Source organism: Coenobita brevimanus, chromosome 97, assembly GCF_032717465.1.
Source record: "Coenobita brevimanus isolate Jiangsu-jjx chromosome 97, ASM3271746v2, whole genome shotgun sequence".
NCBI lineage: Eukaryota > Metazoa > Arthropoda > Malacostraca > Decapoda > Coenobitidae > Coenobita > Coenobita brevimanus.
The window spans coordinates 39,469,636-39,541,724 of record NC_137050.1 but is presented as its reverse complement, the minus strand read 5'-3'; the positions used below and the strand labels follow the sequence as shown (position 1 = coordinate 39,541,724).

General features: G+C 46.4%; 1 protein-coding gene across 1 annotated transcript in view; it reads right to left on the bottom strand.

Moving 5' to 3' along the window:
• The window catches only part of Hpd (4-hydroxyphenylpyruvate dioxygenase), a 140,875-nt gene extending 140,802 nt beyond the window's left edge, over nucleotides 1-73 (bottom strand). Inside the window, exon 1 of the mRNA XM_080283410.1 lies at nucleotides 41-73. Within this exon, the coding sequence (XP_080139536.1) occupies nucleotides 41-43 (3 nt within the window). The 5' untranslated portion in view covers nucleotides 44-73. The remainder of the gene's footprint in view (nucleotides 1-40) is intronic.
• Between the last annotated feature and the right edge of the window lie 72,016 nt (nucleotides 74-72,089).

Genomic DNA, 72,089 nt, shown 5'->3' with positions numbered 1-72,089 from the left:
TGTGAGCAACTAGATAAATGATAGAGATGTAATAACTGACCATGGCGGGAGGGAGTGAGGGTGCAGGCTTCGCGTCTCGCTGTTCACGCACAAGTGACTCGCTGCCGATGACGGGGTCACTAGGTGGGGTTGCCAGATCGGTAGGGTCTGCTCTCGCCTGATCCTCCTCACAATATAGCCCAGGTATAGCCCAATCCCTGATTAAGGATAAAAGGCCTTCCACAACTCTCTCAGTATTTTTATGTCCTCCCGTCACTCACCCATTCTCTGGCTTAAAAAAAAAAAAAAAAAAAAAAAAGTTGGTACTAAAACCATAGTACGTAAAATGTATAAATCCGTGGTACTTGTATGCCTAATGGGCATGAATACTGAGAATACAAACTGACCTGAGAGAGCAATACAAAAGAATTTCAATAGAATTAACAAAGAACATTCTTTTATTGATGTTTATGTCAGTCTAATAAAGCACCAATACAACTGATATCCTCTTATTATATGTTTTCATTTTCTGAAAGGATTGCATACTCTGGAACAAACGAGATGCAGCAAATGCTGCTTATGTATGAAAACGTATGCAGTGTATTAACTGTATTATCCAATGTCTTTGTTGCAGAGTATTCTTGTTTTACTGTTAATGAGTTTCACCTGAACCTAATTATTCGTCCGTGATACACAAAAACAGTTTAACTTAAACCCACTAAGTTCATGGTTATGCGGGTGTTTTTAGTCCGACCTCTCGTCCTAAAAACGCCCGCGACTGAGCGGGGTCCTCTTCCCGGACAGGAAATGAAGCACCAACAAAGGAACAGGACATAAAAACTCGGCAGTACACCTTAACACATCTATTGCACTAATTCAATACACCTTACAATATAGAAACAGAGAGACACTGGATATGGTATGAACAGGAAGACAGAGCGGGTTTACCTACACACACTATACACAAAAGAATGTCAAGGACAGAATTCATACAGATCTTATAGGTAGACAATCACTGGAACCTGGCATCGGTATTTTGAATAATGAATAATTGTCATTTGGTGTTCTAGACAAGAAGCACAGTATGTAGTTGGAACAACGGTCTGGTTGGCTTATATTTGCATATATTTATTTTAGCACGCGGCACGTCATCAGGGATTGTTACTTTGCCGCGGCGACATTTATGTAATAGTTTTCTTGTCTTCTTACCACTGAGTTAGTTTCTCCACATTTAGTCACTTTATATGTTCTCTGACCCTGATTTACTGCCTTGAGATTCGTCAGCATGTGATGTGGTGTGTGGAAGGAAGAGAAGACGGAGGGGAGTGCAAGGAACAGCGTGGTGTACTGAAGAGGTGAGACAGGCTGTGGCACAAAAGAAGAAAGCATACAATGAATGGATGAGAAATAGGGGCGTGGAAGAAGTTGAGAGGCGGAAGAGAGAGTTATATGTAGAAAGAAAGAGAGAGGTGGAAAGATTAGTAAGAGTGAGTAAGAAGAGAGTGGATGAGGAATTTGGAAGGAATTTGAGTGTAAAGTGGAGGAACTGTAAGAAAATGTTCTGGAAAGAGGTGAAAAGAGTAAGACAGGGTGGAAGTGAAGTTAGCAGGGGAGTGAAAGATAAAAATGGTTGATTACTCGTGGAGAAGGGAGAAAAAGTGAGCAGATGGAGAGAACACTTTAAGGAATTGTTGAACATAGAGGATGGAAGTAATGCGAGTATAAGTGGCTGGGGAATGGCTGGGAGAAAGAGTGGGGTGAGAAGACAGGAAGTAATCAGTAGGATAGAAGTTGTGGAAGCAATGAAGAAAGTTAAATCGCGGAAAGCCCCAGGAATTGATGGAGTGTGTGGTGAAATGTTGAAGCATGGGGGAGAGATAGTAGTAGAATGGATGTGAAAGATGTGCAGATTGGCCTGGGAGGAAGGTAGAGTCCCAGAGGATTGGAAGTCAGGTATAATTATTCCCTTGTACAAAGGAAAAGGGGAACAAGAAGTGTGTGGTAATCATAGGGGCATTTGTCTTCTTAGTATAATAGGAAAAGTGTATGGTAGGATACTTATTGACAGAGTTAGAGAAAGAACAGAGAAATTAGTTGGAGAAGAAGAGGGAGGCTTTAGGAAGGGAAGAGGTTGTGTAGATCAGATATTCATTCTTAGATCTTTAGTGGAAAAGTTTCTAGAGAAGGGAAAGAAGTTGTATGTGGCTTTCATGAATTTGGAGAAAGCATATGACAGGGTGGATAGACAAGGATTGTGGAAAGTGTTAAGAATATATGGAGTAGATGGAAAGTTGTTGAATGCTGTGAAGAGTATGTACGATGGTGCGAAGGCTGCAGTGCGTGTGGATGGTGAACTAAGTGAATTTTTCTCTTTGAAAGTTGGGTTGAAACAGGGATGTGTCATGTCTCCATGGTTGTTCAATCTGTTCATGGATGGGGTACTAAAAGAGGTACAAGGTAGGGTAGTGGATGTTGGAGTGGCCCTGGTGAGAGAGGATAGTGTTTGGAAACTCCCTGTACTGTTGTTTGCAGATGATACTGTGTTGTTGAGTGAAGATGAAGGAGAGCTGCAAGGCTTGGTGGATGAGTTTGGGAGAGTGTGTAAGAAACGGAATCTAAAGGTGAATGTAGGGAAGAGTAAAGTGATGGTCTTTGAGAGAGGTGAAGTCAGTGAATGTACAGTGAGGTTGGATGGTGAGGAATTGGAAAATGTGAGTACGTTTAAGTACTTGGGTAGTGTGATGAGTAAGGATGGAGGTTTGGAGGGTGAAGTGCTTGAAAGGGTACAGCAGGGAAGAAAGGTTGCTGGTTCCTTGAAAGCAGTGATAAGAAACAGGGAAGTGAGCATGGAGGTGAAAAAGTTGCTGCATGACAGTATTGTGATACCAACTCTAACGTACGGAAGTGAAGCTTGGACGTTGTTGGAAGGACACAAGTCAAGAGTGAGAGCAGTGGAAATGAGTTATTTAAGAGGAGCCTGTGGAGTCACATGGAGAGACAGGCTGATGAATGAGGATAGAAAGGAGCGTTGTGGTGTGGATGTGGATGTGATAGTAAGCGTTATGAGGAACACACTGAGGTGGTTTGGCCATGTGGAGAGGATGGAGGGTGAAAGACTGACGAAGAGAGTGTATGTGAGTGAGGTGGAGGGGGAGGCCGAGGATGAGATGGAGGGATGGGGTGGAGAAGTATATGAGAGAGGGGGGTGTGAGTTGGGAGCAGGGCAGTGAAATGGCGGGGGACAGGGCGACTTGGAGGCGATTTGTTTGTGGCCACCCCAAACGGGATTGAGGCGTCTGGCAATAGATAGATAGATAGATTCGTCACTATAGTGCATTATTTCACATTAACTTCCACACTGTTTCACTGTCACTGTCTTGTCTCTGAGTGGTACACTTATACCTTACAGGCGAGGCGTTGAGGTCGCCATGAATACCTGGTACCTGGGTTAGCAGAGATGGCGCCCGGGCATGAGAGGGGGTCCTCCAGGGGAACCCTCCTGCAGGAGACAGGGGATCGCCCGCAGGGGGGTCGTCTCCTGGACTTCCTTCGTCCGGGGGGTGCAGGGAGGCCCTTCACTCTGGGGGCCTCAACCTGGTGAGTGGCCCTCGTGTAGGAGCCTCGTCGGTGGGGTGCAGGGAGGCCCGCCAGTCTGGGGGCCTCGACCTGGTAGGTGACCCTCGGGGCTGAGGCCAAACAACTCCAGGAGCCGGGCCTGTTGCCTCTTACTCCTGGCGGAGGGCCGTGGGGGAGTGGGGCACAGACGGCCCTGCTCAGGGGCCTGCTGACCGGCACTGGAGGTCCGGGTGCTGTGGTAGCCTGTAGGGCAAGGCGCCATCAGGAGGGAACTGCGGCACTTCTTCCATGGGGCGTCCGTCAGGGGCCGGGGTCGTCCAGGGGTTGGCTGTAGGACCGAAACAGGACCACTCCACCACTCTAGGAATGGCAGCACCTCCGGGGAACCACACCTAGAGGGAGAGAGAGAAGGGCGTCCCACGCAGCAGAGAGGTAGGGGGCCGGCCGCACAAGGGACCTTCCCCTCCGGGAGAACCCTAAGAACTGTAGATGAAAGGCGTAAGATGGCCGTTCCTTCCCCCACACGTACGATGGCCGTGTTGGCGGTTCCACAGTTCCTGAGGGCAGCAGCTGAAGGGCGTACGATGGCCGCTCCTTCCCCCACACCTACGATGGCCATGTTGGTGGTGCTGCTCCTGGAGTAAGAGGCAGAGGAGGGGCATACAATGGCCGCTCCCTCCCCGGCATGTACGATGGCCGTGTCCGCGGTTCTGCCTGCCCGACGGGAAGTAACTGAAGGGCGTGCGATGGCCGCTACTTCCTCCACACCTACGCTGGCCATGTTGGTGGTGTTACTCCCATAGGAGGAGGAGGAAGTGGATGAGGGGTGTACGATGGCCGCTCCCTCCTCGACACGTACAATGGCCATGTTCGCAGTTCCACTTCTCCTTCTGTTGCCTGGCCGTGTGCACTTAATAGCTACACCACCGAGGCCGTCTCCAGTTAGGTCTGTAACTGAAGGGCGGACAATGGCCGCTCCTTCCCCCACACATATGATGGCCGTGTTGGTGGTGTTACAGGGGAAACAACTGAGGGGCATACGATGGCCGCTCCCTCCCCGGTACGTAAGATGGCCGTAACCGCGGTGTTGTTTGGGACTGTTTCTGAAGCAGTCCCACCCCGAACCTGGTGAAGGCTGCCCCGCTTGCAGGGTCGTTCCCTTGTCCTGCGTGGTCGCCGTTGGGTCGGTTCCGCGGAAGAGGGACTTAAGGTGGGGGTGCCCTGGCGCCCTTCTTGCTCCGGTTCAGGCTTACCTTGCCCTGGCCTGCCGTGGTGTCCTCCTGGGGTGGTGGTGGGGCTGCGAGTCGGGAGTGGGGTGGGGGGTGGTGGAGTAGTTGGTCTGGCGGCAGCGGCGATGTGTATTTTACCACCCTCCATGGTCAAGAAGTCATGGCCCCGTGACTGGAGATGGTAGGTGGTGGTGTTGGGCGTCTGGTGAGCCGGTTGGATGTGCAGGAGGAGGTTGGTCCAGTGGTATGTGGTGGTGTTTGGCTCCTGGTGGGGGTTGAGGGTGAGCCAGAGCGATGACGGCTTCATGGTGTGGCGTAGGATACGGAGGAGTTGCTGGGTCCCCCGTAGTCTGACAGGTGGGCGGTCGTGTGGGTGCCATTGTATGCGGTCAATTCGCATCTCTGGAGGTGGTAGTTGGTGCAGAGGTAGAGGCTGTATGCTGGCAAGGGAGGAGGGGATGGGCCTTTTATGTGGGAGGATATGGTGGGAGAAGCGCTGTCCTTTGGGGAATTGGGAATTGGGAAGTTTCCACCTTGCCTGATGGATGGGGAGCATGATGGGGGTGGTGTTGGGGGCGTGGGTGGTATGTTTTGGGGAATGTGAGGTAGTTGGGGAAGTGGGGGTGGGTGTATGGGTGTATCTTGATGGTGGGTGTGAGAGGCATCCTGACCTGGTGGCAGTGGTGGTGAGGGTGGGTGTTGGTGGCGAAGGTGGGGAGGCACATGATGGCGTGGGCGTTCTAATTTGGTCAGAGGCGGTTGTGGGTGGGAGTGTTGGGTGAAGTGAGAATGGTTGGTGGGCAAGGGGTGGGCAGGAGTGGGTGCATGGGCAGTGTTGTTGGCAGGTGGAGTGTGTACACGTGGTGGGATAGTAGGTGGGGCGGTGCGTGGAGGGGTGCAGGAGGGGTGTAGGGGCAGTGGTGGTGGTGCGATGGTGTTGGGTGCATATTCCGTCTGGTGGTGATGTGGGGTGGGTGGTGGGCGCCGCGGGTGGTGGTTGAGAGTGGCGTGGTGGAGATGGTGCTGTGGGCGTGGGGGGATCATGGGAAGATGGAGGCGGTGAGGGGTCAGAATCGGGGCGAGTTGGTGGTGGGTCGGGTGTCGGTGTAGGGGGTGGGGGGTGGCGGTGGGTGAGGTGGAGAGAAGGGGTAGGTGTATGAATCAGGGGGGTGATTCTCGGAAGACGCCGAGATGGGTGGTGCGCGGCGGGAGGTGTGTGCTGCTCGGCTGAGTGTGGGTTCATTGTTGGTGGGGTGGAAGGGATGTACATGCCTGTTGCGGTATGTGCATTTTTGTCCACAGTGGCTGATAGTGACTTGGTAGGGGTTGGGGATGTTGGCGATAGTGAAGGGACTGTCGAATCGGGGGGAGATTTTGCTGGGGATTGGCATACGTGCCATGACAACGGATTCACCTGTCTTGTAGGGGCTGGAGGGGAGTGTGTCGGGTTGTAGGTCCTGTTGGGCTTGGAGGTGGCGGAGGCATTTTTTTAGGTGGTGTAGGGGGTCAGTGGTGGAGGGTGGGGTGGGTGGTTGGAGGTGTTGATAGAGGGGTAAGAGGAGTGGGGCTTCCCCAAGAACTCGCTCGTGGGGTGTTATGCTGCCGTCTCTGGGGCATGTGTTGAGGCCCCATTGCATGATTTTAACGTGGGCCAGCCAATCATCGTCGCCTGTTTGGACAATTCTGGTTCTGACTTGGTTTAGGAGGGATCTATGACTTCTCTTGCCAATGCTATTTCCCTGCGGCCAGTATGGAGAGGAATGGGAAATATGATAGCCAAAGATTGTTGCGAGTTCCTCCCAGATGTTGCCTGTGAATTCTGGGGCATTATCTGAATGTAGGGCTTTGGGAATCCCGAAGTAGGGAAAGACGTGGCGGACTAATGCATCGGCGACTGTGACGGCGTTGTGGTCTTTAGTGGGGCAGGCGATGATGAACTTGGAATAAACATTAACGAAGGTGATGATGTATTTGTATCCCGCTTTGGGTGCGAGAGGGCCGACGACATCAACTGAGAGCAGCTGCCATGGTTTTTGAGCCGTGAGTTTCCCCGATGGTCCAGGTGTGCGTGTGATATCTTCCCCTAAGGCACAGGCTCGGCATGCTTGAATGATATTTTTGGCGATGTTGGAGGGGTTTGGTGTCAAATATATGTTGTTGAAGATTTGCAGGAGTTTTTTTGTGCCGAGCGGAATGCCATTGTCGGCGTGAAGGTGGAGCATGGCATCGTGTGCAGTGTCAGGGTCAAGGACGATATGGTCGTCAGGGTTGAAGAGTTGATCGCCTTGCTGGTATAGTTTGGCGAAGGTACGTGGCGGGATCCACGTGGGGCATTGTTTGTTCCGCCATATTTGCAATAGGTTGGTGTCAGGGCAAATTGCGCCGACGGGGAAGCGGGAAAAGGCATCGGCATTGGTGTGTAATTTCCCGGGCCAGTAGGATATTTCAAAATCGAATTCCTCTAGAGCCTCTCGCCAACAAATGAGTTGGGCATTGGTAGTGTTAGATTGTGGTAGCCATTGAAGTGATTGGTGGTCCGTAACAAAGACTACGTGGGTGCCAGAGGTGGATGAACGGAAATAGTCCAACACCCAGATGATGCCAAGGCACTCGCGCTTGGTGGCAGCGTAATTCCGTTCGGCCTGATTGAGGGTGCGGCTGGCACAGATGATGATGTGTTCTCGGCCATTTTGTACCTGAGCTAGCACAGCCCCTATGGCAATGAGAGAGACATTGGTGTAAAGATGGGAGGGGAGGTTGTAGTCCGGGAAGGCTACAATGGGGGCTGATATGAGTTTTGATATGAGGGTGGTGAATGCTGTTTTCCTTGCATCCATCCAGACGAATGGTTCACCCTTTTTTGTTAGGTCATGCAGGGGTTTAGCGATGTCCATGAAGCCTTTGATGAAACGTCGGTAGTAGGACGTTAGGCCTAGGAAGGCCCGCGTTTCGTGAACATCTCTGGGTAGAGGGAGGTCGGCAATGGCCAGAGTTTGTCGGGATCGGGAGATGTGCCCTCAGCTCTGATCAAGTGCCCAAGGAAGGAGACAGATCTCTCGGCTAGGACGCATTTGGATGGTTTTAGTTTAAGTCCGGCTTGGCGTATATGAAGGAAGACTTGTTTGAGGCGGTGGAGGTGGTCTGCCCAAGTACAGCTGAATACTATGACGTCGTTGAGATACGCCAGGCAGATCTCCCAGGTAAGGCCGCTCAGGACCGACTCCATGAGATGGGAGAATGTAGCTGGGGCATTGTGAGTCCAAAGAGGAGGATGTTGAACTCGTAATGTTTGTCGTTTGAGGTTGAGAAGGCCGTTTTTTGTTTGTCTTCCGGGTGGACTTGGACCTGCCAGTAACCTAATTGCAGGTAGAGGGTGGAAAACCACGATGAGCCGTATAATGAGTTGAGGGAATCGTCAATTTGGGGTAGGGGTGTGGCGTCATTGGTGGTAACATCATTGAGCTTGCAGTAGTCCACACAGAACCGCATGGTGCCATCCTTTATTCTAACCAGTACGATGGGGGAGGACCATGGGCTGGTGGAGTTAGAAATAATGCCGGCATTGAGCATGTCCTGGACCTGCCGGTCTTCCTCTGCTCAGTGATTGGGTTTTTTGCAGCGTGAGGGTTGACAGATGGGTGGGCTGGTGGTGTGGATCTCGTGATTGAGATAGGTAGTGTGGCCGATGTCTGATGGGCCTGATGAAAAAAGGTCTTGAAAATCCAGGAGTAACTGTCGGAGGCTCTTAGTTTGGGTGGTGGAGAGGTGGGAAGGTAGAGTAGGTAGAGTGGGAGGGGTGAAGGGAGGTGATTCACAGGGTTCTGCTTCCTCCATGTCGTCTACGATCAAACCTCGTGGTAAGGTAAGTGTTGTGGGGGCGAGGTTCACGATACGGACTGCACAGACATGGGGGGGAGGAAAGTTGGGGATACTAAACAGGATGAGAAGGGTCCGGTGGGTAGGATGGGGGAGAAGAGGACGGAGGTACAGGAGGGTCGGTTGACTTGTAACTAAGCCTCATGGTGGGGTGGAATGGTGATAGCTGAGGCGATGGTGACAGGAAAAGTTGGAGGTGAAGGTGGAATAGGTGAGAGAGAGAGTGAGGGGTGAGGGTGAGGAGGTGAGATGTGGGGTGACGGGGTTGGTGGGTTGCATGTGCAGAGCGGCTGGGGGGGATGAGTGGTGGGTGATGATGGTGTGTGTGTGGGGCATGAAGGGTTATGTTGTTGTTGTTTTTTTTTTGAGGGGGGTGTTGGGGGCTGGACAGAAGTGGAGGCGGCATTGGTAACAGTCTATGGTGGTGTGCAGCTTCTGTAGAAGGTCCAGCCCCAGCTACCCGTCATATGCACGGCAGGTGGAGTCAAAGATGATGAAGGGGTGTGTGGTGGAAGCATGTTGGTGAGTTTCAGTCCGCAGGGCCTGTGTTTCTCCATGGATAGGCAGGGGGCCATCCCCCGTGTCTACAAAGTTGGCTAAGGTCGAGAGAAGGTGGCCAAAGGCGGAGCTGTGGCGGGAGTAAAAATGTGAGTATAGGCATGATCTGGCAGCTCCCGTGTCCACCAGTAGCCTTACCTTGACCCCATTCAGGTGTAATTTGTCATAGACTGGGGGTCTGTACTTGTGTGAAGTGGCCCCCACCACTGTGGGGAGGTGGGGGGGCAGACGTAAAAATCCATCTGCTGAGTGTGGTCTTCCTCGTCGGGTTCCTCGTCGCCTGGCTCTGCGTATATTATGGGTGGAACGTCATCGTGTGAGGCATCGTCCTCCAGGGAGGATACCTTTCGGCGCCCTTGTGTGAAGGGCCTGCATCGGCTAGCTTTCAGTTGTTCCCTGATGTCTTGCAGGGGACAAGTGCGACTGCAGGCCAAAAATTCCCAGGGGTTGATTGAAATGAGATTGTGGTTTTCCCTGGGGTTAGGGCGTTTCTTCACTGGGTGGGCCCTGGGGACGGTGAGGGATGGCTCCATGGTAGGCTGGGTAGGTGGCGTCCTAAGTTTGGGTGGTGGAGCCTTGGTGGTGGGGAATTTGCTCACAGCGTGGACAGGCTGGGGCGTGGGGCGGGTGGCAAGGAGAAGTAGTACGAGTTGAAGATCTTGATCCATATTGCCAGAGGGATCATGGATAGTAAAATGCTCCCTGACTGTGCTTGGGAGGATTCTCAGCAGGGTATTAAATGTGTGTTGATCCCGAGTGGCTGCAGTTGCTTCGGGATAGGCGGCGGTGACGAGTCACCGTGCCTGGACGAAAGTGTTGTCTAGGCTACCGTCTGGGTCCCGCGGCAGCGGTGTGCAGTTTATTAGGTGAGGGCGTCGAGTTGCGACAGGGCGACAACTGTGCCCAGTGAAGGCATGGCAGCCTGTTTCACGATGTGAGAATTGATCCCATGTTAATTCTGGGAACTGTAGATGAAGGGCGTAAGATGGCTGCTCCTTCCCCCACACGTACGATGGCCGTGTTGGCTGTTCCACAGTTCCTGAGGACAGCAGCTGAAGGGCGTATGATGGCCGCTCCTTCCCCCACACGTACAATGGCTGTGTTGGTGGTGCTGCTCCCGAAGGAGTAAGAGGCAGATGAGGGGTGTACAATGGCTGCTCCCTCCCCGGCAAGTACAATGGCTGTGTCCTCGGTTCTGCCTGCCCGACGGGAAGTAACTGAAGGGCGTACGATGGCCACTCCTTCTCCCACACGTACGATGGCTGTGTTGGCGGTGTTACTCCCATAGGAGGAGGAGGAAGTGGATGAGGGTCATACGATGGCCGCTCCCTCCCCGACACGTACGACGGCCATGTTCGCGATTCCACTTCTCCTTCCTTTGCCTGTCAGTGTGCGCTCACTAGCTACTCCACCGAGGCCGTCTCCAGATAGGTCTGTAACCGAAGGGTGTACGATGGCCGCTCCTTCCCCCACAGGTACGATGGCCGTGTTGGCGGTGTTACAGGGGGAAATAACTGAGAGGCGTACGATGGCCGCTCCCTCCCCGGTACGTACGATGGCCGTATCCGCGGTGTTGTTTGGAACTGGTTCTGGAGCAGTCCCACCCCGAACCTGGTGAAGGCTGCCCCGCTTGCAGGGTCGTTCCCTTTTCCTGCGTGGTCGCCATTGGATCGGTTCCACGGAAGAGGGACTCAAGGTGGGGGCGCCCCAGCGCCCTTATTGCTCCGGTTCAGCCTTACCTTGCCCTGACCTGCCGTGGTGTCCTCCTGGGGTGGTGGTGGGGCTGCGAGTTGGGAGTGGGGTAGGGGGTGGTGGGGTTGTTGGTCCGGCGGCGGCGGCGGTGTGTAGTTTATTCATAACACTTATGCAGCACCTAATCTAATTGGTGACGTGCAAAGGAGCCACATTGTTACTGAAACGTTTTATAGGAAACGAAGTACTTGCATCTGGAGAGAGAGAGAGAGAGAGAGAGAGAGAGAGAGAGAGAGAGATGAAGCAAATCTCCTGAGACCAGTAAGGCTGACCTCACCGGATTTCAAGGATAATTTTGGCTTTCTCCACTACCACCGCGAGTAAATTTCCAGCCTTACCTACCAGCATTCTAAGCTTAATTTTACTATCATAAACTACTTAACAAATTGTATCGCAAAGAAAATAATCTCTATATAAAGGTTCTCAGTCCTTCATTTATACAACAGGTCAATTCTGGAACTGTCTTCCTCTGTATTTTCTACTTCCTGTGATCAGTCTCTCAAACGCACTGTGTCCAGGCATCTCGAAATGAACGTATCTTGAATTTGGCCCTCTTTTTTTTTTTTTTTTTTTTTCTTGGAACGGTTTCAGGCTCCTGGCTTCCGGTTCCTTGCATAGAAAAAAAAGAAAAAGTTGCCTCATTCACCAAGAAATTACCCAAAGGTCGGACAACTACTTTAAAAATTGTCCCAAAACCCGACACACGCAACTCCCTAAATTTTCTCGCAACTCCGTTTTAAAACTAGCCCGATTGTGCGGGAAGACCGTAGCCTTGGCAACCCTGGTCCACCACACCCACACACACACACACACACACACACACACACACACTCCACCTTCTCTTTCTCCTTCCTTTCTCTATTGCTCCTTCATAATGACCCTCGCTTTCTACCCAGTTGAGAGAGAGAGAGAGAGAGAGAGAGAGAATCCTTCCATCTCTCCACCCCTTCCTCCCTCATTCCAATATCTGCCCTCTCTCTCTCTCTCTCTCTCTCTCTCTCTCTCTCTCTCCGTCAAGGCCACTGTTGCCACCTTACACAATCTTTTACATTGTCTTCTTAAACCCACAATAATATCCTCCAATAACGACAAACGAACACATAACGAAAATCCCGGTACACAACAGATATTTCTTTCATAAAGCGAGATAGTGACTATTGTTCTAACGTCAACAATAAATGAAACAGCCTAGGGTAAACACAATAATAATATTAGCATAGATTTTTTTTCTTTTTCTTGTACACCCAAGTTGTTCACCTTGAAGGTAGGAATGTTTAATGTTTCTTTTTATGAGAGTTAACTGACTTAAAAATGTCAATCATTTTCAGAGTTAAAATTCTGTTCTCTTAATAAACATAAAATATTGCAACATATTACTGGCAAGTGGAAAATAAAATAATAGACATTTTCTGGCGTGGGAGTCTGCCGACCAGTCCCAGGCAGCTGATTGGTTACGGCGGGTGGGTGTGCCGTCCATGTGCTACGTGATTGGCCGAGCGCTGAGGCGTGTTTCTGACGTCATCAACTCCTAGCCACGAGACGCATTAAGAACGTACTTATAAAGGATCCTGACTAATTTTTAGACAATAATTCTCGGTTATCTACTGTCATATATTGTTTTGTTTTCGTATTTTGTCATTTTAATAGCTACTCAGATTTCACTTTCAAGTGTTTTGTAGCTCTGTGTGAAATGAAACATACATACAAGCAGCTCATAAACATTTTAGGCTTCAGAAAGTTTATAAATACCGTTCCAGGAATTTTTTCTAAGTACGTATGTGCTTGTAGTTTAGTAATATGACCACTACAATGGAAGCATTTTATATTTTATATATATATATATATATATATATATATATATATATATATATATATATATATATATATATATATATGAAGTGAGCATGGAAGTGAAAAAGTTACTACATGACAGTATTGTGATACCGGCTCTAACGTACGGAAGTGAAGCTTGGTTGGAAGGACACAAGAGTGAGAGCAGTGGCAATGAGTTATTTAAGAGGAGCCTGTGGAGTCACGTGGAGAGACAGGCTGACGAATGAGGATATAAAGGAGCGTTGTGGTGTGGATGTGGATGTGATAGGAAGCATTAGAAAGAACACACTGAGGTGGTTTGGCCATGTGGAGAGGATGGAGGGTGAAAGACTGACGAAGAGAGTGTATGTGAGTGAGGTGGAGGGGGGAAGAGGGAGGGGGAGGCCGAGGATGAGATGGAGGGATGGGGTGGAGAGGTATATGAGAGAGGGGTGTGTGAGTTGGGAGCAGGGCAATGAAATGGCAGGGGACAGGGCGACTTGGAGGCGATTTGTTTGTGGCCACCCCAAACGGGATTGAGGCGTCTGGCAATAGAGATAGATATATATATAGGTGGGGGTGTTCACCATCCCCTCACTCCATGTAGTGCTGCTCTTGGGTGCCTGCCCTTTCCTCTCATCCTTCTTCCTTTCCTTCCTTCCCTTTGTCTCTCCTTCATTCTTCCCTCTTCCTTCAGTCTACGGGTGACTGTACACTGAGTGACAAGCCAAATGGTTTCCTGTTCACCAGGAAACCATTTACTACGGTGGGTGGTAATCATATAACCAAATCATGGCGCCTGGTGGTTTAGTGGGTAATTAAGACGCTCCAATCGGATTGAGCCGGTGCAGGTTTATATCCAAGGGATAGTTGGGGTTTATTGCTCACGTAATGTCACTCAGGGATGAGTGAGGCTGGCCACTCACATTTTAAATTTCAGGAACAACTTCCTTAGCCCCTGGGCTCCTACGCTTCTCATGGGGCAACACAAGGTTGGATGATATATATATATATATATATATATATATATATATATATATATATATATATATATATATATATATATATACCGGTATATATGCGTATGAGATACAGGGAAATAACTGACCGCTTCCGTGTACTGACATTTGTGTGTGTGCGTGTGTGTGTGTGTGTGTGTGTGTGTGTGTTTTATAGCAACCATCAGGCGATTATACTCGTATTCAGCCTAGTGAGATGTTCCGAACTTGCGGGTTATGCTGTAGTCTTTATTAAACCTTTCACCATCACACATCCTTCCCAGGTTCAATAAAATTTTCTGGTGATGGACTGTTTGACTGGAAAAGTTCATCATCAAGTTCAGGAGGATGATATCTAAGAGTAGAATTTATAGATACAAAACCCAGGCTCAATTCTGAGCATATACCCAGGTAACTGCAATCTAAAGGTGCTTCTCTCTTGTAGCCCACAATCTAATATACTATAGCAGTAGCCGTGTGTGTGTGTGTGTGTGTGTGTGTGTGTGTGTGTTTTGGGCAGCCGAAACTACACGTTCAAATTGCACCAAAATTGGCACAGAAATCGCAAAAAATTCGCTGATGTGAAAAAACTTGGTTCCATCACGATTGAAACACTTTCACAATATTTAATGAGCGATCACATTTTGACCAAAAAACGCCACTCCTGGCGCCCGGCACAGGATCTCCATAGAATTTTTTGCCCACAGGTACGACTAAAGTATTTCGGACTTGCGTTCGGACAACGTGGGTTCCATTCCCGAAGCTGCAAATAACACGATCAATTGGTTAGCTGCAAAAAATCCATGTGACAGCGTTACACTAGAACAGCATATAAACGCGAGAGCCCTCCGCAGAAGCAAGTGCGAGGGGCCCGAAGGGACCACGAGCACTTGTCCTTTCTAGGATATAGTGCGAGTTGAGGGACGTTTATGTATCCAGGCAGTGGAACCACTCAGTTATATCTATGCCACCACCTGAAGGTGTTCCTTTCCAGCCCAAGTCCGTGGGCAAATGAACGTTTATTCGCATTTTTCCCGATGATGATTTGATGTAATACAATAGATGGAACTACGCATACATGTATACTGGAGAGACTTTTTCAGCTGTAGGGTAAGTTAACAACATTAAGTCCTTCAACACGAGGGGTATTTCCTGTGTTCAGTAAAATCATCTGGAGACAACAAAAACAAAATATGAAGGAGTCATCGTAGAATGGGTTAAGTTGCTCTCAAATGAGAGAGAGAGAGAGAGAGAGAGAGAGAGAGAGAGAGAGAGAGAGAGAGAGAGAGAGAGTGAGAAGGTTAAGCATGACTACTTGTTTATACAAGTGACTTCGGAAAATTCACCCATGACAAACATTCCCAAAATTGATGGCCAAGTATGTGTTCTGTCATCATCATCATCATCGTTATAATCGTAATTATAATTAATATCATGATCATGGTCACCATCATCAATTTCAACATCATCGTTATTATCACTTGCTACGCTCGATGTCAAAGGCTGTGTTACGGTAACTTCAATGCTCACAAAGCAAGTGATCCGTCTGAAGGCCGCCGAAGCCGGTCAATGTCAAAAGGCCAGAAATGAGTCATAACTAGGGAACCGGTGGCCTGATTGGACTGGAAATTGTTTTATTCTTCAAGTTTGAGCATTTTAGCGGTACTTTGCTCTGACAAAAATTGCGCTACAATTTGCCGTTTTTTGTAAATCAACAAACATACAGAAAACGGATCATATAATATATAGACAGACAGACAGATTGATAGATGATCACGATGATGATGATCATCAGTTTCATCATCATCATTATCATCATCACTATCGTCAGTCATCATCATTATCTTTATCATAGTCATCATCATCATCATCATCACGAATAGCAGCAGCAGCAGCAGCATGATCATCAGATTCATGGCACCATCATCATCACCACCACCATCACTGCCATCATCAAAAGCATCGGATACATTAATATCATCACCATAATCATCAATAAATATGCTATACTGATGCGCCCTCCTTGCATAACAACAGCACAAAGCCAGACAGTGTCATATACTCACATCCTTACAAAAGCGAAATCAATACAATGCACAGCATTTTACCAAGTGTCGTATTCTAACTGGCTTTTGAGATTTCGTAATATCTCTTCCGTAGTGGTTTCTTCTGCAACTTACACCTCACTATCCTCTTATGTATCTATGAAACTGACTCTGTCCATATAAAAACGATATATAAAACAGAGAAATGTTAATGTGTTGCCTAATATTAATAATAAACAGCTATTGATGAGGTGCTACGAAAGTCTTCTACTCATTCTTCTTGTGGATGTTGCTAATACAAATGCCATCAGTGTTAAAATGATAATAATAACAAACAAGAGACTGTCATGATGTAATAATGCAAAATAATCGCTAAGAAAGAGGTAATACAAACCCTCATACCCCACCTAAAAACGGTTTATAAGCAAAACTAATCTGCGAGACTCACCAGCTCAAAGCAGGTCACGGTATGGCATGGCATGGCACGGCGGAGTAGAGGATGGCAGAGCAAGGCAGGGGGGGACAGGGCAGGGTTGGGTAAGGCAGGGCAGGGCATAACAGTCTAAGGTTTGTTCACTCCTGTCAACGTCCTGTGTAATGTTTGTTTATATATTTGTTTTGTTAATCATTTTTTTAACCTTGTTATGTAGTTAATCATGTCATGTCATTAAGCAGTTAATTGTCATGTAGTTAACCTGCCAGGTAGCTAACCATGTCATATAGTTAACCTGTTTTGTATTTAACCTTTTTATTTAACTGAGCCTCTCCACCTCAGGATAATCCTTACTTTATCCTTGATGGCAGGATACGATATCACTGAGATTATGAGAAGACCCTGGTCTTGGTGGGGGTTAATGAAAGCTATAAAATTAACTGTTCCCGCCTGTTCAGCAAGTCTCTCCTGAACTGAACACAATTATCTGGAGACAACAAGAATAAAATCATGCATTTGTCAGACTGAAGGACCTAAGCATTTTACTCAGGATGTGCAGGTACAGATAGCATAATATGATAGCGGTGATACACGATTGCATATGTTCTTATAAGTGAAAAGAAGTAATTTGTTTAGATGTATTCTTTCGCATGTTTATTGACACTCATTCAATTGTGGAGCGTTTGGTACCCGAATGATTGAAATTAAATATATAAGTATGCAATCATGTACAGACAGTCAGCATTAGTACAGTACCGTTTCGTTTCTTGACCCCCTTTTTTTCTATTGTGTACTTCGTAAATTAAAGAAAAATCGCTATGAGGTTTATGTGCCAGTTTTACAGTGGCAGTTGTATGTAAAATTTATATTTATAAAATCTTCCCATAATCATGGCAGGACCGCCTGTACACAACAAAGCTCGAAAGAGTGAATATGACTTCTGGGGCTATATTTATATACTCACCTGAGCTAAACTGTGTATAAGCTTGAATTCTGGTTCTGTTAGAGGATAGCCTGTTGCACTCCGTCTTTTACAACGGGTCACCATGTACCGAACCTCCCCATCAGCTCCATGCAGGACCAGCAACGAGGCTGCTTCATTCAACTGATGACACACGAGCAGCAAAGGAAGACTTATTTCCGTATTCTGGTTGGTTAACGAAGCTCCCTAATACCTCCTCCTTAGCGATTTAATTTGGATGTGATTGGTAAACATCCTTTTGTACGGTATTTATGCAGACTAGGACAATAATGGGAAGATTTATGTAACACAAAAGAGGACATTACTGTACAATAAGCAAAATACATCGCTTAGGAAAAGGTGTTGGGGAGCTTCCTCGACCGACGTATATGCCAACACTGCCAGTGGATGACTGTGATGGAGCTTGTATATACAAAGTGTTTCAGAATGTACTTTTCATGAAACAGGCAATGCCTTACTGAGACAAAACTATCGGCAAATTACCAGGTGACAAAATTCTAGATCGAAAGAATTTTGAAATTAGAACTGATAAATGTTTGTCAGGATTAACATAAACTCTACGGACCGGAAATGAAACCTACACCGTTGGATGTGAGGATAATAACCATACTGTGGTCGGTTTTTGTTATGATTTATCATGGTGCATTACAGATGTTGCAACCATCAATTAGAATAAGTAACCTACTCAAAGTTCCAGCCTCCTACTTGTATGCATGTTTCAGCTCGTTGCAGATGTGTAGGTCGCACATGTCCCAAGACCCCAGGGTTGTTGTGAATATACTAATACTGTTTACACTTCCCCGTATTCACCGTCACATTTCTTCATGCATGGGGACCGTTGTATCGTACACCCTACTCTATGCGTCCCCACATGCAGAAATCAAATGGACTGATGTCAGGTGACCGAGGTGGCCATAACTCAGGACAGCCACGGCCAAACCATCTGCCAGAAAACTCCAGATTCGGGTATTTCCTTGCAGCCCAGGCAAAATGGGGAGGAGCACTATCATGCTGGAACTATATTTACCGACGAATCGCGATAGGCACATCTTCCAGCAGCAGTGGCAATGTCTCTTCATGAAAACGTTTGTAGGTTTCATCGGTCAGTCGCTCTCATAGAAAAACCGGGCACAGTAATGATGACACCATTAATGCCAGCCCAAATATTAATGGCGAATCTTTACTGATGACACTAACAGGTCACTGCATGTGGATTCTCAGCAGCCCATGTCTGGTTTCATTTACGGTCCGTAGGGTTTAGTGTGATCCTACCAAACGTTTAGCGGCTGTAACTTCAAAATTATCACAGTTTGAAAATTGTCACTTTTTTTTTTTTTTTAAATAGCAGAACAGAGGAAGGAAAAACAAATGAATAATATAAAAATAATCCATACACCAGATTACTGGTGTTCTCCGTTCACAAAAAGTCTAACAGTTGGACTTTTCGTAGGCTGAAATTTTGGGGGAAACAACTCAGGGGAAGCGAGTTCCAAAGAGATGCAGTTCGGGGAATAAAAGATTTCTGACAGGCGGAAGTTCTGCAATACAAAGGTGTGACATTCCAGTCATGAGCTACCAGATGCCCGTGTAGTGCGGGGGAAAGCATAAAGAGGTTGCATAATGGATGCAGCTTCGTCTGAGCATTTGCCATAAGAGTATCCGTAAAATAATTCAAGGGAAGCAACATTCCTTACCTGTAGGGGAGGTAGTTTATTGGTAATAACAGGGTTGTTAATAATTCCAACAGCTTTGTTCTGAGTTTTGTTTAGTTGTTTTAGTGCAACCTCTCCACATTCATTCCACAAGGGTGAAAAACATTCCAGCTGACAGCCTACATGACTGTTATAAACTACAGCTAACTGCAGTGAAGAAGCTACGAACTCTGTACAATAATCCAAGTTTTTTCGAGGCGGTTTTAACAAGTGATCTGACATGAGAGGTCAAGCTGAAGACATTATTAAAGTGAAACACCGAGAATTTCAATACTTTTGGAGATAGGAATATTAGTAGCATTGAAGGTAATGTAGGAATCAGGCAATATCTGTCTATTAGAAAATTGTATATATTTGATTCTACTAGCATTAAATGAGAGAAGCTTATTTTGTTCCCATTCAGTGATCCTAGATATTTCTTGATTTATGGAGATTACTGTACTGAGTTGTGAATTAGAGGTATTTAACTCTGTGAATGGGTGTTTAAGTGCGAATGAACTGTGAAGTGTTGAGCCATCTGCCTATGAATGGATGGGATTATGGGTGATATAAGAGATCATTAATATGAATTAGGAATAGGTTTGGAGCCAGAACTGATCCTTGTGGCACACCAGTGTGAATTGAGTGGAAATTAGAATATAAATCATCTACTTTTATTCTTATCTTTCTTTTGCTGAAATATGTGGAAATCGGAGGAACAAAAGACGTTAGTTCATAACAAGGAAGTTTGGACACCTGGGAACAGTGCCACATTGTGTCAAAAAAAATATCAAGGGTTACTGGATGAATTTCTTCATGTAGGTTAATTAACTGATGGATGATGTAAGTCAGGAGATTGAATATATCGACGGTGAATCTTTCGTGATGAAATCCATACTGCCTATCACTAATTAAGTTGTTGGATTCAAGATGTTTAACTATGTGCTTATGCATTACAATGTCAGATACTTTATCTAGTAATTTTGTCTTTGGTTTTGTCTCAGAAGTGAACTCACTGATTTAGGGGAAGGTATTTCTGGAACACTGAGTATTTCAGACGAAGCAAACTCTTCAGAATATAATACAGTGTGTGTTCGTTCTCTTGTAAGTCACAGAAAACATACGAGGAAAGTAAGGTATGTAACAGTTTAAGCTAGTGATTAGCATTATGTAAAGATCCTGAAGCTGAGCGTCACAGTGATGTGATAATATTTAACTGCATTTGATTCACTCATACACAAAGCAATTCATTACTCTACTCGAAATAGGACTTATGATACACCATACTTTAGATGCTGTATCTTTTTTTCATGTGTCAGAATAATATTCAAGAGAACACCGTCAGTTGTTATAATATTTAGACCTCAATTAGACGACAAAATTTTGTCTGTAGTAATTTCATTAACAGGTAGATACGCATGTCTAACTTCATTAATAGGAGACCGTAAATAACGGCGAAATAAGTACTGACGACTTGAATAATAATAACGATTAGTCAGTATTACTGTAATATATCAGGACATTTTCACTACTGAAACAATTGTGATATAAGTATCAAAGAAGAACTTGGAAAAGGAAACAGATCAGCTTTGTATTCTGTGTGTGTGTGTGTGTGTGTGTGTGTGTGTGTGTGTGTGTGTTTATATATATATATATATATATATATATATATATATATATATATATATATATATATGTGTGTGTGTGTGTGTGTGTGTGTACACACACACACACACACACTCACACACACACATGTATGTATCTATTTATGGCCAGACACCTTAATTCCATAAGGGATTGCCACAAACAAATCGTCTCCATGTCTCCCTCTCCCCCACCATTTCGAAGTCCTCCTCCAAATTTACACTTGCGTTCTCATATACTTTTCCAGTCCATCCCTCTATCTCATTGAATATGCTTTCCTCGTTAGTCTGTCATTCTCCATCACATTCACATCCAAACCACAGCGCTCCTTCACATCCTCCTCTGCCAATCTGTCTTTCCATATAACCCCACATGCTTCTCTTAAATAACTCATTGCCACTGCACTCACTCTTGACTTGTGTCCTTCCAACAAGGTTCAAGTTTCGTTCCAAACGTTAGAGTTGGTATTACAATATTATCATGAAGAAATTTTGCCACTTCCATGCTCACTTCCCTATTCCTTATCACTGCTTTCAATGAACCAGCAATCTTTCTTCCCTGTTCTACCTTTTCAAGCATTTCATCCTCTAAACTTCCATCCTTACTCATCACACTACCTAAGTACTTAAATGCACTCACATTTTCTATCTCGTCACTATCCAGCTTCACTGTGCATTCAGTGACTTCATTTCTCTCGAAGACCACAACTTTACTCTTCCATACATTCACCATTAAATTCCAGTTCTTACAAACTCTCCCAGATTCATTCACCAAGCCTTGCAGCTCCCCTTCGTCTTCACTTAGCAATAAATTATCATCCGCAAGCAACAGAACTGGAATAGGTCGCTCCCACATCCATTGCCCTACATTGTATCTCTTTTATAACTTCATCCATATACAAATGGAACAGACATGGAGACATGACATATTCCTGTTTCAATGCAACATTCAGATAGAAAAATCCACTCAGTTCACCATCAACATGCACTGCAGCCCTAGCGTCCTCACACATACTCTTCACGACATTCAGCAGCTTCCCATTTGCTCCATATAATTTGAAAATTTTCCACATTCCTTGATTATCCACTCTGTCACACGCTTTCTTCAAATCCATTTGCATACGGCTTCTTTCCCATCTCTAGAAACTTTTCCACTAAACACCATAGGATGAATATCTGATCTACACAACCTTTTCCCTTCCTGAAACCTCCTTGTTCTTGACCAACTAATTCCTCTGTTAGTTCCATAATTCTGTCAATAAGTATTCTACCATATACTTTCCCTATTACATGAAGAAGACAAATACCCCCATGATTACCAGACATTTCTTTTTTCCCTTTTCCTTGCTAGAGGAGAATAATTATACCCGACTTCTAATCCTCCAGGACTCTAGCTTCCTCCTATGCCAATCTGCACATCTTCCATATCCATGCCACTACTCTCTCTCTCCCGTGTTTCAGCATTTCACCACACACTCCATCAATTCCCGGTGCTTACCCCATTTTGACTTTCTTCACTCTTCCATTACTTCCATCCTACTGATCTCTTCCTCTCTTCTCATCTCCCTCCTTCCTCCAACCATTCCCTACCCACTGATACTCGCAATACTTTCATTACCTTTGTTTAACAATTCCACAAAATGTTCTCTCCATCTACTCATTTTTTCTCCCTTCTTCCTCAGTAATCTGCCATTTTTATCTTCCACTCCCTTACTACCTTCTTTATCACCCTGTCTTACTCTCTTCACCTCCTTCCAGAACATTTTCTTTCATTTTCCCCACTTTAAACTCAAATTCCTTCCAAACTCTTCATACACTCTCTTCTTACTCTCTTACTTTTTTTTTTTTTTTTTTTTTATCTCTCTTCTCTTCTTTACATATAACTCTATTCCGTCTCTCAACTTCCTACATGCCTCTGCTGCCTATCCACGCACTATATGCTTTCTTCGTTTGGTCCTCAGCATGCCTCATCTCTTCATCCATCATGCTGTTCCTTGCACCCCCTTTCGTCGTCTCTTCACCCCACACACCACCTCACATGCTGCACAGATTACTTCTGCGAATACCTTGAACACACGTTCCACCTCTCCCATTTGCTCCAGATCATTTTTACCTAATAGCTCTCTCACTTCTCTATGGTATTCTGCCTTCTCTCTCTCTCTCTCTCCTCCTGCAACCTTTCCTCCCTCTTTGTATGGACAACTTCCTCCTGTCCTTTCCTTCTAGTTATCCAGCGCATTTTAATGATGACTCTGACCACCACTAAGTGGTGGTCAACGAGTCTACATTCCACACCTCTGTATGCTCCCGCATCCAGCACATATCTTCCCAGACATCCATAATCAACCTTTGCCTTTCGTTCATTCAGCTCACCACCCACCCTTATCACTCACCATGTATATCTGTGTATCATTTTGTGCCTAAGAAGGGTAACTGCTATCACCAATCCCCTCCCCGCTCAAATGTCCACTAGAGCACTACCATTCTCTGCAGGCACATCCCACTCACCAACTACTCAAACCACCTTCACACTCCAATACATACATTCCCCCCAAGTCGTCCCCCACAGTACCACACAATTACTCTCCTCAAATACACCACATAACTAACAAACCCAACATCATCCTGGGTGGTAATTTCAAAGCCAAGGCGTCGGCCTGACATGTCAACAACCCTGACACAGACAGAGGGCTGGTATTGCAATCCCAAACAGATGAATCTTTTCATCCCCAACAATCTCCATCAACATACCCATATCCCACACCAAACCTTCTTCCTCCCATCATCCCCAGACATCACCCTTTGCTCCCCAAACCTCGCCCCACAACATCCAGGAGAGTGGACAAAACCCTTGGCTCTGACCACCTCCCAGTCATCATCACTACCAAAACCAGAATCACCCCAGCTGGCCACAAACACACACACTAAATATAAGTGAGCCAACTGGGAGGCCTTCACAACTGAAATAGAACAACACTTTGAAACATTAAACAGTACATCCATCACAAAGACCAACACTGTTGTGCACACTTTTAATACAATTATTCAAATGCACACAAAGGACACATCCCTAGAGGCAACAGAAAGAGACATAACTCCAACTTCACACCAGAAATTCAAGACCTCATCAGTCAATGCGAAACATTACGACATTCCCCAACACCCCATACACAAGACACCGCACAACAAATACAGGAACTCAACACTCAGATAAACAATATAATATCAGAACAGCAAACACTAAATTGAAATAATTATTCCCAAACACTGATCACAAAACAAACACCAGCAAACTTTACAAAACACTAAACAGCATCACACTCTCCAACAGCAGCACTACACAATCACACGCTGCCTTCACGACAACAGACACCACACCCTCAAACACACAACAAGCAATCACTCTTATCAATCACTTTTCACATGTCAGCCACCTAAACCCCCATCGCGACGACCGACGTGTCATCCGAAGTAAGAGACAGTTCCCCACAGACCCTGACTTCGCACCTTTCACTTACAACCAGACGAAGCACATCATTGGCAACCTTAAGCACTCATCTGCCTGGGGAGCAGACAACATAAGCAACATGCACCTTAAACACCTTGAACCACAAGGCATACAAGCACTCAGCAACATATCAAACTACAGCTACTCACACAACATCATACCCAACATCTGGAAGCATGGCACTATTACCACTATCCCCAAACCCAACAAAGACCCCACATTACCTTCCTCACACCGCCCCATCACACTCCTCTGCACCCCCTCCAAAGTCACTGAACGACTGGTGATACAACTCGTTACACCTCACATTCCCCAAGCCCCATCACAACATGGTTTTGGGCCGTTACACTTCACAAACACTCTTCCTACAGACTTTGCATAGAGAGTTTTTGATGGCATCAATTCAGCCAGGCCACCATACAGAATACTCCTAGTTACACTAGATGTTAGCAAAGCTTTTGATGACATCCCCCGCCACAACCTCACAAACAATATATGCAACACAAACATGCACAGTAACGCAAAAAGATTGCTGGCAAACTATTTAGCAGGCAGATGTGCACATGTAACATTTACTGGTCAGTCATCGAACATCAAAAACTTCACAAACGGCATCCCCCAAGGATCTGGTTTGTCCCCTACTCTCTTTAACCAATACATGCACGACATACCAACACCCAACACACCACAAATACACAAAGCTTCCTATGCGGACGACAGAACACTTACATGTACACACCAAAATGCAAACACAGCCGCACATATCCTCCAACTTTACCTCAACACACTACACGAATGGTTCACCACAAGCAGACTCAAAATTGCCCCAGCCAAGCCTACAGTGACCCTTCTCACTAACTGGACAGCAGAGCACGGTCACATTCCACACCTTCACCATAAACAACACTCCCCCACCAAACATATACACACACACACACACACACACACACACACACACACACACACACACACACACACACACACACACACAATCCTTGGTGTAACATACAATACATCAATGTCATTTAAACAACACATCACAAACATTAAAGATAAATTAACACCAACACTTAACGCCTTAAGGTCACTTGCCCATACAACGTTTGGACACAACAGAGAAACCACCACCACTGTATACAAACAATATATACGTTCAGTGAGGAATTATGCAAGCCATGCTTGGGTTTCTAATCTCACTAAAACACTCTACAACACTCTTGCAGACCATACAGAACAAGGCCCTAAAAATAGTCACAGGCTGCACTGATACTACACTTGCAGACCACCTACACCAAGAAACCAAAGTCCTCAAAGCCAAGGATCATCTAGACATAAGAGGTACGCAAACTCTTGCCGCAGCCTCCACAAACCGACACCATCCACTACAATACATAGCAGCACATCCACACACATACCAAGGAACATCAAAACAACACCCAGCACACGATATCATACACAAATACTGTCATCTCTCCCCCCTCGCCTGCCTCAGACCAGCGTCCAGAAGCATATCCATGCTCAGATCACTTGCTGCTCCATTCAGTCACTTAAGATAACGCACAGTTGCATGCACGGCCTCCCGATATCCACCCTTCTGAATCCTACCTCCCTCGTGAGGACAGGGCCCACCTGGCCAGGCTGAGATGTAGGCATCATCTATCCCTCTTGAGTTATCAGAAATGGCTGGATAACTCTGTCGCTGATGCCTGTCCATGATGCAACACAGCACCCCTTCCTATTAAGCACATAATGGAAGACTGCATTGCACACAATTGCCTGCGCCAGCAACACAATATACACTCCTTGAGAGCTCTGTGGGAAAGCCCAGTCTCGGCCGTGGCCTTCCTTAAGGCGCCGTCACACTGGGACAAAAGTGGGTAACATGCGAGCCAGTTTGGCGAGCCAAAACGGCTAACAGTGTCGAGTGCCCGTCACACTCGTGTGTATCTGCGAGCCGAAAGGGCTAACGCCTTGGCGCCTCGTGGTCATTTGTAAACAAACCACCACGGAGTACCCACTCCCTTTTCCTCAGTTTCTGCAACTGTCTCACGTACTTTAACAACTCCAGAGCCAGAAAGCAGTCTACTAGAGTTTTCCTTGCCGCAGGATCCATATCGAATACTGGTCACAATTTGATTTCCACTTGTTGTCTGAAAACAAAGCAGACAGCCTCCGCGGCTGGTCAGCAGAGTGTCTGAATATTGATTTAATGTCACAAGAAAAAAAATAGAAATGAATAAAAAACAAGAATTAAATTATGTTTACTTAACAATTTTAGTTACAGTTTCCTTCTGTCAATAACAGAATATTTTCTCACGAATTGCAAACATTTGAGTTCTAATCCCACCAACAAGCAGTGAGCAATAATTGTTATCCATTTCGCCTCGCAAGCAAAATCTCGCTCACTGTGGGTCAGTTAGGCTAGCAGCTCGCAAAATTGGCTCGCATGTTAGCCACTTTTGTCTCGGTGTGACGGCACCTATAGGGACTTGGGGCTGTTCGGCCAGACTGCCTAGGGAACAACAACAACTACTGCTGCTACCTTTGCATTCCCTACTTTTCCATTCTTATCTCCAGTCAAAAACACTCTCTCACTTGTTTCAAACTTTTTCACGCATGCTTCCACATTTGTCTAGAATTCTTCTTTTACTCTTCTGGCATGGTCTTCTGTTGGCGCATTTACACACACATTCGCCCACGCTTGTGTTCCTTCATTCAATCTTACCCACCCAATCCTTGAACCAACTGATCCATACTCTCTTTTATTCTCCCTCCATCTCTTGCACACAATGATACATACACCCTTCATTGCCCTCCCATTTTCACACACACACACGCACACACACAACCAAAGCTGTTTTACAGCTATATCAGAAGCAAAACTAAAGTAAAAGATATAATACAATCCATTACGGACGAGGGAATCACTTATACACAAGAGAAAGATATTTGTGAAGCACTAAATAAGAATTTCCAATTAGTTTTTACAGAAGAAAAAAATTTTGAGAGGGACTATGTGGAACACGCATGTCCACACATACTACCAGATATACAAATAGCAGAAAAAGTAATACAGGAGGAGTTAAGTAGATTAGACAGAGGAAAAGCAAGTGGTCCTGATGAAATTTCATGTTGGGTATTACGAGAATGTGCAAAGGAGTTATGTAAACCATTATTTTTAATTTTCAAGAAATCCTTGAGTCAAGGTAAACTACCAGATATTTGGAAAAAAAACAAATATTGTCCCCTTATTCAAGAAAGGAAATAGACAAAATCCACTCAACTACCGACCAGTATCACTGACCAGTGTTGTAAGCAAGGTATTAGAAAAACTTATAAGAAAAGCTTGGGTAAATCATCTAGAAGAACACAGTATGATAACAGAAAGACAGTTTGGTTTCAGAAAAGGAAAATCATGTGTTACTAATCTGTTAAGCTACTATGACAGAGTAACAAACACAATACAGGAAAGAGAAGGATGGGTGGACAGTATCTATTTAGATTTCAAGAAAGCTTTTGACACAGTACCACACCAAAGACTTTTATGGAAACTGTACCATCAAGGAGGAATTCGAGGCAAACTGTTTTGTTGGATGCAAGACTTTCTCATAAAAAGAGAAATGAGGACAGTACTAAGAGGAAACTACTCATCATGGAAAGAAGTGACTAGTGGAGTACCACAGGGTTCAGTGCTGGCACCAATCATGTTTTTAGTGTATATAAATGATATAAACAGTAACACTGGAAATGAGAGCTATCTGAATATGTTTGTAGATGATGCAAAAATACAAAGGAGAATTACTAACACAGACTCTTGTAGGGAGCTACAAGAAGAAATAAATAAACTTCATGAATGGAGTAGTACATGGCAAATGGAATTCAATGTGGACAAGTGTCATGTAATCAAGTTTGGTAAAAGTGGAAAAAGACCTGATTGGGATTATAAGTTAGGAAATAAAACCCTATATACATCAGAAAGAGAGAAAGACCTAGGTGTGATTATCAATAACAGACTATCTCCTGCTGACCACATCAGCGAGAAGGTACGGAACATGTATACACTGCTTGCAAATATGAGAATAGCATTCACATACATAAATGAAGACATGCTAAGAAGGATAATAACATCATTCATTAGACCAACCCTGGAATATGCATCAGTAGTCTGGAGTCCTCATCTCAAAAAGCACATAGACAAGATTGAAAAAGTTCAAAGGGCCGCTACAAGATGGATACCAAGCTTAAGGGACCTAAGGTACGAAGAAAGACTAAATAAACTGAATCTACCAACACTACAGGAGAGAAGGAAAAGAGGTGACATGATAATGCTATATAAATGCATATCAGGAAAGGAGAAAATAGACATAAATGATTACTTAACATATGGAGAAGCATCAGCAAGAGGACAGTGCAAAAAACTGCATAAGAAGAGAGGTGATAAAGACGTAAGGAAATTCAGTTTCCCAAACAGAGCAATTGATCAATGGAATGCACTACCGAATGAAATAGTGTGTGCCAAAACAATTCAGAAATTTAAGGATATGTACGATAAATATGGTTTAAGACACGGGACAGTACGAGCTTGACTCATTCCTGTAAAGATACAATTAGGTAAGAACACACACACATCAGCTGTGGCTCGGTGGGTTAGAGCGCTCTGACTGAAGGGTTGGAGGTTCGAGTTCATCCAAGAGTCATCAGTAGACATCAGGACGGGCATCCAGTCATAAAGTGCTACATGCTCCAAAAACCTGTGCTCTCTACCCAGGGGGCAACACCTTAGCCCTTATCGACAAAAAGGGGACATGGCGTAAACACACACACACACACACACATATATATATATATATATATATATATATATATATATATATATATATATATATATATATATATATATATATATATATATATATATATATATATATAATCATCAGCCGTTTGAGTGTCCACTGCAGGACCGGCCTATCCCGACCGAAGTGGGGACGATACAACCAATGTATCTCTACCAAGTGGCTTAGGCTGTCTGGTAGAGATTGTATGTAGGGTGAGAAGTGCTTGTAATTGTAATTATTGTAGTGTTGGAGTGACTTTGGATGTGTGTGTAATCGGCCCACGGAATCCAACTGGGTGCAAGCATACTTTATAGTATGCGACACTGGTTCAATCACAGCACCTCTTATGTCCGCCAATGCAGTATGTGGCCAGAAGAACGCTCCCAATGTTTATTACCCTGGCAGGGCGCGAACCCTCGTTCTTCAGTGTATGAAAACGCACACTTTACCACTGTACCACAGAGGCTCCATATATATATATATATATATATATAAATATATATATATATATATATATATATGTATATATATATATATATATATATATATACCTAGGCTGCTTCCCCCAAGGAAAGGGAGGTAGCTGAGACAGGACGACACACTCCCCATTTACTCATCCATTCAAACACATTTATTCGCATCTTAGCCCCAAAGGGGAGAACCGACAGATCCTCACCGCACCACACCGCACCAAGGGTCAACTGCGCAATGCAATCAGTGACATCCGTAGCAGGGCCCGATAGCAGAGCTGGTTTACCCCTGCCACATCATAACAGACTCATCCCCTTACCCGCACCTGACCTGACTAGCTGATCAGACCAAATGCGGGAGAATATCCCCTCAGGGCTGCGTCATCATTTATTCATTCACAATTTCTCTCCATGTATTTCTGTCACCCACAGCCACTCTTCCATGCTCAACAGACATCCCTCTTGCATCCAGCACTCTCTTCACACTGTCCATCCATCCTATTCGTGGTCTTCCTCTCAGCCTTACACCTCTCACATCAGATCTAGTTATCTTTTTCACCAATCGCTCATTATCCATTCTCTCCATATGCCCAAACCATCGCAACACCCTCTGCTCAACTCTACGAGCCATCTCCCGAACAACTCCACTTCTCCTTCGCACTTCATCATTTCGCACTCGATCCATATGTGTCACTCCACACATACTCCTCAGACACCTCATCTCCATTACATTCAGACTTTTCCTCTCTGCTACACCCATATTCCATGTTTCAGCCCCATATAATGCAGTCGGTACCACAACACCCTCATACAGCCTTCTCTTTACATCCATTCTAAGCAAACGACATCTAAACACTTTTTCCATTCCTCCCAGCACCTTTCCTACTTCATTTACTCTAAACTTCACTTCTGCATCTATTCTTCCTTCCACAGCAACATGTGACCCTAAATATTTAAAACCCTCTACCTCCTCAAGCAACTCGCCATTCAAAATTATATTCATCCCCCTACCATCTACCAACCTCGTACACTTCATCACTTTACTCTTATTCTCATTTACTTTCAATTTCCTCCTTTCACACACCCTTCCAAACTCCTCTACCAACTGTCTCAATCTCTCCTCTGAATCAGCCACCAGTGCAGTATCATCTGCAAACAGCAGCTGCTTCAGATTCCACTCTCCACCATCAACATTCACCAGACTCAGACCTCCACCTAAAACTCTTGCATTCACCTCCCTTACAACACCATCCATGTAAATATTAAACAACCAAGGCGACATCACACATCCCTGTCGCAGCCCCACTCTCACAGGAAACCAATCACTCACAGCATTTCCCACTCTTACACACGCTGTACTATTTACATAAAAACTTTTCACCCCTTTTAGTAACCTACCATCAAGTCCATACAGTCTTAAAACAATCCACAAAGCCTCCCTATCAATTCTATCATACGCTTTCTCTAAATCCATAAATGTCCAAAACACATCCTTGCCTTTAGCTAAATACTTTTCACACACTTGTCTCACCGCAAACACCTGATCCACGCATCCCCTCCCTCTCCTAAAGCCACACTGCTCATCACGAATCACTCCCTCTGTACCCTCTTTAATTCTCATAATTAACACTCTATCATACACCTTACCTACAACACTCAACAGACTTATACCCGAAAAGCTAGTACATTCATACTTATCACCCTTGCCTTTATACAACGGGACCACATAAGCACTTGCCCAGATATATATATATATATATATATATATATATATATATATATATATATATATATCTTTATATAGAGAGAGAGAGAGAGAGAGAGAGAGAGAGAGAGAGAGAGAGAGAGAGAGAGAGTGCTCGTGGAAAGCTACCTGGTAATGGTGAGCAAGCATGAATAATGCTTCGACTTTGTAGGGGCAGACTAGACAAGGTGCAACCATGCTTAAAACGGCCTATTAGCAGCAGTCAGACTAAAATCACTCCCCCTCGCCCCGCACCTTAGTACGTCGTAGGCCAGCCAGGGTGAATGTATTAGCTGTTATCCCCACTCACCTCTCCCCCTTCGGGGATGAGGATCACGAGGGCACAGAGGAGGGCGGGCAAGCCACCTCATACCCCAGATGCACCAAGCTGAGGGAAACTGTTGTTTGAAGCTTGAAAGCTGAGGGCGGCACAAGGTGATCTGCGAGAGCGGAAGCTACTAAGGCAGTTTTTTTTTTTTTTTTTTTTACATCGGGAGAGAATATATGAGGTTCTGGGGAAGCTTGCAAAATGTTCAAGTGAATGTGTGGACACAAGGAGCAAAAGAAGTAGCCTCTACCATGCAATGGAAAACTATACCTTTTTTGCTGATATGGAATTATGGTAAAAACTTTTGGGTCCTCTTAATAGAGTCCAAAATAAACCACAACAGCTTGGTCTGAACATCAATGAAGCCACTAAAGAGCTGGAACGTCTTTCATACTTTCTGGGAAATGCCAAAGAAAGGGAGAAACTGATTATTCGGTCCATCATAAAGGCAGAACAAGATAGTAGCTGCTATGGGTTTTCAGCAACTAAAAGAGTCAGAAGAAAGAAAAGAGTTGATGGAGAGGGAAGATCATATGGACTCTCAGTGGTGAAGAGTGTGGCAACAGATTTTCTTGACAGGCTTCAGAAATGGAGATGAAGGGAAGATTTCAGAGACTGAGAGACCATGTTGGACTCTGAATTCCTTTTGGACACTGGTCCATTACTAGGGTCCATGGATGAGGAAACTGCAAAAACACTGCTGACTTTGTCGGTTTCTATGATGAAGTCCAGCCATAATAATATTGTTGAGTGACACTTTTAATGCACGAGTACTTTTCCTCAAAAAGGAAGAGCCTTTAGTATCAGGGGATATTTTGAAGAAACTATCTGCATACTGTGATGATGTCCGTTCCAGCCTGACAGTTGATGTCCAAATACTGTCGACTCTGTCAACTTCTATTGCATCCTGTGAAAGATGCTTCTCAAAACTTATAAAAACTTGCTTGAGGAGTACAGTGAACCAAGGCAGGCTTTGCAACTTAGTTTTGATGTCGGTTGAATCAAACTTATTAGACAAAACTTGTCTCTACAAATGTGATTTATTGTCCTCCTCCTTTTTTATCATAAACTTCTCTTCTTGCCTGTAGAGTAGTAAAATTATCAGAGAAATGGACTGTAAGTATTGGTTGTTGTGTTTCAGTGATTCAGTAAATTGTGTAATCACATACTGTTCTAGTTCTATCTTTGTTGTTTTTGTCAGGCCCTGTATATTTAAAAGTTTTATTTGTGATTTTAACTTACCTCTATCATTTTTGTTTTTTACTAAGCCGTTTATTCTTGCTCCTGGCGAAAAATCCTCCGTCGAAGGTGTCCCCTGCTGATGTACCATCCTTTTTCACCTTGATAATTTTTTTTTCTGCAGCTCTTCTCTTAGTTTCCTGTATATGACCCTCCCTTTTTTTTTTTTTTTTTTTTAATAACAGTAGTTTTCCCCTACACTGCCTTGGAAGCACAGTTGTTAGCGGCTATTGCTAGGTAGCGGAGTGCTTGATGAATGTTGCTGGTCTGGAGGATAGAACAGGGCTAGCAAGTGTTTATAAGTGTAAACAAACATGTCTGAATGTAGTGTTTCTTAGTACTGTGGTACGTATTCCGGATATTCACGGAAAACTGGGAGTAACAGTTTTTCATTGATTAACCATGTGATTTGTTCAGTCAGTGTTAAAAGTTGTGGGTTTCTATACTTAGCAGTTAGCTGACATTCCATTATGTAATGATGCAGTGTGTATGTCACCGGCGCCCCACACACTGCACATGGTACAGAATCTTCTCTGGTGAATTCCCAATAATATCCATAATCTAGCCTCAGTCTCATGACAGCAGCGTCATGAAATCCACATTTTTGACCATATGTTACGCCAGTATTCTGCGCCACATTTACATAATGAGTAGAGCTAGTGCTGCCACTTGCTATGCTATCATTAAGCTGTCTAGTAATATCTTGGCTAGCAAGAGCTAATAATGCTTTTGGCAGTAGTATAACTATATTCAGCAGATATATCAGGAGAGTCGTAGGGCGAAAACAGAACCTTACAAGCTAGGTCGTCAGCCTTTTCGGTGAAGGGTATCCCAATATGGGAAGGAACCCATGTGAAGTGGACTTTATGACCCGTGCTTTCAATACAGCTGATGGTTGATAGACATCCATTGACAACATCACAATCTGTAGGAGTGAGAGACAGTAATTCGTACAGAGCTCCTTGACTATCCACAAAAAAGTAGATACAGACACAACACAGCCTAGTCCCTCTTCTATCATATACAGTTCTGCCCGTGTGGAAGAAAGAGAATCAGGGAATCTTTTTGAAATTACAGTGTCCACGTACTGAGTGGGTGACTCATACTCCCAAATTAGCAGCCCACACCCAGACTTGGTGCCATCTACAGACCCGTCACAGTAAACTGTTTATGTACAGTCTGGTGACGATCTATTGTCTCCAACTTTGTCATGAAGTCGGATTTAAGTTCACAAGGCAGCCAGTGATCCTTGGGCTTGTGGAGTTTCTGTGTCCACAGTCACTCTGCGAGGACTCCAGGTGGCCCGACCAGGTGTTTGTATTAGAAGTTGTTCGAAGAGTTTGTACATACAGTCGAGGTATGTGCTTGGAGAAGAATATGAGCGTTATTGTGATAGGTCGTCAGGGAGTGATTTAGCCTTTCAGACCCTTTTTTAATCATCCTGACAACTGTTCGTGACGCATTTTCCTGTATCCTGGTTACGATACTTGGAAGTTCCAGTTCTGCCCGCATAACTTCAATTTTCGCTGTCTTGGGAAAACCTAGGACTATCCACATTGCCTCATTTTGCACCATTTCCAATTTCTTAAGGTTGTTTCGATTATATTGTACCAGGACAGGGGCTGCGTAATCTATCAATGACCCAATAGTACTAATATACATCTTTCTGAGTACTGGAATGCCAGCTCCTCTTCCTCTGTTAGCCAAGACTAGCAATGGTGCAAGTCTAGGAAGGCACTGGTATGAACGTAATCAATGCATTCCGGGCCTTCATGATAAGTAAGCTGGACTGCTAGGTATTTGTAGGTACTCACTCATTCTAGTTTAGACGAATGTATACATGGGAGTTTGCAACGCGTCTGTAACCCCTGAAATTTGGTTTTCGACTCATTGATAACGGGTCCCATGGTCCAGGGCTTCACATAAAACGGAAGGGGATTAGCACTGAAGCAAGATATCGTCAATATAGATAATTACCTCCGTGCCTAGAGGGAAAGTGTGGCATGCAATTTTGTCCATAAGTACACTGAAAAGCATCAGACTGAGGACACCTTGTGGAGTGCCCAGTTCCATTTCCCTTTCGTCAGAAATCTGTCCTTGCAACCAAAGCCTTGTTAACCGGTGATCTGATCCACCCAAGTAATTTCCCTTTAACCCCTTTGGCAACTTAGTTCCTCCAAAATTACCTCCTTGTTTGCTTTGTCAAACGCCCCTTTCCAGTCAATGAATGCCCTGCACATTGATTTAGTATTGCTAACACTTTACCAAACAATCACTCGTTGCCCACCCTTTCAGAAAACCATGTAACTTCGGAGACAATTAATCGCCAGTCTTGTACAACAACTTATTTAGAACAACTCTTTCCATCATTTTACAGCTACAGCTAACTAGGGAAATGGGGCGATAACCACCACAGCCCTTTGGAATTGTGTTTATGACTGCGCTCTTCCAGGATGTGGGAAATTCACTGTCCGCATATGCCATATTGAACAAATCCATTAGGGGTGTGTTATATGAGGCAAGGAGAGCACTGAGAATGCCATAAGTCATACCATCCTGGCCTGGTGCTGTCGATTTCCCTTTTTCTACAGCACAAAGTACAGTAATTTGTCGTACGTTGTGGGAAAACAGGTGTCATCCCTGACTAATACTGGCATCAACCAGGGAATTCCTGAACGGCCTGTGGTGGTCAAGGCTCTCTCTATGACTGGCAGGTAGGCTTGACCGTGCAGAGGCAGTACTGGCCCACTGGTTGATCAAGGCTTGGGGTTTGTCACCAGGGTTTGGGACGGAGGTTATGCGGTTAGTTTTACCTCTTATCCTGTTTACATGGTACCGCACACCCTGGAGAGACTTGGCCTTTCCAATAGTCATGAGGAAGCTATCCCAGTGTCGATTTCTGACCTTCTGACGTAGTTCAGTTAGGTACTGTGCGATTGCCACCATACTGTCACACACCTCATTGACACAAAGATTGTTTTGCCAGCGCCTCTGCAAGTTAGCCAGTGACTTCTGCCAGCCTAGTATTCCTGGATCAGTAGCATATGTAGGTTTACTGGTCAATGTTTTGGGTAACTTATTTGAGCTGTGGTGCTTAGCAAAGTTTTCTATGACAGCAACAAGACATTCGCAGAAAGTGTTAACATTCATACATGGACCCCCTTTTGGTCCGATACCATTTCTGGACACAGCAGCAGAGTTTAGGTAACTTTACACTTGGAATGACTAATCTTTTCCTTGTGTTGTAAATAGTGGTACATAATGTAAGAGAAGTTTATAGAGCGAAATGATCACTGAGCAAATACCTATGCACATGAGTTTTGCAGAACTTGTTTCAAAGATGAACAAAACTACATAGTCGAGCCTGCCTCCCTGAATATGAGGAGGAACATTATCACCTGTAAGTAAAGCGGTATCAATAGCATCAAGGAAATTTTTCCAACGCACGCCATTGAGATTGGAGATTTTGACACTACCCAGATCTGCATGCCTGGCATGAAGGTCTCCGAGTAGAAGAGTTCTCTCCTCAAGAATGCAAGTGGGAAGGGAATCCACATGAAAGGAGCTAGCATGCACATGTATCTTCCTAATATAAATGAGTATACTGTCAAGATGTAAGCAGACGACTATGTATTCAGTTCCACTGCGTACACCTTTTTCGAAGAGTGTAACAGAGAGACTAGACGTAACATACACTGCCAAGCCCCTGGAGCTGCTTTCATCTTGATCCAGGGTGAACACACCATAACCTCTTAGATGAGGCACATCACGTCCTACCTCCTGTAAGGCAATCAGAACATGTTTGTTCACTATAACATAAGAGTGGAGATCAGTAAAGCGAGTCCTAAGCCGTTTACATTCCAGGTCAGGAAAGTGTAGGGGGAGCTATCCATTGGCTACTTGTTTCACTGCTATCTGTTGTACTGCTACCATTAACTGCTCAATCGAATGCCTAAATTCTGCTGCGTTTCGGGTCAAGGCATCGTAGTCCCTTGTAAGCTTCTCAATCTGGGTGTGGAGTGGTGGCCTAGTTTTTTTCCTTAGAGCGAGCCCCTGTCAGGTTTGCGTGTCCAGTGGTGGGCTCCTCACCAACGCCACGACCTTGATGAGGGGAAGCCCCAGCTGCAGAATTGCAATCGTCATCCTCTGTGTCAGACTCAACAAAGAAGTCCTCCTGTTGTTGTTTTTGCTGTTGCGAACGTTTCCACCTCCTGGAGTCTCCGGGATAGGTCTTGCACTGCCAACTGAAGATCCCTAACGATTTCCCGTAGGCTTGGTTCGTGCTGACTGGAACCGCCATCTGGGGGCTGGCTTGCCAAGGACTCAGCAGGACATACTGGTGGCAGGCCGTGCATGCGGATGATTGTCCCAGACGTGGGAAATTTGAGACCTCAAGGCGGGTGTCCCAAGCACTGGTCGGAGGTGGTGGTGGTGCTTGGGCTACATAAGGTTGAGTGGCAGTGTGCCATGGTGCCGGGGCTGTCTGCAGTTTCTAGGGACAAAGAAACGAGTGGGCATTGTGTTCTCCTCCACAGTTGCAGCACTTGGGTTTGACGTGTTCGCCCCTCTTGAATTTTTCCGGGCAAGTGGTACCTTCATGCTTCCCAGCATAGAAGTGACACCTGAATGCTGCACTACACTTCCATGCCAGGTGCCCCCACCTGCTACAGCGGTAGCAGAGTCAGGCTTCGAAACATAACGTGCAACTCTCTTGTATCTAAGTGCCTTGATGAATACTTTCTCGGGAATCTCCCCCTCTAACAGAATAATAGGCTGCAGCCTGGGATATTGGCCAACCATTCTTCTCTTCATCCGCAGGACATTTTCTAGTATCCCAAGGTCCTCCGCAGCCCAACAGACAGGAACACCATGAATGATAATCCTGGAATGGGGGCAGTTGATCACACCTTCCAAGACAACGCCCTGAAATCCATCACTGGTCAGGCTATCTACTGCAGGGCCACTATTCACAGTCATGTACGGATGTATTTTACTTTTTTTGAAGAGTACCTCAAAATCAGGAAACTGTTTTGCCACTGAAATGGCCCACTTTGCTTTTTCTGAGTGGGAGAGGTCACAATCCAAGGGAAAATTCAGCTTCACTCTGGCATCACGTTGTTCCTCCGGGACACCGAAGTCCATGACACGTTCAGGTGCTGGCAAATTGCCGTCCTCCTCTGCGTTGTCATTTGTTTATGAGGACACTAAGGTGTGACAAGGAAGGACAGGAATAAGGGATGATAGGGATGATCATTTTATATTTAGGATATTGAATATACAAGGTCTTTCCAAGGTCAAAGCTAAGGAAATGGAAGAACTAGCTAACACTAATAATATACTATGTCTAACAGAGACGCAAAAGAAAATATGGGATGTAAACTTTAATAGCAAAATTAATATATTAGAAGGAATGAGAGATATAAATGATAGAGAGGGAGGGGGATTAATGGTGCTATACCGGGAGGACCCAAATATTTACTGTAGTAAGGTAGATACAATAAGTAAAGATATATTTAATGTGAAAGGGGTTATAGGGGCCTGGGAATTTAAAGTAATAGTAGTATATTTTAGTGTTAATGACAAAGAGAGATATAAGTCTATGAGAGAAGAGATAGAAAGGATCATAGAGAATATAAGATGATGTTCCAATAATAATAACAGGTGACTTTAATGGACACGTGGGGTTTAATGGAGAACAAAGCCTAGACGAAAATGAAAAGATGATTATAGAATGGATGGAAAAACATAAACTAATTATGTTGAATGATGATATTAAATGTGGAGGTGAATGTACCTGGAGGAGGGAGAACCAGAAAAGTATGATAGAGTATGCACTTGTATCTAATGAATTCTCTGATAGTTTCATTGGGATGAAGATTGATGAGAACCAGGAGCAGGTTGATATAATAGCTCATAACCTAATAGAAATTAAAATAAGGGTTAATAAAGGAAACATGAGGCACAACAAGAAGGAATGGGTAGTAAGGGAGTATTACAAAACAAATAAAGAGGCCTTAAAAGTGAATAGGGAGGATTTAGAGAGAAACGTAAATACCAAAAAGATAGAGATATAGAAAAACTTGAGGATACAATAAAGAAGGCTGCTGATAAAACACTTAAAACTAAGTATGGGAAGAAGAAAATGGGAGAACAAGGAAGGAAAGACGAGACACCTTGGTTCACAGAGGAAATAAGGGTGGAAATAAAGGAAAGGAGAAGGTTAAATAGAAATAGGAGGAATGCAGGTAGCGAGGAGGAGAAGAGTAGATGGAAAATTTTATATGAGAAGCAAAAAAATAAAAGTACAACTGTTAATTAGGAGAAAGATGTACACTCATGAGGAGAAGACAGCAAAGGAAATAGAAAGATCACAGTAATGGGAAAAATACATGGAAGTACATAAAAATGCTGAAGGGAGAAAAGGAAAAAGAAGATAGCAGTTTTATGGATGGTGTGTTCAAGGAAAATGGAGATAAAATAAGTACGGAAAATATAAAAGGGGAAGTAATGAATTTTTGGGGTAAAATTTATGGAAAGCATGTTAATGAGATAAATGAGGTTTGGAGTGCAGACAATACAGAAAGGTATGGGAGGGATAGAGAAAATATGAAGATGAGACTAGAGGGATATCAAGGAGAATATACAAAGGGGGACGAGTTAGAGGAGAGTGATTCAGATTATATTGATATATGTCCTAAGGAAATAAGAGATCATTAATTTTAGATATGGCATTGAAAGTGAAGTATCAAATTACACACATGGAAATGAAGAAATAAATGTAGAAAGAGTACAGAAACGTCTAAAAAAGATGAAAGCTAAGAAAGCTGTGGGACCTGACGGAATAAAGCCAGAGTTCTTTAAAGTATTCCCAGAGAGTGACATATTACTGAATTTGTTGGTGAAATTGTTAAAGGAAGTAATACGGACAGGGCATATACCGGAGGGTTGGAAGGAATCTAATACGGTAATGATATCTAAGACAAGAAAGCCTAAAGTTAAAGAATTTAGACCTATAGCACTAACAAATAAAGGGTATAAACTAATAATGGCTATAAAAAGATTAAGTAATGAAGAGCATTTACAGAAAAATGAGCGGGGAAAAGATACTCAGGCAGGTTTTACGAAAGGAGGAAGGGTAGAGAATAATTTCTTCATCTTATGGGACTGTATAGAGAAAACATTCGAAATGAGGAAACCATTAGTCGCGATATCGATAGATTATGTTAAAGCGTTTGATAGCATCAAAAGAGGCAAGATGATAGAGGTACGGAGAAATTACTGGATAAGTCCACAAACAATGGAAGTAATAGCAAAACTGTATGAGGGGGATAACACAACTGTGAGATCTGGGGAGGGAGAAGAGTTACAAATACCAGTAACTAGCAGCATAAGACAGGGGTGTACTGGATCCACTACAACCTACTCAATAATGCAGAAACTAGAAACAGATATAGGCTATAAGGATGATGTATTCAAAATTACATCCCTTTTTTCCGCTGATGATGGTATGTTACTGGCACAGAGTACAGATGATGCAGAGAGAGTTATAGAGGCAGTATTAAATACAAGTAGAGAGTGTGGGTTAGAAATAAATAGACAGAAGAATAAAATAATACTATTTAATAAAAAAGGAAATGCCACGAGAAATTGCAGGAATTATGGTCACTGATACAATAAAGTATTTGGGGATTGCGATAAATGATAGCAAACACTGTTTCAAGGTGAATACCCACCCCAAGGGGAGGCCATGGACAGGGTGACGAAACACCCACCCCAAGGAGGGACCACGGACAGGGTGGCGAAACGCCCACCCCAAGGGGAGACCACAGGGAGGCGCGCAGAGCGCGTAGAGGGCCAGGGCCAGACGGTCCTATGTCCCCCACCACCATGCGCCCCTCTTCCGTTCAAGCAGACCCCACGAGAGGCATGCAGTGTTGGTACACTACTCTCCAACCAGACCAGCACTCACCAGGATCGGGGAGGGACTTGTAGAGATACAGTCTCAGGCAGCACCACGATGACAGCCACCGTCCGTGTCGGGCAAGAGTCGGCCACCGTATGCTCTTCAGGTGCTACCCCGTACAGGAGCATGGTGACGGCCACCGTCTGCACTGGAGAAGGGACGGCCACTGTACGCCCTTCACGTGCAGCCACTCCTGGGAGTGATGCCCACCGTCCACACCGAGGGGAGATCGGTCACCATACATCTCCCTGCTTTGACCCCAGAGAAGGGCAGATCTGTGGTGATGGCTACTATCTGCGCCAGGGAAGGATCGGCCGCTGTCCGTCTATCATCTGCCACCTCCTCAGGGAGCAGGACCGCTGTGACAGCCACCGTCTGCACCGAGAAAGGGACACTCACAGTACGCCCTTCACCTGCTGCCTCAGGGGCACGTGGAACCACGACGACGGCCATTGTCCACATCGGGGAGGGAGTGGCCATCATATGTCCCTCATCCACTGCCCTTTTGACTACCCTCACGGAGGATGTCCCTTGCTTGCCTCACCACCCACCAAGAGGCCGAGCAGGACACCCTTCTCTCTCTCTCTCCCCACAGGAGCAGTTCCCAGGCAGAGTTGCAGCTGGAGGAGATCTGGCGAGGCCCTGTAGTGAGTCTAGGACTCCATGCCCTGCAGCCAGCACCCTGGCGATGCCCCTCGCTGTCGGACTCCACAGGGAAGGGACGCCGCAGGCAGCTCCTGATGGCAACTTGACCCGAGCAAAACCTCAGCCCCCTAGTACCCAGGGGCGCCCCAAGGACTCCGGGGCAAGACCTCTTCAGCCCCATTGGCAAGCAATCCTCCTCCAGGAGTGGGCATAGGCAAGCCCGCTTGCTTGCCCTGTTCGTCCCCAGTCCCGAGGCCCGCCTACCCCACTGAGGCCCCACTAGGGAAGGCCCTTCCTCCACACCACCCAGCAGCCCACTCCAGACGCCCCAGCCCCTGGCAGTGGTCCCGTGCCTCCTGTGGGAGGGCACACCTGATGAGATTCCTTCCACACCAGGACGACATCTGTGAGCAGCCCAAGACCACAGCAGCCCTGTAGTACCCGGAAGTGATAATGAGTTGTATCTAGTTCATTTTATATGACCAAAAGTTCGGTTTAGTGAGAGAGTGTGGCCGAGGTATGGCTGCTTCTATGTGAACGTGATTAGAACATTTATTAAGTTACCTACTTGCTAAGTCATTTTTTTTCCCCTACTTTAATTTATTAGTATTAAGTCTCTTTATAATATAAAAACTCGAGTGAGGTGGGAACATATGCCTTTGGTCACGTAATCCAGCATAATATACGCATGCGCAAAGTGATGTAAGGCATGATGATTTTTATTGTTTTTCGATGTAAGGGTACAAAGAGAGGTGTTGGTGAGTAACTACTGTAACTAGAGAATGTCATTTTTTTTTTCGGATAATTGATTGTAAGGGGAAAGGCATCACACTGAGTCTTTCACGAGTCTATAATAATGAAAATTTTACATAGCATAAGCCATCATCCCTCCTCCTCCCCCTTTCCATCACGCAGATTTGGCGTGTTGCACTCGCTCACCGGCCGTGAAACGTAGCAGATGGTCGGTACTGTCGTCATCCTCCCCCCCCTCCTCCAAGGAATTCTGTAAGTAATTTGATGATATTTATGTCTGATATGTTGAAGTGCGAATAAGTGATACTCCATGAGTAATAATAGTGACGAAATAAAGAAACAGACTCGGGTAAAATCAAGTGTTGTCGTTCCTCAGGAAGTGTGTAATGGTCACGCGAAGTGACGCTATTAGCCATTGGGAGAAGCGAGTCCTGTGTTCCCGCTCACCTCCCCTGTATTCTTGAGCTGGATAGATAGGTATTTCCCATATATTTGAGTACTGTCTTTTATATTATTTTTTCGTGTGTAACTGGAATACGAGAATGCTAGCTACATTGTTCTGTCTGAGCCTCAGATGAGTGTGTGATTTTTGTGGGCCAAGTATCAGGGGCCTCGGAACTGTGAATATTTTATTAATGTGTTGGGATGACTTTGCAGTTCAGTACTTATTAGGACTGTGTTAGTTGTGAGTTAATGTTCACGTAGTTACTTTGTGAGGCACAATGATATTGATGCAGTGATGATTTTCGTGGTTAGAGTTAAAATTATTCATGCCTACTGTGTTTGTTATAGTACTTTTTCTTTCATGTTATCCCTACAATAAGTATGATTTTGAGCAGACTGTGTCTGTAGTGCCATGTGTTATTCTGTTATTACTTGAGATGCCGAGTGTTGTAACTCATGTTTCTTTATTATGAGACTTTCTTGATCATGTGAAGGGATTACTTGCATTGGAGAGAGTAGTTATTCATTGTACAGTACATATTGACTTCTAGCGGTTTGACGTGTGGAGGTCAAAGACCCAGTGAGTGAGTCAAGGTCCCAGTGTGGAAGTCAAGGTCCCAGTGTGGAAGTCAAGGTCGGGAGTGGGAGAGGACTGGACCAGTGAACTATGTGCTCAGAGGGACGATTATGAAGAAACATATTCGACTGGGACAAAGGAGCTAAGTTTCATGGGTTTGATATTTGGACCATATATATATATATATATATTTTTGAACAACGTGCCAATTGATTCAGGTTTAATCTGTAAAGCAAGTAGCTGAGGCAGATTTCTACCTTTCTTTTGGTCTTGTTAATACACATTTCCTCCCACTCGAAGTTTATTGTTTGTATAACCCACTGGTGGTATAGAGCTTACCTAGTAGTTTGTTAATATGTAACCTTAGAAGCATTTTGGGGGGAAATTGCGATGGTTGGGCTTGGGTTGGCCGAGTTGGAGACTAGCCCCGTCATTTTGGCATGCTACCACTCCTAAGCACTTGAAATGTAATATACACAACCGAAGAGGCCGCTAGTGGGAGATAGTCTCTGTCAATCTGAGTTCCCGACCGTTCCAGCACACAGTGGTCATCATTAGTGACTTGATTTCTGCCCCTTTTGACCATGTAAAAGTCTGGATCGCAGAGGTGACAGTACAAGTGGTGGCAGCGGTGGGATGATCTATTAATGTGAGGGTAATTAATCTTGTAAGCAATAACTGAGAGGTTATTTAGATGATTGCCATTACATGTAATTATGGTAATAGCTCACCCCCCAGTTCTCAAAGGTATATGTACTTGGCATTATATGTAGAATTATAAGGTATGTGTATTTGTAGTGTGTACTATCTTGGTGTTGCAGTTGGGCATTTTAGTAGTTGGGGATTCACCTCCTGGGGTTGCTCATGTTTGTATAATTCATGATGGAGTCCCGTGTTGAAAAACTGATTGATATTGAGACTGAGATGCCTGAGGGAGTAGGTGTGAAGCAGGACCCTTTCGCAATTGATGAGTGTTTTGAGCGTATTAGAGCTTTGGAGGAGATGTTAGGCCCACCCGAACTCACCCCGACCAAGATTGGAGGCCCATCACAGTATACCCCCATGAAGTCTGGAAATCCATTTAGACAGTCAACTCCACAGTGGTCAAATTTGCCTGTAGGAGGTATGCAGAGCAATCAGGGAAATTCGGTAGTACTAGAGTGCAAGGATGTTGACATTCTAAGGATGAGCAAAATGTATGGTCTACATACTAGGACCCTGGTGGATCACTTTTTGATCCAAGTGGAGTCAGTGACCGCTAGCTTAGAACAGCGGAAGGTGGTAGCACTCACCGGTATGGACACAGAGTTGCCTACATATGTTCTGGGAGAGTTAAGCTTATGTGAGGTAGGTGGTACTTATTGGGACATCAAGACTTTGTTGCAACAGGAGTTCAGAGGTCCCGCAGGGATTGCTGATGCATTCCGTGAGCTTGCCCAAATGGAGTATAACTTTGAGGATCCACCTAAGAGATTTGTTAGACAGTTCAAGAGTAACTGTAGGGCAATTTGTAGAGAACATCTCCATATTAACCCTCCCAATGTGGAGCAGTTGTGGAAGAAAGTTGTGCTACGTAATATACCACAGGAAGTTAGGGAACGATTAGAGTTGTTTAAAGATCTGGGAATGGAGGAGGTCTTTATTTCAGAATTAGAGAAAGAAAGGGGTTATAGACAGAGGCGTAGAGAGGCAAAGTTGTGGATGAACAAGGGTCTGATGTTAATTATGTTTCAACCCCTACTAGAATCACACCTCCAGTTGTTAGTGGCAACACTCGTCCAGTGACTCGAGTACTCATTTGTCAGGTATCCTTTAAACCCAGACCTACAGTGTGGCCTTGCGGGTGGTGTTCAGATGGCAGTAAACATAACCGGGCGAGTTGCCCAAGGGAACCAGAATGGGGAAGTTGTTTTGATTGCTTGAAAGCGAACTCTAGAAGGGAACATGAGGGATGCCCTGGTAGACCTAACTTGAGTAGAAAACAGGAGAGAAGCGTGCCAAGTACACCTCCCGCAATAGCTAATCCCCTTCCACAGCAGGATTCTCAATTGCATCCAGACTCCCAACCACCTAGGGAATGATTAGAGGCCCCTGAGGTAATGCAGGCTGCCAGTCATGTTGTGTGTAGCATTCAGGATGTAGAACAGAATGAGGGCTGTCAGAATCTTTCAGATGGTGAGGTGAAGGAAGCCCGAAAAGTTCGAGGTGAAGTAGACACTCCAGTGATTTGCTTGATTTTGGGCCAGTAACAGGTTTCAGCTTTTGTAGATACTTATAGTGTAGCAACATTGATGAAGGAAAGTACAGCAAATAGATTAGGATTAAAGATTAGCAAGTGCCGACGTTCATTGCATTCAGTATCCAACCACAAGTTAACTAATTGTTGGCCAAGTTTCGTCGGTAGTGCATATTGCCCCCGAGACAAGCAGAGTGCAGCGATTTGTAGTGGTCCCAGATTATTATTTATGAACCGAAGTGCTCACGGGTGCGGACGTAATTGGTAGGGCGATTTTCACGTAGGATGGAGAAGGTCAGGTGATGTATTAGGGTGGTCAGCAGTACGAGGTCCGAAATAAGCTTTGCCAGACAGTGAACAGAATAAAGTTCCAGACTAACCATACGAGAAAGGCAGAAGGAGAGCTATGAGTGAAGTGTAGGACCGTGGTACCTGCACAGATATTGATGTCAATACCCATTACGTTAAAAGACAGAAAACCCGGAGATGTCTTACATGTTAGTAAATTTCAGAAGGCCAAGGGTAAAGCTTCATTAGCACCAAATTGTTGTGTGAGAGTTAGTGAGAACGGGACATGCTATTTACCCATTGCCATTGTAACCAAGGGACCAGTGAAGCTAAACCCAGGACAAGTGTTGGGGACGTACCATGTTGTTGACGAGTCGAATATTACTTATCTTAGCCCCAAGGAACAGTACAGAAGTTCACTTGAATTAGTGCAACCAGTAGGCGAGGGAGAAGGTGACCTTGTGGCACCAGTAGTTCGGGTCGATAATGCATTGTTACCATACATAGATCAGGCACAGGATGGGAGTGACCGATGTGCTGCGCTTAATTCAATTCTCAGAGGGCTGAAGTGGACACATTTGTCTCAGTCACAGAGGGACAAATTGAGAGAGTTGATATTGGATAATAATGCACTGTTCATTCTTGGTACGAAGGAAATTGGAACCCTTAAAGTACCTGAAGCCCACATTGATACCATCAACTCTGAACCCGTGCATATGCCCTTGTATCGGCATCCTGAGCAAGCAAGGAAGATAATTTCCGAGATGATTGAGAAGGTGATTGAAAAGGATGTGATTGAGGAATCGACCGCTGCATATTTAGCCCCCATAGTCTTAGTCAGCAAGCCGGACGGTAGTAAAAAGATGTGTATTGATTGTCGGGCTCTTAATAAAAAGGTCAAGATAGATATCCAGCCCCTACCCCGATTAGACGAATTAGTAGAGGGAAGTGCTGGGAAAAAGTTTTACTGCACTCTTGATGTGAAAGACGCCTACCTTCAAGTTCGGTTGGATGAGAGCTCTCGAGACTTGACAACTTTTTCTGATGGGGTTAATTTGTTTAGATACAAGCGCTTACCTTTCAGATTGTCTGTGAGTCCAGCAATTTTCACGAGGAAAATGCAGCAAGTGTTAGCCCTTATACTTAGAGAAGCTTGGTGCCGTAACTACCTAGACGATGTTATGATTTGGGCAGACTCTTTTGATCAGATGCTAGACCGACTTAAGATTACCTTTGGAAGATGTGGATTTCGGGTTTGAATATTCCCGCCCACGACAGCACATTTTTTGTAAATAAATTACTGTATTGCATAATTTGGGTAAGATATTATTTATCACTAGAGATAAATCTGGTCATGGAGAAAACAACGTATTAGTTATATAATTATTCAGTAATGTTAAGTTTCATTTGATTTACGTCGTGCACGAAGCTGCAGTGGCCAGTTCCCAACCTGCCACTAAATAGTAAACATATGTGCCTCAAAGTTTCTGAGTCTACAACGATCAGCCATCTCTGCTATCAATACCTTCAACACAACAGCTAAGTACTCAGCATATTTATTAGACCTAGAATATTTATACTGAGTACTGATCAAAACGCCATATTCACATACCGTATATTATAATGGTGAGTTGTTTCGCTTTATGTTAGTTAATAATTAAGACCCCCTACAGTGATAATAACTAACAGAAGATTAACCGAGTTTGGAATGAAGCTGAATGTTAGTCAATGCTCTTTCATAAAGCGAGAAATTAAGTTCTTGGGACATGTAGTGTCGGAGAAAGGAGTACGCCCTAACAGTAAGAATCTCGAAGCCATTGAACAGATGTCACGACCAACGAAGGCCAAGGAAGTGAGACGCTTTGTGGGCATGTGTAACTTCTATCACAAACACATTTCCTGACTTTGCTGCCACTGCCAGTCCTCTCACACATTTGCTTAGGAAGGACTCAAAATTTGAATGGTCAGAGGAGTGTGAGAATGCATTATTAGTTCTTAAACAAAAGTTAGTGTCAGCTCCAGTACTAATAAAGACAGATTTAACTAAACCGTTCGAGTTACACACAGATGCTAGCGACTCGCACACTGGCGTAGCTCTTATGCAGCTGGAGGGCGAGAAAGATCTGAGACCTACTGGATACTTTTCCAAGAAACTTACCCCAACAGAAGAAAGATACTCCATAACAGACAAGGAAGTTATGGCAGTAGTGAGTGCGTGTAGATTTTTCAGCCATTATTTATGGTGCAAACCCCTATCCACCGTTACTGACCATATAGACCATTAACCACCATCTTTAAGAAAAAGACTAAATGCCCACGTATGTCGCGTTATTTTTTGGAGATGAGAGACTATGATTTTGTGATAAGGTATAATAAGGGTGTGAATCATTATGTCCCAGATGCTTTGAGTAGACCAGTAGGAGCAATCGAGGAGGCCTCAGATATAACCCAGTCTAATGCAAAATTTCGGTGGCTGGGCCTCACGGTAGATAAGGTCCGGGAAGCCCAGAGAGCAGACCCAAGGTGGAGGCAGGTAATTCAGTATTTAGAAGGAGGTCAGTTACCCAGGAAGTTGTCTGGTAATCATCTCATTTACGCTTTCGAAATGAACGAGGAGATTATGCATGTGCGAAGAGAAGAAATGGGAAAGTCTAGACTGGGCCTGGTGGTACCCAAGTCTTTAGTTGCTATTGCCTGTTCAATTGTTCAAACCCTTCACATCTAGGAGAACGCAAGACGGTAGCCAAGGCAAGACAGTTTTTCTATTGGCCGTCTCTTCTGACCGATGTGCGACATTTTGTTAAATCATGCAAGTCATGTCAGCAGTTCAAGGGTCACGGGAAGATTGTGCACCATTTTAAGGAATTGCCACCAGTAGATGGTAATGGTCAGAGAGTTGCGATAGCTCTCATAGATCTGCATAACAGTAGGAGTGGTCACAGGTATTGTCTCACGGTGATAGACCATTTTTCTAGGTACCTACGTATCTACCCACTTCGTACAAAATCCACCAAAGCCGTAGCTGAAGAATTTAAGGACATCTGTAGGTATGGCAAGCCGCAGGTAGTCATCATGGACAACGGAGGAGAATTCACCAGTGCAGAGTTTAGAGATTTTTGTAGGAAAGCCGGGATTAAGCAAGGATTCTGTATACCCTACCATCGCCGAGGAAATTCAGTTATTGAGAGAGCACATAGGACCTTAAAGACAGTACTGGCAATCTTGGGCCAAGAACACCCGAATACGTGGCCCATGCACCTGTGCGACACTGAGAAAGCGTTGAACGAAGCAGTGCATACGTTCCTAGGTACATCACCATTCTTTGCTTTTTATGGTCTTCATCCAAATCGCGAGGTAGATTTGCAGTTGCCTATTGATGAAGACTGTGTAGAGAAAATAGATGTCAAACAGATGCTCAAGGAGACACAACGTCGGATGACAGCAGGATACCTTAACAGGGCAAATGAGGCACGTAGGAATAATTCTCTAGAAGCAGGTGAATTAGATGCCTGGTATGGCATCATAGCTAAATAGAAAATGGCAGGGTCCATACAAGATTGTCAAAGTTATCGATCAGGGTAGAGCCTGTGAGTCAGATAATGTGTTTGATGGCACCATCTTGAGTAGGGCAGCTGAAAAGGTCAAAGGATATGTTGAAAGAGATGCCTTATTGAGTACGGTGGATCACAAGTTTTTGACCAGTGAGGAAGAGGAAGAGATACTGCCTAGTGTAAGATCCCGGAGACCACCTGAGAGGTTGCGGTACTCGTAGATGATGGGTGTATGGTCTATACTGTATATTGTATATACTCAATTTTTTTTTCTCTCTCTCTGAGCACGTCTTGTCCTTGCCTTAACTGGCTGGGAACATGGAGTCAGGTATGCCCTTCCAGGTCTCTCCGGACTGTACCTGCATATTTATCTTTTCTACCAGTACCTATGAGTTGTAATTTTGGGTTGATTAATAGGGTTGAGTAGTTGTTTAGGGTATGTCTAGCTTTTGGAGAGACGAGGTATGGAAGCTGCGTGTTTGTCAAATCGAGTGCACCACGGTGTATAGACCGTCGTTCTTGCCTTACCTCGATTCTTTTTTTTCTTTAGGTTAGATTGTTAGGCTTAGTTAGGGAAAATGAGATCTCACAGTTAGGACTTTATTTTTTTCCCAGAGTTAAGGAATTGTACATGTGAGGGGCAGTTCTACCTGAAGGTCTCCGCCTGGAGGTTTCCTATTTGCTTTGAGAACCTCGAGTGCCAAGTGTATGTAATACCCAAACTGCAGTACAGGATTGCTCAGAGAGAGAGTGGAAGTTTCCAGTTTCTCTATAGGGCTTGGAGAAGTTGAACCATGGGGCTCTCGCATGTTAGGAGAGGTAGGTAGATTTCGCTCGGTCTCTCTGGACAGAACACAGTGGAGCGGCTCATGTTACTAAGCACAAAGTCTCTCCTTGTAGCAGGACATTCTCCTTGTGAGTAATATGCCTGGTGAGTGGCATACATCGTCAGTTGCATATCGTGAGTAGCAGGAGAAAATTTAATCGTGGTAAAGGAATTATTATTTTGTTGCGGACATGATAGCCACTGACTGTTCTCAAGCACGAGCTTATGTGATATTCCACAGTCGCAGTATAGGACAGGCCGGCTGTTGTCTTTGGAGCGTTTAGATTGATTTCCCCTTACGAGCAAGGAGCGTGTGAAACACCTCGCAGTAGTATCAGGACTCCATATTATAATTACAAATCATAATAGATAGATAGATAAATAGATAGATAGACAGCTCTATGCGAGCCTGGGAATGGGAAATGAGCTTGCAAATTACACTGAGGAAAGCTGACGACAGTGGCCAGTAAGGAGATGATGCAGCTAGTTGTCAGCAATCCACCAGTGAACAAAGCCCTAGTGACCATACACACACATACACACATACTCACACACAGGCTTCTTAAACTTCCCATCCACAAGGAACACACATGATACGTCTCCTGTTTCACCAGAATTTAGGAAAGAGAGGGCAGAAGGAGACAGGCCATAGAACAGGCAGGTCAGAAGCAGAAAGGGCTTAGCAACTTGAGAGAGAGACTGAGAGAGCGAGACAGGAGATAGCTAGCGGGACTCTTACTTTATACTTCACTCTGTGTGAGAGACTTGTTAATATTTCCAAGACAAATAAAAATAGTCCCATACTATTCTTTACCTCTCCTGTCACTACATGACAAATGGGAAAGAAGATTATCCACTTACAAAGCTACTCCAGTATAATAACCGCTCGTCCACAAGTCTAATATATATATAACTCAACTACAAGTAACCACAAAGGAACCACAAAGTCTTTTATGACAGTAGCAGTATTGAGGGAGATTGGTCAAGTAGGTGAATTTACATACGGTGTTTGTTAAATATGGGTACTGGGTATTTCCAAAGAGTTCAGGTCCAGTCAATTGAACTTTTGGTCTTCCCTAACCGTGGGTGGATGTAGTGCCCTGGAGTGATAATGAGTTCGTTCGTTCGTTCAAAGATTTCCTGCACAGATAGTGCAGGCCGGGCCATACATTAGCCCGGTCAGTGGGGTATGGGCTGGTAAAGTGGGGAGAACAGGACCTGGGGATTGCCCAGCACACACGTCCTGTCTCCTGGCTGGCTTTGTGGTGTGTGTAGATAATGAGTTGTATCTAGTTCATCTTATATGACCAAAGGTTCGGTTTAGTGAGAGAATGTGGCCGAGGTATGGCTGCTTCTATGTGAACGTGATCAGAACATTTATTAAGTTACCTAGTTGCTAAGTCATTTTTTCCCTACTGTAATTTATTAGTATTAAGTCTCTTTATAATATAAAAACTCGAGTGAGGTGGGAACATATGCCTTTGGTCACGTAATCCAGCATAATATACGCATGCGCAAAGTGATGTAAGGCATCATGATTTTTATTGTTTTTCGATGTAAGGGTATAAAGAGAGGTGATGGTGAGTAATTACTGTAATTAGAGAATGTCATTTTTTTTGGGGGGGGTAATTGATTGTAAGGGGAAAGGCATCACATTGAGTCTATCACGAGTCTATAATCATGAAAATTTTAAATAGCATAAGCCGTCATCCCCCCTCCTCCCCCTTTCCAGCGCTCAGTTTTGGCGTGCTGCACTCGCTCACCGGCCGTGAAACGTAGCAGATGGTTGGTACTGTCGTCATTCTCCCCCCCCTCCTCCAAGGAATTCTGTAAGTAATTTGATGATATTTATGTCTGATATGTTGAAGTGCGAATAAGTGATACTCCATGAGTGATAATAGTGACGAAATAAAGAAATAGACTCTGGTAAAATCAAGTGTTGTCGTTCCTCAGGAAGTGTGTAACGGTCACGCGAAGTGACGCTATTAGCCATTGGGAGAAGCGAGTCCTGTGTTCCCGCTCACCTCCCCTGTATTCTTGAGCTGGATAGATAGGTATTTCCCATATATTTGAGTACTGTCTTTTATATTATTTTTTCGTGTGTAACTGGAATACGAGAATGCTAGCTACATTGTTCTTTCTGAGCCTCAGATGAGTGTGTGATTTTTGTGGGCCAAGTATCAGGGGCCTGGGAACTGTGAACTTTTTATTAAAGTGTTGGGATGACTTTGCAGTTCAGTACTTATTAGGACTGTTAGTTGTGAGTTAATGTTCACGTAGTTACTTTGTGAGGCACAATGATATTGATGCAGTGATGATTTTCGTGGTTAGAGTTAAAATTATTCATGCTTACTGTGTTTGTTATAGTACTTTTTCTTTCATGTTATCCCTACAATAAGTATGATTTTGAGCAGACTGTGTCTGTAGTGCCATGTGTTATTCTGTTATTACTTGAGATGCCGAGTGTTGTAACTCATGTTTATTATGAGATTTTCTTGATCATGTGAAGGGATTACTTGCATTGGGGAGAGTAGTTATTCATTGTACAGTACATATTGACTTCTAGCGGTTTCAAGTGTGGAGGTCGAACTCCCAGTGAGTGAGTCAAGGTCCCAGTGCGTGAGTCAAGGTCCCAGTGTGGAAGTCTAGGACTGGAGAGGCAGAGGACTGGACCAGTGAACTATGTGCTCAGAGGGACGATTATGAAGAAACATATTGGACTGGGACAAAGGAGCTAAGTTTTGTGGATTTGATATTAGGACCATATATATATATATATATATATATATATATATATATATATATATATATATATATATATATATATATATATTTTGAACAACGTGCCAACTGATTCAAGTTTAATCTGTAAAACAAGTAGCTGGGGATGATTTCTACCTTTCTTTTAGTCTTGTTAATACACATTTCCTCCCACTCGAAGTTTATTGTTTGTATAACCCACTGGTGGTATAGAGCTTACCTAGTAGTTTGTTAATATGTAACCTTAGAAGCATTTTGGGGGGAAATTGCGATGGTTGGGCTTGGGTTGGCCGAGTTAGAGACTAGCCCCGTCATTTTGGCATGCTACCACTCCTAAGCACTTGAAATGTAATATACACAACCGAAGAGGCTGCTAGTGGGAGATAGTCTCCGTCAATCTGAGTTCCCGACCGTTCCAGCACACAGTGGTCATCAATAGTGACTTGATTTCTACCCCTTTTGACCATGTAAAAGTCTGGATCGCAGACGTGACAGTACAGCCCAGGCCAGAGTCCACCTGTCCTATTGTGCCTTTTACCTGTACAGTATGAAATATTAATATTGTATTTTGTCTTGAGTTGTAACTAAGGTAATATACATGTAAGGTTGGTTGACCCAAGTTTTTATGCCCTGTTCCTCTTGTTGTATACTCGACTCGGTCATGAAGGGAACCCCAGCTCAGTAGCTCGTGTTCAGAGGACAAGAAGTCGACCCTTGAACAAGTAGCATAACACAAGGTACAGAAAGAACAAATGACAGAGAAGGCAATAAGATTAGCAAATACTGTATGACATACTCAGTAGTTGCAAGTTGTTCAAGATTGCTAATAGGAAAAACATACTGGAAAAGTGTAGCTCTCCCAGCGATTCTATATGGTGCTAATGTCATAGATTTCAAAAAGCAAGAGATAGAGCGCCTGCAAAGGACGGAGAATAGCGTTAATTGGCAATTAGTGTGAGCACCGAGGTTTACGCAGGAGGCAGCTCTTAGAGCAGTGGTTCTTGACCTTTTTTTCAGTCACGGACCCCTTCGAGAATCTGGTGAACGCCATGAACCCCTTCCCTTCAAAAATGCACATAAGCACAAACGTAGCATTTTGCATGCAATAATTATACATTACTTGAAAACTACGTCACGCAGTGTATCACAAAGTATAAAACAGTCTTTACAAAGAATTATGTTTCTCACTCTTTTTCATGCAAAAACTAATGGCCACTCAAAAAAATTAAATACATCCAACTTGAGCAAATTATACAAAACAAAACTTTAAGTCTGCTCAAAAGTTCATTTCAGTGAGAGAGTTGTTGCTGTTTGGCTTGAATAAGATGAAATTGAGGAGTGGTCTTTGGCAAGGCAACACGCATGTCATCGTTGACATCCAGTTGATTTCGACTTTTCGTTTTGATAGAAACAAGCTCTGAAATCCCTAACTCACAAAGGTATGTAGTTGCAAACGGAAGCAGATCACCCATAGCTCGCTTTGCCAGACGAGGGTAGGCTTGAGTCAACGAACACCAGAATTCTTCAAGACTTCGAGTTAGTTTGTTTGTTTTTTTAAGTTAATGATGCCAAACGGCATCACGCAATCTCGTTAAATTGTTCTCAATTATTCTGACCTTCACGGACCCCCTGTATCCCATCCATGGACCCCTTAGGGGTCCATGGACCCCAGGTTAAGAACCCCTGTCTTAGAGGGAAGATAGACATGGCAACCATGAAGGCAAGAATAATAGAAGGACTACTGAAGTATCTGCAGTATACTTTGAGAGGGGAAGGGAATGAATTACTTGAAAGAATAGTAGAGGAGATTAGAGAGAAAAAGATGAATAGGTGGATATGGGGTTTAATAGAGGATAGGAGAATGGTTGGGTTAAAAGGGAGGAAAGTGACAAATGAAGAAATAAGGAATAAAGTGAGAGAGTGGGATACGAATGAGCGGAGAAAAGAAGTGAAAGAAAAATCAAATTTGAAGTTGTATAAAGCATGGCGAAAAGAACTGGGAGGACATGAGCAAGTGTATGATAACAGGGAGGCTTCCATGATCCTGTTTAAGCTTAGAAGCAATAATTTGAACCTGGGTGTTATGCTGCTTACTCAGAGATCAATTCCTTGCCCTCTGAGTATGAGTAACTGACTTGGGTTCTTTTCAGGACCGGGTCTAGAGCATGCAACCAAAGGAACAGGGCTCAAACACAGGCTAATCAGCCTTAAACGTATATTACCACAAAAAGATACAAGTGCAGGACACAGTACAAATGACATCGAACAAACACAATATTAATACATAAGAATAGGAGTTGGACTACATGAGACCAGGTAGTTGCAGGTGTTGCCCAGGTGTGAAAGGCATCCTGTCAGGTGTGCACTCTTGCTAGAGGCGCAGGTCCCTGGTCGTGTGATAGATCGTCTGGTATGGGCTGCAGGACGGGGTTGAGGGAGGCTCCTTCTGTTGGGACCTCGGTGCATGTGGCAGCCTTCGTGACTGGGGCTGAACAGGGGAAGCAGGCGTGCAGCTCTGCATCTGCTTTTGGAGGAGGAGGACGGCTCGCCGGTGGGTCTGGGTAGGTCCCGGCCTGGAGTCCTTGGGCGTCCTTCGGTGGCTGGGGGCTGTGGTCTCGGTGGCATCGAGAGGCCGTCAGGGGCTGCCTGTGGTGTCTCATCCTCGGGGAGTCTGGCAGTGGCTGGTGATGTTGGGGTGCCAGCTGTAGTGAGCACACTTCCAGGCTCACAATGGGGCTGCTCCAGACACTCTCCAACAGGGACTCCTCTGGGGAGCAAGCTCTGCCCCTAGGGGTGTGGGGGGAGCGAGAAGGGCGTCCCACTCAGCCTCTGGAGGAGTGAGGCGAGCAAGGGATGCTACTCTTGAAGAGAGCCGCAGGGGTAGTGGATGAGGGAAGTATGGTGGACGATCCCTCCCTGATGGGCATGGTGGGCACTGCTGCAGTTCCACTAGTCCCTGGGATGGCAGGTTAGGAAAGTACAGTGGACGTTCCCTCCTCGGCAAGCACGGTGGGCATTGCCACGGTCCTGACCCTGGTGGGGCTGCAGATGAGGGAAGTACGGTGGATGTTCCCTCCCCAACAGGCACGATGGGCGCCGCCGTGGTTCTGCTTTGCCCTGGGATGGCAGGTGAGGGAAGTACAGTGGACGTTCCCTCCCCAGCAAGCACAGTGGGTGTTGCTGCGGTCCTGCTCCCAGCAGGGCCTGCATGTGAGACTAGTACGGTGGTCGTTCCCTCCCCAGCGAGCACGATGGGCATCGTCACGGTCCTCCTTGGGTCTGTAGGTGAGGGAAGTATCATGGACTTTCCCTTCCCAATAAGTACAGTGGATGTTGCCGCTGTCCTACTGGGGCCTGTGAGAGCATAAGTCCCACCCTGGCTGGAGAGTAGTGTGGAGGGGTGGTGTACTCCCTGTTGGCTCTGTTGAGGGGAAGAGGGGCGCATGGTGGCAGAGGACATAGGCCCGTCTAGCTTGGGCCCTTTACGCACCTCTATGTGGTCTCCCCTTGGGATGGGTATTTCACCACTGTCGTGTGTGAAAAAGTCACTTCCTCGTGGCTGGATCTGGTAGGTGTCTGATGTAGACGTCTGGTGGGATAGCGTGAGGTGGCAAAGGAGGTTTGTCCAGTGATGCATAAGTCGGTTTGGCTCCTGGTGTGGGTGGTAGATGATTTCGAGGGTGGAGGTATGAGTCATCTTCTGTAGGAGGCACAGCAGTTGTGATTTTCCCCTCAGGCGATGTTTGTTCCCCTGGGCAGGAGTCCACAGCACGTGTCTTATCATCATCTCTGGCAGCATAGAGTATGGTGACTGGCCGGTGGCTCTAGGCTGAATCCTGGAGACGAGTGAGGTGACCTGGGTTTTATGAGGTCGTGGGGGGTGCGCCTTAATCGTCCTGGTGGGCTAAGCTACTGGAATTTTCCATCCGACCTGTGTATTTTTAGGGTGAAGAGGGAGGTGTTGGGTGTGTGTGAACTGGGGGTGGATTGTGTGGGTGGTGGTGGTGGTGATGGTGAGGGTATTGAGGTGTATCTTGCAGGTGGGTGGGAGAGACAGACGGATCTGGTTGTAGTAGTGGTGAGGATGGGCATGAGTGGCAAGGAGCTTGGCCACGTGGTGAGCTAGTTGAGTGGGGATGGGGGGTACCTGGTTTGGGCGACTTGGTTATTGTGTTAGGTGGTGGTGTGGTGGTAGTTGAGGATGGGGAACTGGTGTGGAGCCTGGTGTGGGATGTGGGTGTGGAGTAAGGAGTGGGTGAAGATGAGAAGCATGTGGGTGTGAGATGTCCGGTCCTGGGAGCGGCAGGGGTGAGGGCAGGCTTGTGTTGGTGGTGTTGGTGGTGGTGGTGGTGAGGGTGTTGAGGTGTATCTTGCAGGTGAGCGGGAGAGAGCCGGATCTGGTTGTAGTGGTGGTGAGGATGGGTGTCAGTGGCAAGGAGCTTGAGCCACGAGGTGAGCTAGCTGAGTGAGGGTGGGGGGTACCTGGTTTGGGCGGCATGGTTATTGTGTTAGGTGGTGGTGTGGTGGTAGATGAGGATGGGGAACTAGTGTGGAGCCTGGTGCGGGATGTGGGTGTGGAGTAACGAGTGGATGAAGATGAGAGGCATGTGGATGTGAGGTGTCTGGTCCTAGGAGTGGCAGGGGTGAGGGAAGGTGAAGGTGGTGTGGAGTGTTGGTCACATGGTGGGGTGGCAGTGAGGGTTGAGGTGGGTGGTGAGGTTGCCGGAGGTGAGTGGAGGGTCTGTGGTGAGAGCGAGGAGTCGGAGGGGGATATGGTGGGGGACGTGATTGTGGAGGGAGGATCAAGTGAGTAAGGGTGAGGAGTGTGATGGTGTGAAGTAACATGTGCATGAGTCAGCGGAGTGGTCAGGGGAGGAGGGGTGGTGGTGCTGCGTGCTGGGTAGGGGGGTGAGTGTGGCGTGGTTGAATGGTGGATGGAAGGGATGCAAGTGGCGATTGCGGTAGGTGCAGGTGGTGTGGTATTGAATGGTTACCTGGTAGGGGTTGGGGACGTTGGCAATTGTAAATATTCACATTAATCAGAGGGACAGTTTGGTCGGAACTGGTAATTGGGCCACCATGACAGTCGCTGGGCTTGTGGGGACTGTTGGGGGTGGTGTCAGGTTGGAGGTCCTGGTGGTTTTGCAGGTGATGTAGTTGGCTCTTGAGGTGGTGAAGGGGGTTGGACATGGGAGACGTGGGGGGGTGGTTGTAGGTGGTGTCGGAGTGACAGGAGGAGTGGTGTTTCTCTGAACACTCGTTCGTGAGAGGTAATGCTCTCTTTGCGGGGCCAGGTGTTCATTCCCCACTGCATGATTTTTATGTGGGCTGGCCAGTCCCCATTCTGTGTCACTTGTATCCTGGCTTGTACCTAGTTGAGTAGGGTGAGGTGGCTTCTTTCGCATATCCCACACCCTGTGGCCAGCATGGGGAGAAGTGGGAGAGTTTGTATCCGAAGATAAATTCTGGGACGTTGTCTGAGTGAAGGGCTTGGGGAATGCCGAAATAGGGGAACACATGGCGGATGAGGGCGTCGACCACGGTCACGGCGTGGTGTTCTTTGGCTGGGCAGGCAATCAGGAATTTCGAGTATGCGTTCAGGAAAGTGATGATGTGTTTGTAGCCTGATTTGGGTTGTAGGGGTCCAACTACATCCACAGACAAGAGTTGCCACGGCTTGTGGGCGATGATGTTTCCTGAAGGGCCGGGTGTCCATGTGGCATCCTTACCGAGTGCACAAGCCCTGCAGGCCTGAATGACTTATTTGACCAAGTTAGAGGGGCTTGGTGTCCAATAAATGTCGTTGAAAACTTTTAGTAGTGTCTTGGTCCTAAGATGTATGCCAATGTCTGAGTGTAGGTGGGTCATTGTGTCAAGGGCAGTGTCTGGGTCAAGCGCTATATGCCCGGTGTGTGTGAACCAGTGGTCTCCATGCCCGTAGAGTTTGGAAAATACTTGGGGTGGAATCCAGCCGGGGTGATCTTTGTGTTGCCCTTGCTGTAGGAGGCTGGTGGTGGCGTTGATAGCATTGATGGGTAGTCTGGACAAGGCTTTGGCATTTGTGTGTAGTTTTCCCAGCCAGTATGCTATGTTGAAACTTGAATTCTTCGAGTATTTCTCTCCACCTGATCAGTTGGGCATTGTGGGTCTCTGACTGGCGCAGTCACTGATGGTCCATAATTATGGTGACGTGGGTGCCAGACAGGTAGGCATGGAAGTGGTCCAAGGCCCAGATGATGCCCAGGCATTCCTGTTTGGCGGTGGCATAGTTTGTCTCTACCTGGTTGAGGGTACGGCTGGTGCAGGTGATGATGTGTTCCTGTCCCTCTTGGACTTGGGCAAGGACGGCACTGATCGCCACTAGGGATACGTCGGTGTATAGGCGAAAGGGCAGGGTGTAGTCAGGGAATGTGACAGTCGGGGTGGTGATGAGTTTGGTCTTGAGGGTGTGAAAAGCTTGAATATGGTCTTCTGTCCAGGTAAAAGGTTTGCCCTTTCTTGTCATGTCATGCAAGGGCTTTGCAATGTTGGCAAACCCCTTCACGAAGTGCCGGTAGTAGGATGTGAGGCCGATGAAGGCACGGGCTTAGTGGACGTCTTGGGGTACAGGGAGGTCTGCGATAGCATGCAGCTTTTCAGGGTCGGGTGCTATGCCTTCCTTGGAAATGATGTGTCCCAGGAAGGAGATGGACAGTTGAGCTAGGACGCATTTCGACGGCCTGAGCTTAAGTCCTGCCTTGTTGGATTCTGATGAAAACTTTTTTAAAGCGCTGGAGGTGGTCAGCCCATGTCTGTCTGAAAATGATGACGTTGTCGAGGTATGCTAGGAATGTTTCCCAGGTGAGGCCGCTGAGACCTGATTCCATTAGTCAGGAGAATGTAGCGGGGCATTGCATAGTCCAAAGGGGAGGACGTTGAACTCATAATGTTTCCCATTGCTGGTTGAAAATGCTGTTTTGCCCCTGTCTTCTGGGTGCACCGGGACCCGCCAGTATCCCGACTGGAGGTCGAGGGTGGAGAACCAGGATGCTCTGTACAGTGAGTCGAGAGAATTGTCTGTCCTGGGTAAGGGAGTGACGTCCTTGGTGGTCATGTCATATCACTGATAGTCCACACAGAATTACACAGTGCAATCATTCTTTTTAACCAAGACAACTGGAGAGGACCAAGGGCTGGTGGATGGGGATATGACGCCAGCATCAAGCATCTTCTGTACCTGCTGGTCTTCTTCAGCCCGTTGTTTGTTTGTTTTTTTCTTCAAGATGGTTGGCAAATAGTTGGTCCTGTGGTGTGGCTCTCGTGCGCCAGATATGTGATGTGGCCGATGTCTGCCAGTCCTGACGAGAAGAGGTCTTGAAAGTCCAGGAGGAGGTGTCGGAGGCTGTCAGCTTGGTGTGGTGAGAAGTGTTCAGGTAGAGGGGGAAGGGTGGCAGGGGAATAGGGGGGTGAGGTGCATGGCTCAGCTTCCTCCATCTCACCGACCACTAATCCCTTTGGGAGGGTGAAGGGGTGGTGGAGATGTTGGCAATGCTTACTGCCCCAAGGTGGGGGGGATGGAAGGTGGGACCGTGGGAGACAGTAGGCAGGAGGAGATGGTTCCTGAAGGTAGGTTTGGAGAGAATAGATTGGAGGTTCTGGTGGGCCTGTGCAGGTGGAGTCAGACCTCGTGCTGGGGGGGGGGGGAATAGTAAGGGTGGAGGCGATGGTGGCAGGGAAGGTGGTCGGTGGGCAGGAGGGTTAGGGATTATAGGGGGTAATGTGGAGGACATGGTGGGGGGAGAGTGGGCCAAGGGGGAAGGGGGTGTGTGCACATGCAGTGTGGCTGGGCGGGAGGGCCTGAAGGCTTCTGGAATGCGAGGCATTGCTTGTAGCAATCAATGTTGGTGTATAACTTTTGCGGGAGGTCCAGTCCCAAGTAGCCACTGTAGGCACGGAAGGTTGAGTCGAAGGTGATGAATTGGTGCTGAGCAGATACATTCTGATGGGTGTCGGCATGTAGTGCCAGGGTTTTCCCACATATAGGCAGGGGGCCATCCCCCGCATAAAAGTGGGCAGGAGTGGGCTGAAAGCCGAGGTATGGCGGGAGTAGAAATGGTGATAGAGGCAGGATCTGGCCGCTCCCGTATCAACCAGTAGCCTTGCTCTTACCCCATTCAGTCTCACATGGTCATAGACTTGGGGGCAGTATTTTTGTGAGGTGTCCCCAGCCACCGTGGGGAGGTGCGGGGGTGGTCCTAAAAATCCAGCTGTTGTGGGGCGTCTTCCTCGCTGAACTCTGTTTCTCCAGGATCAGAGTAGTCGGCAGTGGGGGCATCATCCTCGGTGCAGTCCTCCTCTGTGGATGAAACTTTGTGGCGCCCCTGGGTAGTTGATCTACACTGGGCAGCCTTCAGTTGTTCCCGTATGTCATGGATTGGGCACTGATAACTACAGGCAGAGAACTCCCATGGGCTGATGAAGATGAGGTTGCTGTTCTCCTTAGGGGTGAGGAGTGCCCTTGGTATGGTGAGTGGTGCTTAAGGCACAGTGTTGCTGGGGGACGTCCTGGGTTTGGGCTGTGATGGTTTGCAAGTGGAGACTCTGCTGACAGCGCTGATGTGTTGCAGGGTGATCAGGCGGCGAGGAGGCACCTGATCAGCTGGATGTTTTTATCGAGGTCACTCGTCAGGTCATAGATCGTGAAATGTTCTCTGATGGCACTGGGGAGGATTCTCAGTAGGGTATTGAAGGTGTGTTGTTCCTGGGTGGCTGCATTGGCCTCCGGGTAGACAGCAGTGATGAGTTGCCTGGCCTGGACGAGGGTGTCGTCCAGGTTACTGTCGTAGGTGAGGGCATCGAGTTGGGAAAAGGCAACAACTTTCCCTAGTGATGCCATGCCCGCTATAGTCACAATTGTTTGAATTGTGCCATGTCAGCTCAAGGACGAACTTCGTAGCAATGCTGGAGACTGCTTTTCCCAGGTAGGGTATGGTTACTGCAATTTTCTCCCTGTCATGCTCAAATCCTATGTCAAATGATGGTTTGATCATGCACATGTACGTGTCTCTGTCGCACTGTTCAGGGTCAAATTTTGGCAATTGCATGTGTGGTCTGGCTTCCATTTTGTTAACTTTTCCTTTCATTCCTTGTTGCCCTCTGACTTGATCTAGAACCACTGCTAGCCACCAGCGCTATGCTGCGTACTCAGAGCTCATCTCCTTGCCCTCTGAGTATGAGTGAATTGGGTTCTTTCCAGGACTGGGTCTAGAGCATGCAATCAAAGGAACAGGGCTCAAACACAAGCTAACCAGTCTTACATGTTTATTACCACAAAAAGATACAAGTGCAGGACACAGTACAAATGACATACTGCAGAACAAACACAATATTAATACATAAGAATAAGAGTTCGACTTCAGGAAACCAGGTGGTTGCAGGTGTCGCCCAGGTGTGAGAGGCATTCCGTCAGGTGTGTGCTGTCGTGAGAGGTGCAGGTCCCTGGTTATGTAATGGATCGTCTGGTGTGGGCTGCAGGGCAGCATTGAGGAAGGCTCCTCTCTGTTGGGACTTCGGTGTGTGTGGGAGCCCTCGGGACTGGGGCTGAATAGGGCAAGCTCTGTGCCTGCCCTTGGAGGAGGAGGATGGCTCGCCAGTGGGTCTGGGTAGGCCCCGGCCTGGAGTCCTTGGGGCATCTTTCAGTGGCTGGGGGCTTCAGTCTTGCTGGCATCGAGAGGCTGTCAGGGGCTGCCTGTGGCGTCTCGTCCTTGGGGAGTCCGGCAGCGGCTGGTGATGTCGGGGCGCCAGCTGTAGTGAGCACACTCCCAGGCTCATGATGGGGCCACTCCAGACACTCTGCAACAGGGACTCCACTGGGGAGCAAGCTCTGCCTCTAGGGGTGTCGGGGGAGTGAGAAGGATGTCCCACTCAGCCTCTGGAGGAGTGAGGTGAGCAAGGGATGCAATCCTCGAGGAAAGCTGCAGGGGTAGTGGACGAGGGAAGTACGGTAGATGATCCCTCCCTGACGGGCACAGTGGGCACCACCTTGGTTCCACTAGTCCAAGGGACACAAGGTGAGTGAAGTACAGTGGACGTTCCCTCCCCGGCAAGCACGGTGGGCGTTGCCGCGGTCCTGCTCCAAGTGGGCCGCAGTCGAGGAAGTACGATGGATGTTCCCTCCCTGACGGGGACGACGGGGGCTGCTGCAGTTCTGCTTTGCCCTGGGATGGCAGGTAAGGGAAGTACAATGGATGATCCCTCCGCGGCAAGCACAGTGGGCATTGCTGCGGTCCTGCTCCCGGTGGAAGGCTTCAGACGAGGGAAGTACAGTGGACATTCCCTCCCCAATGGGCACGAAGGGCACCACTGCAGTCCTGCTTGGGTCTGTAGGTGAGGAAAGTACAGTGGACATTCCCTCCCCAGCAAGCATGGTGGATGTTGCCGTGTTCCTGCTCCCAGTGGGGCCTGCAGTGAGGGAAGCATGGTGGACGTTCCCTCCTGGACAAGCACGATGGGTGTCGTCGCAGTCCTGCTTGGGTCTGTAGGTGAGGAAAATATGGTGGACGTTCCCTCCCCGGCAAGTATGGTGGACATTGCCGTGGTCCGGGGACTGTGAGACCACAAGTCCCACCCCAATCCTGACAAGTGCTGGTCTGGCTGGAGAGTAGTGTGGCGGGGTGGTGTATTCCCTGCTGGCTCCGTTGAGGGGAAGAGGGGTGCATGGTGGCGGGGAACGTAGGCCCGTCCAGCTTGGGCCCTTTATGTGCCTCCCTGTGGTGTCTCCCTGGGGTGGGTATTTCGTCATCCCATCTGCGCGCCTTTCTGTGATCTCCCCTTGGGGTGGGTATTTCACTGGGGAAGAGAAAGAGATTTTGCAATCAATTAACGGAGTGCCTGATGTGTGGAGATACCATGGGAGACTTGACCCACTTTGTACAACATTGTCCAGCATACAGCGAGGAGCAAAGAAGAAACACAGTACTGCAGCAACTTTACCAAGAGGATGAAGACTCAATAGTCGGAAATCTGCTCTTCAGCAGAAGTACAATAGAAGAAAGTAAATCAGTATTATATAAATTTTGGCAAATAAGAACCAAGAAATTAAAAGAACTAGACAAGAAGATACATCAAGGGGTGCCGTTGTGAAGGTATCATCCCCGACATTCAGCTGAACTTAACTGTGTCACATGGTGCCGCTCAGTCCATGGCCACGGCACCATCTTCCATGTTCATGTCCCGTGTTTAACCTGCCCCGTCCCGACCACTTTTTGACCACTGGTACCCCCCAATCCCGACCATTTTTCGACCTTTTTTTTTTTTTTTGCTAAAACTTTCGCTTTTGGTGAGAAACATCGAAAATTCGTAGAGAAATCGCTCACCTGAGGTTTAAAATACTCATTACAGGTAGGAGAGCCTCCTTACCTTACTGGGTTTTCTATCAGGCTGGCACCAAAGAAAACGAGTTCTATGGGAGGATAACTATTTCACACCACTCATAAACGGTATTTATTTATTTACTGTTACGAATTTATATGTAGTACAAGAGTATATTGGTTTTCAAGCAGTAATATAGGCATTATAAGCATTGTTTCACTCACTAATACCTGACCTTTTTTTGCCACATTACCTGATCATCATTTCTAACTGTTTCTTCCTCTAATGCTATGTAAAGTTTGTCCTCCACATTGTCATTGATTAGGGAATCACTCTGGCCCTGAATTTCGTACCGTGGCATGACATGGCTATACTGGCCAGGTCACTGATAACAGGTGAATTGCTGAGAAAAGGGCATGCAGGGGGGGGGAGGAGGTCATGCTGGGTAAGGCATTGTCTCTGCCTGGCATCTTGTTGAGGAAGGTGTCCCGTGTATACGTACCAAAAATGACTCGCGAAAATTGAAAATTGTGGAAATTATGAACCTTGCAATTGCAGGACGTTGAAGTACGTCCTCGGGATTAGCTGTGACAAAACGTGAGGACGTGGAAGTACGTCCTCGGGACGGCGCGGGTTAAGGTACAGGTACTTCTTGCCCCTCCCTGTCACTCTCAAAGGACGGGAGACTATCACAGGCATCAGTCTGGTTCATGTTGCTATAGGTATTGTTATGCTGGGTGTTTTTGGACTGACTTCTCATCCCAGAACACCTAGCTATAGAGCAGGGTTCTCTTTCGAGACCGGCACTAGAACATAATATCTGAGGAACAGGGCACAAAAACTCAGCAGGCTACCTTAACACGTATATTGCCTTAATTCCACTTCCTACAATATACATATGATGGTATACAGAGCAAGACATAGGTACAATGACAGACTTTGAGTGATTGTACGGATATGCCACTACACATACAAGGGCAACCACCTTAACCCCTAAACCGCGGGCTTGTTTTGCTTTGACTTGCATGTCCTGCGGGCATATTCGCGCTCCGACAGACTCTCTAAAAATATTTGCCAAAAATCAGTTATTAGTCCTAGATTATTAAAATTACATATACATATGGCATATACCTTCAGCTTTTTCCTGGGATGTTTCTTGAGCCTTCGTCGAGTACCGTAGGACTTGTGGAGACCTCTGAAGTTGGGTAACGAAGTCTCCACTTTACACTTCTCGATAACCCGTAATATGATTACCACAGCCTGATATTATCACTAGAAACACTATTCTATGATTCTCAAATAGTTTGGAATCCATACTCCAAAAAAAAAACACTGTGAAAGCAATGAAAATTACGAGCGCATATGACCTTCTCACTTGCGATCGTTCGCCGCTGCTGTTCTGTCATTTATTATTCATAAAAACACTCACACTTTATATTTCTTTTACTATATAACTCTTGTATATATCTACAGTCTTTATCCAGAAGTTACCTTCAATAACAGTAGTTTATTGTCACTGTAGGCATTCAATTTCTCTTTCAGTAAAATACGTAGCATTCATTTTCTCCTCCTGTATACTAGCATTGAGAGTGAAGCTGTCACTTTCATTTTCATTTTCATAACTCATAGTATCATAGATGCTAGAGTGAAACTTTCACTTTCATTACTCCTAGTATATATACTCGTATTCTTATATTACTACTCATTTACATTTCTGTTTACATTTTCTATTTTATTTACATTATTTACATTTCTATTTTATTTACACTGTGTTATGCACTGTCACTTGCAGTAACTTATAAAACTATTTTCCACTGTTCACTTATATTTACATTCATTGCTTTCACTTGCTGTTTACACATTATTTACATATTATTTACATTTCCACTTGCACTGTTTTACTCACCAGAAAGATCGTAGTCACTATCATTTTTATTGACAAATTAGCCAGTTCACGTTCCACAGCAATCACTTAGCCCTTGACCCCTTTCCACACGAGGTTTAGTAGGGGGTAGAGGTCACAGGGCCCTTTGCATGGGGCTAAAAAGCGGCGGAATTGGACAGGCGCGAATCCGACGTGCTTTCACCTTGAAAGACGACAGTAAACTGAATACAGTGTGGTGGTCTGCCTAGGGGGAGTGCAATGCTGCCAAAGTCAGCCTGGTGACAGCTGCTAATATATACTCTATGAAATGATTGGCAGGAAATCTAGACAGTACATAATAAGTTAGGTAGTTCCAGGTGAATGTAAGTATCACTTAGGCTTCTCCCTTCCTTTCTTATATATATTTTTATTACGAGAATAGATTATACGGCATATTTCAAGGGGAAATAAACAGCAAAAATTAGCGAACGAGTGCACGTGAGGTGTTGTCAGGTAATAATTAGCCAATTCCAGGTGTATGGCACTATCACTTACCTTATTTCTTTTTTTTATATATTATTTGGTATAAGAATAGGGCATAGGGCTTATTTCAATGGCTGAAATCAGTGGAAAATTCCAGGGAAGACTTATTTAGCGTAGCACGGCTGGGCGGGCGAGAGGAGAGGGTAATGGAGGGGAAGTAGGGAGGGGAGTCAAGAACGGGGAGAAATGGCTAAATTGTCAACAATGGATGGGAGTACAGGTGAGATTAGGAGTGCTGACTAGTGTTGGACATTGGCAGTACTGATAGATGATACAAGCCACACTTGAAAGCCCAGGCAAATTCAGAATAACACAGAATCGCAAAAGTGATGCCACGCGGTATGATCCCTTGCTCCCAAGCGTCATGAAAGTGATGTCCTGCGGCTAAGGAGTTAAATAACTGATACACAGAGGTTACAGGTACAGTCCATACAGTCCTCTCCTCTTACAGTTATGGTACATCGCACTGTATGATAGAGACTCACAGTTCTTGGCTACATTCACTACCAGTTGTCACTGTATCACTGCTTTGAGTCTGAATGGGCATTCAGTTCTAGTTCTTTGATGCGACACTGAGATTACACTCTGGCATCTTCTTGGATTGCTGAAGTCTGGGCTCAATCAAGGTGGTGCCCAGGTGTAGAAGGGAGGCCCACAGATGTGCCTTCCTGTAGGAAGCACAGGACTGCTACTGGGGGCGTCACTGCCTGGGCGTGTTTCTGGTTGGGGGTGCAGGGAGGCTCTCTCCTGGTGGGGCCTCGACCTGGTGAGTGGCTCTTGGGGCTGGGGCCAAACAGAATTAGGAACCGGGCCTGCTGCCTCTTACTCCAGGAGGGCCAACGGTGAAAGGGGTCAGGGAGGTTCCGTCCTGGGGACTCGGGAGTGTCCCTGGGTACAAGGGGACTGCAGTTGCCTCTAGACTGGGGTGCCGTCAGGGGTTGGCTGCGGCGTCTCATCCGGGTGGCGTCCGTCAGGGCCAGGCGTCATCCTGGGGCAGGCTGAAGGGCGTGGATCCCCTCCTCGACTATTGGGCCCCGCCACCACTCCTCGAAGGGCAGCTTCACTGGGGAACCACACCTGGAGGGAGAGAGAGAAGGATGTCCCGCACAGCCTCCGGATGGTGAGTGGGCCATGCCAGGGACTTCCTCCAATGGGAGAACCCTAGTGGCTGTGGACGAAGGGCGTACAGTGGCTGTTCCTTCCCTGGTGCGTACAGTGGCCATCACCGCGGCTCCACAGACCCCAAGGGCAGCAGCAGCAGGACGTACAGTGGCCGTTCCTGCAGTGCTACTCCCGTAGGAGGAGGAGATGGATGAGGGACGTACAGTGGCCGTTCCCTCCCCGGCGCGCACAGTGGCTGTTGCTGCGGTTCCACCTCTCCTGAGCTTGCCTGACGACATGCATGCAGTGGCCATCACGCCGGGGCTACCTCCAGTGTGTGGCTACAGTGGAAGGGCATACAATGGCCATCCCTTCCCCGGTACGTACAGTGGCTGTTACCGCGGTTCTGCTGGGGACACAGCAGAAGGTCATACAGTGGCATGTACCTTCCCCAATATGGACAGTGGCTATTGTCGCGGTGCTGCCTGGGACTGTGGCTGGACAAGTCCCACCCTGACCCTGATGAAAGCTGGTCCGGTCAAGATGTTGGTGGCTCACTGAATTGTCCTAGTCGGTCATGTCGAGGGGAAGAGGAACATGGGGCCAGGACGTACCTGAGCCCGTCTCCCTCAGACTCTGTGTCGTGCTTACCTGCCCCACTGTGGTGTCTTCCTGGGGTGGAGGTGGGGCTGCAGCTCCATCCTGGGGAGGGGATTTCACGGGGGTGCATATCTCACCACTGTCTATGGGGGAGAAGTCACGTCCCCGTGGCTGGAGGTGGTATGTGTCTGTGGTGGCAGTCTGGTGTGTCAGCGTGAGGTGACGTAGGAGAGTGCTCCAATGTTGTGTAATTTGGTTGGGTTCCTGGTGTGGGTTGTATGTGATGTGGAGAGTGGAGGTATGCAGAGTGTGGTGGAGGCAGCAGAGGAATTGTCGTGTCCCTCGGGTTCTCTGGCCGGGTCCCTGTGTAGGGTGCCAGATGGCGCATTGTACTCTCATCTCTGGTGGTGGTGAGTGGTGAGGGTCCTCTGGCTGTATGCTGACGAGGGGTGAGGCACCCGGGGTTTTATGAGGGAGCTTGGGGTAGGTGCGGCAGCTCCCCCTGGGGAATTTGGCTGGTGGAACTTTCCATCTTGCTTGATGTAGGCTTAGCATGATGGAGGTGGTGTTGGGGGTGTTGGATGTAGTTGTGGGTGTGTGGGGTGATGTTGGGGGTGTGGGTGAGGGTGAAGTGGCGTATCTGGCCGGTGAGCATAGGAGGCGCCCAGATCTGGTGGTGGTGGTAGTGAGGACTGATGTGGGGGGTGAGGTGGCGGGGCCATGTCGTGGTTTTGGGCCTTGGTTTTGGTTGTTGATAGGCTGAGGTGGGGGCGTGTGTGAGGGATGGCTGCGTATATAGTTGGTGTGATTGACGGGAATGTGTTGTGGGCATGAGGGTGCATGGGTGGCGTTGGGAGGTGTGGGTGTTATTGCATGTGGGTGGCCAATTGGAGGTGTGGGGTGTGGGGAGCGGACGGGGGTGATGGCGTGTAGGGCGGCGTGTGTAGGTGTGTCGCGGTGTGGCTGGGTTTTTCAACGAGGGTGGTAGGTCTCTGTGCAAGTGTGGGTGTAGTGTAGAGTTGTGGTGGTATTTTGTTGTTGGTGTGGGCCGGTGGTGGGGCGTTTTTCGGTGTGAGGGATGGTGGTCGCGAGGCAGCAGTAGGTGGTGTGTTTGGTGAGGGTGTCGGTGATACATCCTGATTGGGCAAGTTGAGCAGGGGGTCAGGTGATGGGGAGGCAGGGGAGGGAGTTATGGAGGGTGAGGCAGAGGAGGAAGGTGTGAAGTAATAGTGGTATGAGTCAGGAATCAGTTTCTGACGAGGGAGAATGCAGTGTGGCGTGACCAGAGGTGGAGGGTGCATGGTGTGGAGTGGGCTGGAAGGGGCATACATGTCGATTATGATATGTACAGGTGTTGCCGTGGTGCCGGATGATGACCTGGTAGGGGTTGGGATCTCTGACTATGGTAAAGGGCCCCTCGAACTGGATCAAGACTTTGTCAGGGATTGGCAGGTGTGCCACTACCATGCAATCTCCCGGTTTGTAGGGGTAGGGGGTGATGGTGTCTGGTTACAGGTCTTGCTGTTGCTGTAGGTGATGTAGCCGCTTCTTGAGGTGGTGGAGGGGGTTGGTTGCTGGGGGTGGGGAGGAGGCTGGAGGTGGTGTCAGAGGGGCAGAAGGAGGAGAGCTTCCCTGAATACTCGCTCATGTGGGGTGACTGTTGTCTCTTGGGCAAGTGTTCATGCCCCATTGTACAATTTTAACATGTGAGGGCCAGTCTTTGTTCCCTGTTTCTATTACTCATGCCTGCACCTGGTTGAGGAGGGTGCGATGGCTTCTTTCACATACTCCGTTCCCTTGGGGCCAGTATGGGGAGGAGTGGGAGATTTGATAGGCGAACAGGGTGGCTAGCTCACTCCAGACTTTGCCAGTGAATTCCTGGGCGTTATTTGAATGCAGGGCTTGGGGAATCCCGAAGTAGGGGAAGACATGGCGGACTACTGCCACGGCATTATGCTCTTTGGCGGGGCAGGCGACGAGGAATTTGGAATACACATCGACGAAAGTTATGATGTATTTGTAGCCTGCTTTGGGTGGTAAAGGGCTGACTACAATGACAGACAATAGCTGCCATGGTTTGTGTGAGGTGATTTTCCCTGCGGCCCCGGGCGTGTGGGTGATGTCTTTCCCCAAAGAGCAGGCGCGGCACATTTGAATAACTTTCTTGGCCAGGCTGGAGGGGCTGGGCGTCCAATAAATGTCATTGAAAACCTGCAGGAGTTCTTTTTGTGCCAAGGTGGATGTTGTTATGGGTGTGGAGATGGACCATGGCATTGTGGGCAGCCTCTGGGTCCAGTACTACGTGGCCGTCCTGGGTAAACAGGTGTTCGTCATGCTGGTATAGTTTGGCAAAGGTCTGTGGTGGTATCCATGGGGGGCATTGTTTTGCCTGCCACAGTTGTATGAGGTCAGGGCTGGCGTGGATGGAGTTAATGGGAAGGCGGGATAGAGCGTCGGCATTGGTGTGCAGCTTTCCGGGTCAGTAGGAGATTTCGAAGTCGAATTCTTCTGGTGCTTCTCCCCACCTGATTAATTGGGTGTTATTGGTGTTGGTTTGTCGTAACCACTGGAGGGATTGGTGGTCAGTGATGATGGTGACATGGATGCCTGAGATGTATGCATGAAAACGATCCAAGGCCCATATGGTGCCGAGGCAGTCGCACTTGGTGGCAGCGTAGTTTTTCTCGGCCTGGTTATGGGTGCGGCTAGCGCAGGCGATGATGTGTTCCAGCCCATCCTGCACTTGGGCTAGTACAGCACTGATGGTGACCAGGGATATGTCGGTGCACAGGCAGAAAGGTAGGGTTTAATCAGGAAAGGTGACGATGGGGAGCAGTGATTACTTTGGTCTTCATGGTGTTAAAAGCAGGAATTCAGGTCTCGGTCCAGATGAAAGGCTTGCCTCTCTTAGTTAGGTCATGGAGAGGTTTGGCAATATCAGCAAAGCCCTTGACAAAACGCTGGTAATATGAGGTCAATCCAAGGAAAGCATGCACATTGTGGATACCTTTAGGTAGGGGAAGGTCGGCGATGGTGAGCAGTTTGTCGGGGTTGGGGGAGATGCCTTCGGCGAATATCATGTGCCCCAGGAAGGAAACAGATCTTCCAGCTAGGATGCACTTGGAGGGCTTGAGTTTGAGTCCTGTCTGGCAAATGTGTGTGAATACGTGTTTGAGGCACTGGAGGTGGTCGGCCCAGGTTCGGCTAAAGACGATAACATCATCCAGATATGCCAGGCAGTTCTCCCGGGTCAGACCGCTGAGGACTGACTCCATCAGGCGGGAGAATGTGGTTGGGGCATTGCAGAGTCCGAAGGGGAGGATGTCAAATTCATAATGTTTGCCGTTACTGGTGGAGAAGGCTGTTTTCTGTCTGTCCTTGGGGTGGACGGGGACTTGCCAATACCCCGACTTGAGGTCAAGGGTGGAAAATCAGGATGAGCCATGTAGAGAGTCGAGGGAGTCGTCTATCCTGGGTACTGGTGTGGCGTCCTTTGTGGTTACCTCACTGAATTTCCAGTAGTCTACACAGAACCGCATGGTGCCATCCTTCTTCTTGACGAACATGATGAGGGAGGACCAGGGGCTGGTGAAGGGGGAGATGACGCCAGCATCGAACATGTCCTGGACCTGCCGGTCTTCTGCCACTGCTTGTTTTTTTTTTTCGTCATGAGGGTTGCCGGATGGGTGGTCTTGTAGTGTGAATTTTGTGGTTGAGGTATGTAGTGTGCCCGATGTCTGCCAGGCTAGACTAGAATAGGTCCTGAAAGTCCAGGAGTTGTCAAAGGCTGTTTAACCCGTGCCGTCCCGGTGACGTGAATTAACGCGGCAACATTGCAAGGTCCCTAATTTGCACAATTTTCAAATTTCGCGAGTGATTTCGCGAGTGATT